The 70,651-nt window shown below is 43.6% G+C and overlaps 4 protein-coding genes and 1 non-coding gene across 8 annotated transcripts; 1 reads left to right on the top strand and 4 right to left on the bottom strand.

Annotated features, from left to right (window-relative positions):
- Positions 1-1,072: 1,072 nt before the first annotated feature.
- LOC110537595 (platelet-activating factor acetylhydrolase IB subunit gamma) lies at positions 1,073-15,531 on the bottom strand. 4 transcript variants are annotated; one of them, XM_036941753.1, is made up of 6 exons: positions 15,512-15,531; positions 14,720-14,812; positions 14,439-14,528; positions 14,131-14,247; positions 13,787-13,909; positions 1,073-2,490 (listed from the first exon to the last, which is right to left on the bottom strand). In XM_036941753.1, exons 2-6 carry the CDS (start codon positions 14,798-14,800, stop codon positions 2,230-2,232), a joined length of 672 nt encoding a protein of 223 aa, XP_036797648.1. In that variant the 5' UTR covers positions 14,801-14,812; positions 15,512-15,531; the 3' UTR covers positions 1,073-2,229. The 4 variants fall into 4 exon arrangements, with proteins under 4 accessions (XP_036797648.1, XP_021479432.1, XP_021479423.1 ...); XM_021623757.2 differs by having other exon boundaries at positions 15,263-15,522; XM_021623748.2 differs by lacking the exon at positions 15,512-15,531 and adding an exon at positions 15,156-15,355.
- A 37-nt stretch (positions 15,532-15,568) lies between these two features.
- LOC110537611 lies at positions 15,569-17,918 on the top strand. The gene is made up of 2 exons (XR_005035623.1): positions 15,569-16,170; positions 16,392-17,918. It is a non-coding gene; the product is annotated as an uncharacterized LOC110537611 (transcript).
- A 6,479-nt stretch (positions 17,919-24,397) lies between these two features.
- On the bottom strand, positions 24,398-38,449 carry LOC118938333 (hemicentin-1-like). The gene is made up of 19 exons (XM_036941721.1): positions 38,389-38,449; positions 37,739-37,990; positions 37,307-37,582; positions 36,658-36,909; positions 36,226-36,501; positions 35,576-35,827; positions 35,144-35,419; positions 34,494-34,745; positions 34,062-34,337; positions 33,413-33,664; positions 32,981-33,256; positions 32,331-32,582; positions 31,899-32,174; positions 31,250-31,501; positions 30,818-31,093; positions 30,169-30,420; positions 29,737-30,012; positions 29,088-29,339; positions 24,398-25,245 (listed from the first exon to the last, which is right to left on the bottom strand). Exons 1-19 carry the CDS (start codon positions 38,420-38,422, stop codon positions 25,166-25,168), a joined length of 4,590 nt encoding a protein of 1,529 aa, XP_036797616.1. The 5' UTR covers positions 38,423-38,449; the 3' UTR covers positions 24,398-25,165.
- On the bottom strand, positions 38,423-40,188 carry LOC118944067 (carcinoembryonic antigen-related cell adhesion molecule 1-like; the record flags this gene model as incomplete). The annotated part of the gene is made up of 4 exons (XM_036961743.1): positions 39,902-40,188; positions 39,470-39,745; positions 38,821-39,072; positions 38,423-38,664 (listed from the first exon to the last, which is right to left on the bottom strand). Coding segments are annotated over exons 1-4 (1,011 nt in total), but the record flags the coding sequence as incomplete, so codon positions are not given.
- A 354-nt stretch (positions 40,189-40,542) lies between these two features.
- LOC110534436 (hemicentin-1) lies at positions 40,543-59,096 on the bottom strand. The gene is made up of 29 exons (XM_036961738.1): positions 58,867-59,096; positions 58,170-58,469; positions 56,857-57,138; positions 55,332-55,607; positions 53,297-53,572; positions 52,646-52,897; positions 52,254-52,529; positions 51,754-52,005; positions 51,362-51,637; positions 50,713-50,964; positions 50,281-50,556; positions 49,632-49,883; positions 49,200-49,475; positions 48,551-48,802; positions 48,119-48,394; positions 47,470-47,721; positions 47,038-47,313; positions 46,389-46,640; positions 45,957-46,232; positions 45,308-45,559; positions 44,876-45,151; positions 44,226-44,477; positions 43,794-44,069; positions 43,145-43,396; positions 42,713-42,988; positions 42,064-42,315; positions 41,632-41,907; positions 40,983-41,234; positions 40,543-40,826 (listed from the first exon to the last, which is right to left on the bottom strand). The coding sequence occupies exons 1-29, from the start codon at positions 58,919-58,921 to the stop codon at positions 40,543-40,545; spliced, it is 7,533 nt and encodes a 2,510-aa protein (XP_036817633.1). The 5' UTR covers positions 58,922-59,096.
- Positions 59,097-70,651: the final 11,555 nt, after the last annotated feature.

Here is a 70,651-nt window from a genome sequence, read left to right as displayed (position 1 = left end):
CATTGACTATCACAGGACATGAACATTCTTTCACAGTATAACGGTTTGGTGCTCGCTGGATTCCACTAATCAGTCACGGTATTGGGCTCCACACCGCTAAGCTGGATTGGCTGGATCATTCACCCACATGTCGATGATATCTCTGAAGATCAACTTAAAAACACATATGTACACTTGGTCTCTTGAGCGTCGATTTTCAGCATGTTAGAAGCTATATGGTGGAATAGGTAAATAAATACTTCTTGACAACTGACACAATCAACTAACCATACGAAGGAGTGGGTCCAACGTCTCATCACAGCACTGTGTCACTAGACGGCTCTCTGCTCAGACATAACTCAAGGTACAGTATCTTGGATGTGCGCAGAACATCACACGCAGGTATAAAACTGGTCATCCCAATTCAATAAATCTCACCATTATTGTGTTCCATGTGTAATCTGTTGGAATCAGCTAACAATTGAAAATTGAGATATTAAATAAATGATAGAGAAGAAGCCTTGAATAGAAAGTCTGTAGAAAGCCAGAAGGCTTTGGAATGTGTTTGATGGAGAGGAGAGTGACGTGCTGATATAGGGAAGACAGATGGATATCTGTGGATTAGGTGAAGGAGGGGTTGAGGTCAGGATGTGAGGAGTGAGGTCAGTTCCCCTTAAGGGAGTAATCAGTGTTTAGTATCTGGTTACCTTCTTCCTGTTGGGCTAAAACTATAAGAAATGGAGTAAGGGAGTGTCTTAAGTAGGATGTATGTAACTGTGATGGAAAAAAATGTTTTGCTATCTGATTACAGCTGACCAGAACCTTTGGGAAGAATTAAACTTGGTTAAAGCGTCTCTAGTGTCCGTGGGTTATTTACCTAAACTTTCACCGCACCCATTAGTTTGAAAACATTAAGCAATCAAACACACACACACACACACACACACACACACACACAGAGGACGTTTTGACAAGCTACAGCTGAAGGTCAATTATGTTATTATTTTGGTTTAAAAACTATTCTTTGCAGTGCCACCGTGCACACACACGCAATTGGTTGGAAGCTGCAAACAAAGAAGCAATGTCCATAGAGTAAGCTTTCATTGGTTTTAATGCATTGCATTTTGACATCACATATTCAGATTTTCCACAATCAACATTCAAGATACAGAGGCAGGTAGGAGACTACACAGGCAGTATACACAAACAGTCAAAGCAGCCTTTTATAGGGAGTCTTGGGTCTCGTGTGGTGACTGCCTTTGAATAAAGAGTATAAGCTAGCTACAACACATCCATACACACCAACTGTAGTATCATATCATAGCCAAGCCAAATACCCACCAGTCTCAGCGCTACATTGAAATTCCCTCATCATTCACTCCAAATATACCATACCCTTCCCTTTCATTCTCCATATTTGCACAGCCAAAATAAGACATATTCCGGGGAAATCTTCACAAGAAACAAAAAAAGTTATGGTGGTAAACAGATACCGGAAACAAAATGCTTTAACAGTGGAGCCAACTGGCCAAGTGACACCTTGTTGCATTGTCAACATAAATGGTCTCTGTCTAAACACATGACACCATTAAAGGGATTTTAAATGATACTATTAATAACCAATCAGATCAATAGGACTGTTTATGTTTTCAAAGTTAAGAGAAAAAGACAGGAAATGTGGGTATTTTGACAGAGGAAACAAAAACCTTTAGTATGGTAGCTTTTCAGATTCTCCTAACCTTTCTGTGGGGAAGCTCTTATAATGTATCTATCAGCCAGAGGAGAGAGATCCTGGCATATTGTTCATCATATCCACCATACAGCATGAAACTAAAGAGAAGGATAATCTCTCAAATCAGCTCAATCAAATCAGTTGCTGATAAGCGGTCAAATCTGACTAGCAACACAGATGTTTGATCCTATTAGTGCTTAATGGTCCTCTACTCAGCCATTTTGGTGGTAAGTTACAATATAGTCCCAATATAGAGTAGTGCAGTGGTTACCAACGTTGGTTCTGGAAAGCCTTTCAAGAGAAGGCTTTTCTTCCAGCCCAGCATTCAACATGATTCAACTAATCAAGGACTACATCATTATTTGAAATCATGGGATGGAACAAAAGGCTGTACTAAAATACTAAATAAAAAGTGTAGTGAATGTGCTAAAAGCCTGTACTCATGTGGCTCTCCAGGACCAGGGTTTGTACCTCTGATGTAGTGAGTGGGTCATTGGCCATCAGTTGGTCTTTGGCCTTCAGTTTTCAGCCTGTTTCTCCAGCAGGCCCTTGAGGTGGGCATGTAGCGGCTGGCACACAGCCTGGTAGCCCTGGGGGGTGAGGTGGAGGTAGTCATACAGGTCCTGGTGGGAGATGCTGCCGTCCGAGTGCACAAAGCCAGGGTCCACGTTGAGGAGGGAGGCGTGGGGGAGAGAGGACACAGCCTCCTGGACCAGCTTGTTGACCTGGGCATTCCTCTCCCGTAGGGAGTTGGGCATCTTACCCCTGGGCAGCACTCCCTGTGGTTGGAAACATACATGAAAAGCACAGGAGGCTGCTGAGGGGAGAAGAGCTCATAATAATGTCTGGAATGGAGCAAATGGAATGGCATCAAACACCTGAAAACCGTGTGTGTGATAGTATTCCACTCATTCAGCTCCAGCCATTACCACAAGCCCATTCTCCCCAATTAAGGTCCCACCAACCTACTGTGCATTATAGATCTCTCCAAGATCGCATAGCAGTTCAGACGTCTTTTGTCCTCGTCTTGTCGTGTCCTGTATATATATATATATATATATATATATATATATATATATATATATATTTACAACTTTTTTCACATACATTTTATTTTTATTTTCCATCAACTCATCTTCTAAACACTCTCCTGCAACCAGCCTCACCAATTTATATTTATAAAAAATTATTATTTACCTCAGATCTGTAATCCTCCAAGAAGCTAGCCAGAAACTCCAAGAAGCTAGCCAGAAACTAGCCAGAAGCTAGTCAGGAGCTAGCCCAGAAGCTAATCCAGAAGCTAATCAGAAGCTAGTTAGCTTCTTTACTGGCAAATCGTTAGTATTCAGCTAACCACGGTTTGTGGTCATCAGCTATCCTTTAGCTCGAAAATCTATCGCCAGTTTTGTACGGCGCAGCGCGGCTCGGAACGGAACATACCGGACCAATTTTTCTCTCCATGTCCCTGGATTTCAACTGCTCTCTGGACATTCATACCCGGATCTCACAGCTAGCTAGCTGCTATCCGTGTGACAGTCGGCTTTCGTCGATTCCGGAGCAAACATAGATTGTTCCGGTGCTAGCCAGCTCCGTCAATCACTCCTGAGTTCCATCATTCACTCCTGGGCTGCAGTCACCTATCCGGACCCGTTTCACTGCCTACGCGGAGCCCCACCGGGCCTTCACAACTGGACTGCCGACGTTATCTACCTGAAGGAGATCCGGCTGGCTCCTCTGTCGCGACGTTACCTGAACGCCCATCTGCGGCCCGCTAACCGTTAGCTGTCTTACCGGCTGCTATCTGAATAGACAATCGGACAATTTATTTATTTTTATTATTATTATGTTTTCTTCTCGGGCCTCTATAACTATATCTATTGTTCTTATTTTTGTTGTTGTTGTGTGATTTGGATTAATCCCCTCTACCTCACGGAACCCCACTCACTAATCTACTGACCGAACGCAAGAGGTGGCTAACAACAGACTCCATCCTATGCTAGCTTGCTACCGGTTGGCTTGGCTAGCTGTCTAAATCGCCGTGACCCTCAACCAACCTCTCCACTCACTGGACCCTTTTGATCACTCAACTAAGCATGCCTCTCCTTAATGTCAATATGTCTTGTCCATTGCTGTTCTGGTTAGTGTTTATTGGCTTATTTCACTGTAGAGCCTCTAGTCCTGCTCACTATACCTTATCCAACCTATTAGTTCCACCACCCACACATGCAATGACATCTCCTGGTTTCAATGATGTTTCTAGAGACAATATCTCTCTCTTCATCACTCAATACCTAGGTTTACCTCCACTGTATTCACATCCTACCTTACCTTTGTCTGTACATTATACCTTGATGCTATTTTATTGCCCCCAGAAACCTCCTTTTACTCTCTGTTCTAGACGTTCTAGACGACCAATTCTTATTGCTTTTAGTCGCACCCTTATTCTACTCCTCCTATGTTCCTCTGGCGATGTAGAGGTGAATCCAGGCCCTGCAGTGCCTAGCTCCACTCCTATTCCCCAGGCGCTCTCTTTTGACGACTTCTGTAACCGTAATAGCCTTGGTTTCATGCATGTTAACATTAGAAGCCTCCTCCCTAAGTTTGTTCTATTCACTGCTTTAGCACACTCTGCCAACCCGGATGTTCTAGCTGTGTCTGAATCCTGGCTTAGGAAGACCACCAAAAATTCAGACATTTTAATTCCAAACTACAACATTTTCAGACAAGATAGAACTGCCAAAGGGGGCGGTGTTGCAATCTACTGCAAAGATAGCCTGCAGAGTTCTGTCCTACTATCCAGGTCTGTACCCAAACAATTTGAACTTCTACTTTTAAAAATCCACCTCTCTAAAAACAAGTCTCTCACCGTTGCCGCCTGCTATAGACCACCCTCTGCCCCCAGCTGTGCTCTGGACACCATATGTGAACTGATTGCCCCCCATCTATCTTCAGAGCTCGTGCTGCTAGGCGACCTAAACTGGAACATGCTTAACACCCCAGCCATCCTACAATCTAAACTTGATGCCCTCAATCTCACACAAATTATCAATGAACCTACCAGGTACCTCCCCAAAGCCTTAAACATGGGCACCCTCATAGATATCATCCTAACCAACTTCCCCTCTAAATACACCTCTGCTGTCTTCAACCAAGATCTCAGCGATCACTGCCTCATTGCCTGCATCTGTAATGGGTCAGCGGTCAAACGACCTCCTCTCATCACTGTAAAACGCTCCCTGAAACACTTCAGCGAGCAGGCCTTTCTAATCGACCTGGCCGGGGTATCCTGGAAGGATATTGACCTCATCCCGTCAGTAGAGGATGCCTGGATATTTTTTTTAAATGCCTTCCTAACCATCTTAAATAAACATGCCCCATTCAAGAAATTTAGAACCAGGAACAGATATAGCCCTTGGTTCTCCCCAGACCTGACTGCCCTTAACCAACACAAAAACATCCTATGGCGTTCTGCATTAGCATCGAACAGCCCCCGTGATATGCAGCTGTTCAGGGAAGCTAGAAACCATTATACACAGGCAGTTAGAAAAGCCAAGGCTAGCTTTTTCAAGCAGAAATTTGCTTCTTGCAACACTAACTCAAAAAAGTTATGGGACACTGTAAAGTCCATGGAGAATAAGAACACCTCCTCCCAGCTGCCCACTGCACTGAAGATAGGAAACACTGTCACCACTGATAAATCCACCATAATTGAAAATTTCAATAAGCATTTTTCTACTGCTGGCCATGCTTTCCACCTGGCTACTCCTACCCCTGTCAACAGCACTGCACCCCCAACAGCAACTCGCCCAAGCCTTCCCCATTTCTCCTTCTCCCAAATCCATTCAGCTGGTGTTCTGAAAGAGCTGCAAAATCTGGACCCCTACAAATCAGCCGGGCTAGACAATCTGGACCCTTTCTTTCTAAAATTATCTGCCGAAATTGTTGCCACCCCTATTACTAGCCTGTTCAACCTCTCTTTCGTGTCGTCTGAGATTCCCAAAGATTGGAAAGCAGCTGCGGTCATCCCCCTCTTCAAAGGGGGGGACACTCTTGACCCAAACTGCTACAGACCTATATCTATCCTACCATGCCTTTCTAAGGTCTTCGAAAGCCAAGTCAACAAACAGATTACCGACCATTTTGAATCTCACCATACCTTCTCTGCTATGCAATCTGGTTTCAGAGCTGGTCATGGGTGCACCTCAGCCACGCTCAAGGTCCTAAACGATATCTTAACCGCCATCGATAAGAAACATTACTGTGCAGCCGTATTCATTGATCTGGCCAAGGCTTTCGACTCTGTCAATCACCACATCCTCATCGGCAGACTCAACAGCCTTGGTTTCTCAAATGATTGCCTCGCCTGGTTCACCAACTACTTCTCTGATAAGAGTTCAGTGTGTCAAATCGGAGGGTCTGTTGTCCGGACCTCTGGCAGTCTCTATGGGGGTGCCACAGGGTTCAATTCTTGGACCGACTCTCTTCTCTGTATACATCAATGAGGTCGCTCTTGCTGCTGGTGAGTCTCTGATCCACCTCTACGCAGACGACACCATTCTGTATACTTCCGGCCCTTCTTTGGACACTGTGTTAACAACCCTCCAGGCAAGCTTCAATGCCATACAACTCTCCTTCCGTGGCCTCCAATTGCTCTTAAATACAAGTAAAACTAAACGCATGCTCTTCAACCGATCGCTACCTGCACCTACCCGCCTGTCCAACATCACCACTCTGGACGGCTCTGACTTAGAATACGTGGACAACTACAAATACTTAGGTGTCTGGTTAGACTGTAAACTCTCCTTCCAGACCCATATCAAACATCTCCAATCCAAAGTTAAATCTAGAATTGGCTTCCTATTTCGCAACAAAGCATCCTTCACTCATGCTGCCAAACATACCCTTGTAAAACTGACCATCCTACCAATCCTCGACTTTGGCGATGTAATTTACAAAATAGCCTCCAATACCCTACTCAACAAATTGGATGCAGTCTATCACAGTGCAATCCGTTTTGTCACCAAAGCCCCATATACTACCCACCATTGCGACCTGTACGCTCTCGTTGGCTGGCCCTCGCTTCATACTCGTCGCCAAACCCACTGGCTCCATGTCATCTACAAGACCCTGCTAGGTAAAGTCCCCCCTTATCTCAGCTCGCTGGTCACCATAGCATCTCCCACCTGTAGCACACGCTCCAGCAGGTATATCTCTCTAGTCACCCCCAAAACCAATTCTTTCTTTGGCCGCCTCTCTTTCCAGTTCTCTGCTGCCAATGACTGGAACGAACTACAAAAATCTCTGAAACTGGAAACACTTATCTCCCTCACTAGCTTTAAGCACCAACTGTCAGAGCAGCTCACAGATTACTGCACCTGTACATAGCCCACCTATAATTTAGCCCTATCAACTACCTCTTTCCCAACTGTATTTAATTTATTTATTTATTTTGCTCCTTTGCACCCCATTATTTTTATTTCTACTTTGCACATTCTTCCATTGCAAAACTACCATTCCAGTGTTTTACTTGCTATATTGTATTTACCTTGCCACCAAGGCCTTTTTTGCCTTTACCTCCCTTCTCACCTCATTTGCTCACATTGTATATAGACTTGTTTATACTTTATTATTGACTGTATGTTTGTTTTACTCCATGTGTAACTCTGTGTTGTTGTATCTGTCGAACTGCTTTGCTTTATCTTGGCCAGGTCGCAATTGTAAATGAGAACTTGTTCTCAAATTGCCTACCTGGTTAAATAAAGGTAAAATAAAAATAAATAAATAAATAAATAGTCACTAGAAGGCCATGCTAGAAAGGACAAACGTGACAATATGGTTAGCAATGATAATGGAGCCCATAAAGTATGCAGTTAATAATTTAAGTTTGTGTTATCAAAAAGTTGAATGGTTGAAAAAGGGATTTTCAAAGGTGAACAAAAGGGAGAGCAGTCAATCATTTTAATCTAAATATTTTCAGTTTATTACAAGAATTCAAGGAGAACATCTCCAGAAAAGAAGCCAAGAGAAATGTCTAACGAATCTCTTAGAAGGCGCTTATATTTCTTATTTCACCTTTATTTAACCAGGTAGGCTAGTTGAGAACAAGTTCTCATTTACAACTGTGACCTGGCCAAGATAAAGCAAAGCAGTTTGACACAAACACAGAGTTACACATGGAATAAACAAACATACAGTCAATAATTCAGTAGAAAAGAAAGTATATACAGCGTGTGCAAATGGAGGTAAGGCAATAAAATAGGCTATAGTGGTGAGGTAATTACGATATAGCAATTAAACACGAGTGGTAGATGTGCAGAAGATGAATGTGCAAGTTGAGATACAGGGGTGCAATGGAGCAAAATAAATAAATACATTATGGGGTTGAGGTAGTTGGATTGGCTATTTAAAGATGGGGTATGTACAGGTGCAATGATCTGTGAGCTGCTCTCACAGCTGGTGCTTGAAGTTAGTGAGGGAGATAAGAAACTCCAGCTTCCGCAACTTTTGCAGTTCGATCCAGTCTTTGGCAGCAGAGAACTGGAAGGAAAGGCGGCCAAACAAAAATTGGCTTCGGGGATGACCAATGAAATATACCTCCTGGAGCGCGTGCTGTGGGTGGGTGCTGCTATGGTGACCAGTGAACTGAGATAAGGTGGGGCTTTACCTAGCAAAGAATTGTAGATGACCTGGAGCCAGACGGTTTGGCAACAAGTATAAAGCGAGGGCCAGCCAACGAGAGCATACAGGTCGCAGTGGTGGGTAATATATGGGGCTTTGGTGACAAAACAGATAGCACTGTAGACTACATCTAATTTGTTGAGTAGAGTGTTGGAGGATCGGTAGGATAGTCAGTTTTACAAGGGTATGTTTGGCAACATGAGTGAAGGATGCTTTGTTGCCAAATAGGAAGCCGATTCTAGATTTAATTTTGGATTCGAGATGCTTAATGTGCGTCTGGAAGAAGAGTTTACAGTCTAACAAGACACCTAGGTATTTGTAGTTGTCCACATATTCTAGGTCAGAAGCGTTCAGAGTAGTGATGCTGGAGGGGTGGGCAGGTGCGGGCAGCGATCGGTCGAAGAGCATGAATTTAGTTTTACAAACATACAGTTAAGAATAGTTGGAGGCCACAGAAGGAGAGTTGAATGGCATTGAAGCTCGTCTGGAGGTTAGTTAGCACAGTGTCCAAACAAGGGCCAGAAGTATACAGAATGGTGTCGTCTGCGTAGAAGTGGTTCAGAGAATCACCAGCAGCAAGAGCGACATCATTGACGTATACAGAGAAGAGAGTTGGCCCGAGAATTGAACCCTGTGGCACCCCCATAGAGAGGTCCGGACAACAGGCCCTCCGATTTGACAAACTAAACTCTGTCTGAGAAGTAGTTGATGAACCAGACGAGGCAGTCATTTGAGAAACCAGGGCTGTTGGTTTCGATAAGAATGTGGTGATTGACAGAGTCGAAAGCCTTGGCCAGGTTGATGAATACAGCTGCACAGTATTCTCTTTATCGATGACAGTTTTGACATCGTTTAGGACCTTGAGCGTGGCTGAGGTGCATCCATGACCAGCTCTGAAACCAGATTGCATAGCAGAGAAGGTATGGTGAGATTCAAAATGGTCGGTAATATGTTTGTTGACTCCCCCATTGAAGAGGGGGATGACCGTGGCAGCTTTCCAATCTTTGGGGATCTCAGACGATACGAAAGAGAGTTTGAACAGGCTAGTAATAGGGGTTGCAATAATTGCGGCAGATCATTTTAGAAAGAGAGGGTCCAGATTGTCTAGCCCGGCTGATTTGTAAGGGTCCAGATTTTGCAGCTCTTTCAGAACATCAGCTATCTGGATTTGGGTGAAGGAAAAATGGGGAGGCTTGGGAGAGTTGCTGTGGGGGGTGCAGGGCAGTTGACAGGGATAGGAGTAGCCAGGTGGAAAGCATGGCCAACCGTAGAAAAATGCTTACTGAAATTCTAAATTATCGTGGATTTATGACAGTGTTTCCTAGCCTCAGTGCAGTGGGCAGCTGGGAGGAGGTGCTCTTATTCTCCATGGACTTTAGTGTCCCAGAACTTTTTGGAGTTTGTGCTACAGGATGCAAATTTCTGTTTGAAAAAGCTAGCCTTAGCTTTCCTAGCTGCTTGTGTATATTGGTTCCTAACTTCCCTGAAAAGTTGCATATCGTGGGGGCTATTTGATGCGAATGCAGTACCCCACAGGATGTTTTTTGTGCTGGTCAAGGGCAGTCAGGTCTGGAATGAAACCAAGTGCTATATCTGTTCCAGGTTAAAACAAATTGAATGGGGCATATGCTTATTTAAGATGGTGAGGAAGGCCCTTTAAAGAATAACCAGTTATCCTCTACTGACAGGATGAGGTCAATATCCTTCCAGGATACCCGGGCCAGGCCTGCTCACTGAAGTATTTTAGAGAGCGTTTGACAGTGATGAGGGGTGGTCGTTTGACCGCAGACCCATTATGGGTGCAGGCAATGAGGCAGTGATCACTGAGTCCTTGGTTGAAGACAGCAGACGTGTATTTGGAGGGCAAGTTGGTTAGGATGATATCTATGAGGGTGCCCGTGTTTACAGATTTGGGGTTGTACCTGGTAGGTTCATTGATAGATAATTTGTGTGAGATTGAGGGCATCAAGCTTAGAATGTAGGGTGGCCGGGGTGTTAAGCATGTCCCAGCTTAGGTCATCTAGCAGCACGAGCTCTGAAGATAGATGGGGGGCAATCAATTCACATATGGTGTCCAAGGCACAGCTGGGGCAGAAGGCAGTCTATAACAAGTGGCAACAGTGAGAGAGACTTGTTTCTGGAAAGGTGGATTTTTAGAAGTAGAAGCTCGAATTGTTTGGGCAGACCTGGACATTATGAAAGAGCGCCTGGGGAATGGGAGTGGAGCTAAGCACTGCTGGGCCTGGATTAACCTCTACATCACCAGAGGAACAGAGGAGTAGGATAAGGGTACGGCTAAAGGCTATAAGAACTGGTCGTCTAGTACGTTCGGAACAGAGTAAAAGGAGCATGTTTCTGAGTGCGATAGAACTGAAGGTTTAGCTAAGTCATATTGAGCAGGACTAGAGGCTCTACAGTGAAATAAGACAATAATCACTAACCAGAAGAGCAATGGACAAGGCATATTGACATTAGGGAGAGGCATGCGTAGCAGAGTGACCATAGGGGTCCAGTGAGTAGTTAAGCTGTCTGGAGACACGGCGATTCAGACAGCCAGCGGACCGGGGCTAGCAAGCTAGCAGAAGGGCCTTAGAGGTACGTCGCAACGGAAGAAGTCCGTTGTAGCCTCCTCATGCGGAGCCTCGCCGTGATGGCTTAGTAGGGTTCCGTGTAGTAAAGGTTCCCAGTCCAAATGGCAAAATAGGTACAGTGGCCCAAGAAAATTGGCCGATCGACCTATTCAGCTAACAGTCCGATATGCTCTAGACCGCTAGCAGGCCGCGGCTAGCAGATGTGCATTCAGGGGACGTCGCGACAGAGGGGCCTGTTGCAAAAAGAACCCTCGGGCAGATTACGTCAGAAGTCCAGTCATGATGGATTAGCAGGGCTTCGTGTAGTGAAAGAGGTCCAGGCCAATTGGCAAAATAGGTATTGCAGCCCAATGAGTGGCTGATGGACCTCTTCAGCTAGCCGGGAGATGGGCCTCACAAGGGAAAGCGACAGGCTAATTGGTGCTTGCTTTGGGATAGAGATGTTAGCCAGGAGTAGCAACTCGGATTGCAGCTAGTTAGCTGCAATGATCCAGGTGAAAAAAGTTCAGAGCTTGCGGTAGGAATCCGGGGATATGGAGAGAAAACAAGTCCGGTGTGCTCTGGTTTGAATCATGTTCAAACTGGCGCAAACTGGTGAGAGATTTCCGAGCTAGAGGTTAGCTGATGTCCGCTAGCAGTGGTTAGCTAACTACTACCTAGTAGCTAGTTAGCTGGCTAGCCTCTGTTGGGCGATTCTGGTTCGAAAGTAAAGTAAAATACTTTAGAAAATAGCAGATCATACCACATTGGGTGAGGATGATTGCAGGAGAGTATATTGAAGTTGATGTTTAGGAAAAATATAAAAAAGATATGCAAGAAAAAAAAGATACATACACGGGACAAGACGAGAACAAAGACATCTGAGTGCTACGCCATCTTGGAATATATTAATCCCACAGCACTGAGTGTTGACTAAACACCAGCCTGAAGGAAGTCACAACATCAGCGGTTACAGAATCACAGTGTCACAGATACAGTTGAAGTCGGAAGTTAACATGCACTTAGGTTGAAGTCATTAAAACCCGTTTTTCAACCACTCCACAAATTTCTTCTTAACAAACTACAGCTTTGGCAAGTTGGTTAGGACATCTACTTTTTGCATGACAAGTAATTTTTCCAACAATTATTTACAGACAGATTATTTCACTGTATCACAATGCCAGTGGGTCAGAAGTTTACATACACTAAGTTGACTGTGCCTTTAAACAGTTTGGAAAAATCCAGAAAATTATGTCATGGCTTTACAAGCTGCTGATAGGCTAATTGACATCATCTGAATAAATTGGAGGTGTACCTGTGGATGTATTTCAAGGCCTACCTTCAAACTCAGTGCCTTCATGCTTAACATCATGGGAAAATCAAAAGAAATCAGCCAAGACCTCAGAAAAAAAATTGTAGACCTCTACAAGTCTGGTTCATCCTTGGGAGCAATTTCCAAACGCCTGAAGGTACCACGTTCATCTGTACAAACAATAGTATGCAAGTAAACACCATGGGACCACGCAAATGTCATTACCGCTCAGGAAGGAGACGCTTTCTGTCTCCTAGAGATGTATGTACTTTGGTGCAAAAAGTGCAAATCAATCCCACCCAGAACAACAGCAAAGGACCTTGTGAAGATGCTGGAGGAAACAGGTACAAAAGTATCTATATCCACAGTAAAACAAGTCCTATATCGACATATCCTGAAAGGCCGCTCAGCAAGGAAGAAGCCACTGCTCCAAAACCGCCATAAAAAAGCCAGCCTACGGTTTTCAACTGCAGATGAGGACAAAGATCGTACTTTTTTGAGAAATGTCCTGTGGTCTGATGAAACAAAAATAGAACCGTTTGGCCATAATGACCATCGCTATGTTTGGAGGAAGGGGGGGGGGGGGGGTCTTGTAAGTTGAAGAACACCTTCCCAACCGTGAAGCACGGGAACGGCAGCATCATGTTGTGGGGGTGCTTTGCTGCAGGAGGGACTGGTGCACTTCAAAAAAATAGATGGCATCATGATGAGGGAACTTATGTGGATATATTGAAGCTTCATCTCAAGACATCAGTTAGGAAGTTAAAGCTTGGTCGCAAATGGGTCTTCCAAAAAAGCATACTTCCAAAGTTGTGGCAAAATGGCTTAAGGACAACAAAGTCAAGGTATTGGAGTGGCCATCACAAAGTCCTGACCTCAGTCCCATAGAAAATTTGTGGGCAGAACTGAAAAAGCGTGTGCGAGCAAGAAGGCCTACAAACCTGACTTAGTTACACCTGCTGTGTCAGGAGGAAAGGGCCAAAATTCACTCAACTTATTGTGGGAAGCTTGTGGAAGGCTACCCGACACGTTTGACCCAAGTTAAACAATTTAAAGTCAATGCTACCGAATACAAATTGAGTGTATGTAAACTTCTAACCAACTGGGAATGTGATTAAAGAAATAAAAGCTTAAATAAATCTTTCTACTATTATTCTCATATTTCACATTCTTAAAATAAAGTGGTGATCCTAACTGACCTAAGACAGGGAATTTTTACTAGGATTAAAATGTCAGGAATTGTGAAGAACTGAGTTTAAATGTATTTGGCTGTGTATGTAAAACTTCCAACTTCAACTGTACATAATAATTGTGTCCTCAGCAAAGTCTGGCAGCAAACTTTAACCAGAACATTCAACACCGGCAGACATTTGATACTGGCAGTTAAACAGGTCAAAGATAGAACAATCAGTACTTAGTAACAGTAAATCAAATACAGGAAAATGATTCATCAAACATATCCCATTAATGGTTTAAGTCACATTTGTGGTAGAAAAGAGGTAGAGTACAACCTACCAGCACAAGAGTGTAAGCCTTCGGCAGCTTGTCCTTGATGAGTTGGACTATGGCCATGATGCCTCCACAGATCTGTTCTGCAGTGTGACCATGATTATTGGTGCCCACCCACAGCACCACAACCTGATGAGGCAGAGACACAAACATGAACTTGGTGAGCAGTTTCATTCATACCACTTGATTTAAAAGCATGTTCAATGGTTGATACTGAAAGTGCTTGTTGACCCAGGAACAGGCTTGGGACCATGGGTTTGTGCAGCCATTAGGGTTTAAATCGAAACAATGAGGAGTGTATGATCAACTCAAATGTAACATACTAACATGTTGTCTGTGTGTATACATGCCTTTGGGCTGATGTGGCCCAACTCTCCATTGCTCAATCTCCACAAGACATGCTGTGTTGCATCACCTCCCACCCCAAAGTTGAGAGCGTGGAGAGGAGAAAACAGGTCTCGCCACACCTGACAAAGACACATCAACACCATTATGTCAACTAGCATAACATAGCAGCTAACATGTGCTTTCTTCAGCAATGACAAGACTTGTAATCAGAAAATATTTCAATGTGGCAAATTATGTTGGCTTAAGTTCCAAACAACAAACGTCACCAATGTTTGCAGTCCCATTACAGCTGCCAGGATAGAGAGATTACCTCAAACTGGTACAAGAGCTGGACAAGAGAGTCTCCTACAAACAGGACATCAGGTTCCTTGTCCTTGCTGTTAGACACAAAGTGGTTATGCTGTATGCAGAGGGAGAGAGGAATGGAGATACCTAGTCAATGCATTCAACCCGAAATGTGTCTTCCACGTTTAACCTAAACACTCTGAATCAGGACACGAGAGGAAATTGACCTTCCAAGACTATAACTGCTGCTGTTATTCTAAAATGGCAGATGTAATGTATTGGTGAGGCAAACAGCAGGATACACACCAAAGACATCCATCGCCCATCTCCCTGGGTGTCCACGCCAGGAGTGGGTGTGGCGGCGGGGTTGGAGTCTTCTGAGCTCATCACTTTGTCTGTCTAGTGTCAGAAAGAATCAAAGTGAAAATTATGTCTCGGTAGATTAGAGCTGATGTGTGAATCAATAAAGCAACTAACTATGGGTAGCTAGCTAGGTAACTACAGTAGAATACCGCAAAACAATTACAAGTGAAATGTGTAACCCTATTAACAAATGGGCGTACACTGGCATTATGGGACCTAATAATAATATATAACGAATAACGATGGCAGAAACGAATACTTTAGCACAAATAACCAAAACACGAGCTAGCTAGCTGACCATTTCTGTAGCCTGGCATATTTCCAGACTGTACAGTACTGTAGCTAGCTAATCATTCAGTTAGCATAAAGTGCTACGAACCAATGATGCATTGGCAATGTGGTGCATCAACATACCGGCGTTCAGACTTTTTCATATTAATAGATGAGATCGCTGAATAGCTAACATTTATTATTGTTTTACAATACCGTAATGGTGGTTTGGTCCGCCTGACGTTGCTGAAAGTAACATTTCAAGTAACTACAGAATGTACCATTGACCACTCATATGTGAGCTACTTCAGTAAAATACCGTTTTGTTTTCAGTCTAGTAATATGTATACGCATATAAGTAGTAATGTGTATGAATACCTCCCTAAAACACGATTTTCACAGTAAATTACGGCTATCAACGTGACTGCCAAAGGGAATTATAGTTGCGCATAAAATCTAGCCTACCTCCTCATGTCTAGATTTGGACTCGCCCGGTGGTGTTCACGAGGTAAAATGCGCGCCGCCGTCGCGCAGATTTGACGTTTTTGTCATTTAGCAGAAGCTCTTATCCAGAGCAATAGAGTGCTTACATTCTCATACTTTTTTTCTGTCGGGCCGGGCGCAGTGCGCGCTAACCAAGATGGCCAGGTGCACGGTGTTTCCTCTAACACATTGGTGCGGCTGGGTTGGGTTGGAGGCGCGCTGTGTTAAGAAGCAGTGTGGGTTGTGTTTCGGAGGAAGCAGGGCTTTCGAGTTGTAGCGATGAGACAAGATGGAAAGGCAACCAAAGTGGGTCTTAGCTTTGGGTATGACCAGTGAGATATACCTGTTTGAGCGCGTGCTACGGGTGGGTGTTGTTATGTTGATCAGTGAGCTGAGATAAGGCGGAGCTTTACCTAGCAAAGACTTATAGATGACCTGGAGCCAGTGGGTCTGGCGACGAATATGTAGCGAGGGCCAACCGACGAGAGCATACCAGTTGCAGTGGTAGGTGGTATAAGGGGCTTTGGTTACAAAGCGGATGGTACTGTGATAGACTGCATCCAGTTTACTGAGTAGGTGACGCAACATAGAATGCCTTGTGGAGATTGAGCAATGGAGAGTTGGCCCACATCAGCCCAAAGGTATGTATACACACTGACAACACGTTAGTACATTACATTAGAGTTGATCATACACTACTCCTTGTTCAGATTTAAACCCTAATGGCTGCACAGACCTGTGGTCCCAAGCATTTTCCTGGGCCAAAAAGCACTTTCAGTATCTATCATTGAACATGCTTTTAAATCAAGTGGTATGAATGAAACTGCCCACCAAGTTGATGTTTGTGTCTCTGCCTCATCAGGTTGTGGTGCTGTGGGTGGGCACCAATAATCATGGTCACACTGCAGAGCAGATCTGTGGAGGCATCATGGCCATAGTCCAACTCATCAAAGACGAGCTGACTTGCAGAGGACATACTGATAAATATCTCTGACACTGTGATTCTGTAGCCGCTGATGTTGTGACTTCCTACAAGCCTCTCGGGCTGGTGTTTACTCAACACTCGTTGCTGTGGGATTAATATATAAGTGCCTTCTCAGAGAAGCTTGTTAGACATTCCTTTTGGCTTCTGTTCTGGAGATGTTCTCTGTGAATTCTTGTAATAAACTGAAATGATTTAGATTAATATGATTGACTGCTCTCCCTGTTGTTCACCTCAAAAATCCCCTTTGCAACCATTAACCTTTTTGATAACACAAACTTAAATTATGAACTGCATACTTTATGGACTCCATTATCATTGCTAACCACAGCAACGAGTGGGCTGGAAGAAAAGCCTGCACTAAAGGCTTTCTAAAACCAGGGTTGGTAACCACTGCACCACTCCATTCTATTGGACCATAATGTATGGGGCGGCAGGTAGCCTAGTGGTTAGAGCGTTGGACTAGTAACCGAAAGGTTGCTGGATCAAATCGCCGAGCTGACAAGGTAAAAATCTATCGTTCTAACCCTGAACAAGGCAGTTAATCCACTGTTCCTACCCCGTCATTGTAAATAAGCATTTCTTTACTGACTTGCCTAGTTAAAAAATGTAGAGGACTGCTAAGCACTAATAGGCTCAAACATATGTGTTGCTAGTCAGAATTGACTGCTTATCAGCAACTGATTTGATTGAGCTGATTTGAGAGATTATCCTTCTCTTTAGTTTCATGCTGTATGGTGGATATGATGAACAATATGCCAGGATCTCTCTCCTCTGGCTGATAGATACATTATAAGAGCTTCCCCACAGAAAGGTTAGGAGAATCTGAAAAGCTACCATACTAAAGGTTTTTGTTTCCTCTGTCAAATAACCGCATTTCCTGTCTTTTTCTCTGCACTTTGAAAACATATGCAGTCCTAGTGACCTGAATGGTTACTAATAATATAATTTCAAGTCCCTTTAATGGTGTCATATGGGTTTAGACAGACCATTTATGTTGACGATAAAACAAGGTGTTGTTTGGCTCTACTGTTAAAGCATTACTTGTTTCCAGTATCTGTTTACCACCGTTGCTTGTTGTTACATGTGAAGATTCCCTGAATATGTTGTATTTTGGCTGTACCAAAATATGCATAGTAGGGCAGAGACTGGTGGGTATTTGACTTGGATGATACTGTATGATACTGTAGTCAGTGTGTATGCATGTGTTGTAGCGAGCTTATTATTTTCTTGCACTCTTTATTCAAAGGCAGTCACCCCACGAGACCCAAGACTCCTTTATAAAAGGCTGCTTTGACTGTTTGTATATACTTCTTACGACAATGGTTGTGTTGTTAATCTTGGATTGTGGAAAATAGGAATGTGTGATGTCAAAATGCTATGCATTAAAAACCAATGAAACCTTAAGCTTATGGACATTGCTTCTTTGTTTGCAACTTCCAACCACTGAAGTGTGTCTGCATGATGGCTCTGCAAAGACGTTTTTTTTAACCAAGATAATAAAATAATTGACCTTTAGCTGACCAAACAGTTTTATACCTGCATGTGATGTTGTGAGCACATCCAAGATACTGTGTACCTGTATGAATTGAGTTATGTCTGAGCAGAGAACCACAAGAGAGCTGTCTAGTGACAAACAGTACCGTGATGAGAAGTTGGACTCACTAATTCATTTGGTTATTTGGATTTGTCAGTTGTCATGAAGTATTTGTTTATCAGTTCCACCTAACAGCTTCAAACATATGCCTGAAGTGTAAATATCTGTTTTTAAGTCGGTCTTGAGGTTTTGTCGACGTGGGTGTGAATGATCCAGCCAATCCAGCGTAGCGGTGTGGAGCCCAATTTCATGACTGATTAATGGAATCCAGCAAGTACCAAACCGCTATGCCGTGTAAGAAAGTTTATTTCCTGTAATTGTCCATGTAAGATTTGACTGTAAATAGAACTTCTCTAACCCTTTCACACAGTTAGTTTGCTGGAATCTCTTGAATGATGATCTGGGCAGCATATTTGTCACGATCATGTGGAGAGACAGACCAAAGCGCAACGTGATATCGGTTCAACATCTTTTTTATTATAGGAGAACCGAAAAAAGAATACACGACACGTGACACTCATGCAGTGCTCACAGGGAACTACACAAAAACAAGATCCCACAAAACACAGTGGGGAAATGGCTGCCTAAATATTGGGAACCATACCTGGCCAACATAGAAATAAACACTAGATCACCCACCCTAGTCACACCCCGACCTAACCAAAATAGAGAATAAAAAGGCTCTCTATGGTCAGGGTGTGACAATATTGATCTATCAGATCAATGACGCTTTAATTTTCTCATTGTTTTGCTAGAGGAACATTTGATCATTGTCTTTAATGTTTGCCAAGGAGACACAATCACAGTGTCTAGCTGAATGTTTCAAGCGGCCTTCAAGTCTTCAGGTGAACATTCTATTTAATGAACGTTATTTGCTAGTTTGCTCTCAAAGAAGGTATATTTATTGAACATAAGCCATGAAGGCAGAAGAGTGTTTTTTGCCATAGTGTCTATCACAGATCAGTATCATAAAGGGCCCTCATCCACCTGTCAGGCTGACTTCACTCATCAGTAACACTATGAGGTGTTGTTTTGGCAAATGTCCACTCTTTCCAAAACTCTTGGTGTATATAACACAAAAAGCCACAAGGCAGGTGTTGGTTTAGGAAGGGGGACATGCCTCATACAACATGGCCCATTTAATCTCAGACTGAGACACACAGCCATATAAAGGGGTGAAGTAACTGCAGTTTAGTTGTTCATTCAGCAGAAGCTGCAGAGGTTATATTGCACATTCACAAGGATGGTGTGGCCATAGGAATGAGATTAAAGATGCTAATGCTGTTCTGTGTATTGGCATTCACTGGGCAAGGTAAAGTATTGAACATTCTGTTTGATTTAATGAAGGGAACACTAAAATAACACATCCGACATCTGAATGAATGACATATTCTTATTAAATACTTTTTTCTTTACATAGTTGAATGTGCTGACGACAAAATCACTCAAAAATTATCAATGGAAATCAAATTTATCAACCCATGGAGGTCTGGATTTGGAGTCACACTCAAAATTAAAGTGGAAAACCACACTACACTACAGGCTGATCCAATTTGATGTAATGTCCTTAAAACAAGTCAAAATGAGGCTCAGTAGTGTGTGTGGCCTCCACGTGCCTGTATGACCTCCCTACAACGCCTGGGCATGCTCCTGATGAGGTGGCGGATGGTCTCCTGAGGGATCTCCTCCCAGACCTGGACTAAAGCATCCGCCAACTCCTGGACAGTCTGTTGGTGGATGGAGCGAGACATGATGTCCCAGATGTGCTCTATTGGATTCAGGTCTGGGGAACGGGCGGTCCATAGCATCAATGCCTTCCTCTTGCAGGAACTGCTGACACACTCCAGCCACATGAGGTCTAGCATTGTCTAGCATTAGGAGGAACCCAGGACCAACCACACCAGCATATGGTCTCACAAGGGGTCTGAGGATCTCATCTCTGTACCTAATGGCAGTCAGGCTACCTCTGGCGAGCACATGGAGGGCTGTGCGGCCCCCCAAAGAAATGCCACCCCACACCATGACTGACCCACCGCCAAATCGGTCATGCTGGAGGATGTTGCAGGCAGCAGAACGTTCTCCACGGCGTCTCCATACTCTGTCACGTCTGTCACGTGCTCAGTGTGAACCTGCGTTCATCTGTGAAGAGCACAGGGCGCCAGTGGCAAATTTGCCAATCTTGGTGTTCTCTGGCAAATGCCAAACGTCCTGCACAGTGTTGGGCTGTAAGCACAACCACCACCTGTGGACGTCGGGCCCTCATACCTCCCTCATGGAGTCTGTTTCTGACCGTTTGAACAGAAACATGCACATTTGTGGCCTGCTGGAGGTCATTTTGCAGGGCTCTGGCAGTGCTCCTCCTGCTCCTTCTTGCACAAAGGCGGAGGTAGCGGTCCTACTGCTGGGTTGTTGCCCTCCTACGGTCTCCTCCACGTCTCCTGATGTACTGGCCTGTCTCCTGGTAGCGCCTCCATGCTCTGGACACTACGCTGACAGACACAGCAAACCTTCTTGCCACAGCTCGCATTGATGTGCCATCCTGGATGAGCTGCACTACCTGAGCCACTTGTGTGGGTTGTAGACTCCGTCTCATGCTACCACTAGAGTGAAAGCACTGCCAGCATTCAAAAGTGACCAAAACATCAGCCAGGAAGCATAGGAACTGAGAAGTGGTCTGTGGTTATCACCTGTTTTCTATTCCATTTGCACAACAGCATGTGAAATGTATTGTCAATCAGTGTTGCTTCCTAAGTGGACAGTTTGATTTCACAGAAGTGTGATTGACTTGGAGTTACATTGGGTTGTTTAAGTGTTCCCTTTATTTTTTTGAGCAGTGTATTTGGCTTCATGACAGGTTACAGTTATTACAGCTGCTTCTGGTGTGCATGATTTGAGGTGTCTGTGAAAGCACTACAATTAGCTCTTAACTCATAGGGAATCTTATAGACAAATTGACATGTGAATTTGATTGTTTCCTTCTGGTGTTTTGAGCGTTTCATGAAGCGTTGCAGACAGAGATAGCCATCTCATAGTAGTTGCATACAGACATCCATCATACATTAATATTCATCATACAGACATATCCATCATACAGACACATCAATCATGCAGACTCATCCATCACACATACAGTGGATTTGGAAAGTATTCAGACCCCTTGACTTTTTCCACATTTTGTTATGTTACAGCCTTATTCTAAAATGGATTCGATCGTTTTTCCCTCATCAATCCTAATGACAAAGCAAAAACCGGTATTTAGACATTTTTGCAAAAGTATTCAGACCCATTGCTATGAGACTCGAAATCGAGCTCAGGTGCATCCTGTTTCCATTGATTATCCTTTAGATGTTTTTACAGCTTGATTGGAGTAAATTAAATTGATTGTACATGATTTGGAAAGACACTCACCTGTCTATATAAGGTCCCACAGTTGACAATGCATTTCAGAGCAAAAACCAAGCCCTGAGGTCGAAGGAATTGTCCGTGGAGCTCCGATACAGGATTGTGTCAAAGAGCCAAGATGGCGTAGCAGTGCAGACGTGTTTTGCTCGTCCTCTTGTGTACTTTTGTATTTTTTCGTCTTTTTTTGTATATATTTAAATTTTATTTTCAATCTCTTCTCCATTTTAGTTCAATTATACCTTCCGGTAACCTGCCTCACCCAATGTGATACGGAACCGCTGTTATTTGTCATTTTTAGACCTGGATAATACTCGCCAGCCTACCAGTAACGGACTGTCTCTCCACTACAACGCCGGATTCCTGCCGTAATCCCTGGACTATTCTCCTGTTCTTCACAGCTAGCTAGCACCCACCGAGTTACCCAGTACCGAAGCTATCCCTGAGGTCCACCTCCCGGCCTACTCAGTTGTTCACCAGGACTCCACTCAAACACGGCTAGAACACACTACTCCACCGGATCCTTGCTGTGAGCTCTGGACCTTGGCACCGGATCACCGCTGCTACCGAGTGGCGATAGTGCCTAACGCCTCTGCCCCAAAGCTAGCACCAGTTAGCTGTGAGCCAGGCGCATCTCCCGGATAGAAAACTAAACTTTCGCCACCTGGCTTGGGTCCTTAGTCGACACAGCGCCCGCCGCACCACCACGACAGGTCTGCCGACGAATACTCCATCCGCTGTGTCTTCAACCGGCCTCCTTCGGAGCAGACGCTTCTACTAGCCCCGGGCTACTAACTTTAAACGCTGCGTCGCCCATGTGCTAGCGTAGTAACGACAACTCCGCGGCCTCCCTCTTCCATCTATTGCTGCCCCCTGGACCCTATGATCACTTGGCTACATAGCTGATGCCCGTTGGACTGTCCATTAATCACAGTATTCCATTCTGTTTATATATTTATTTATTTATTTATATATTTTGTTTATCTGCCGGCCCCAGCCGCGAACTCAGGCTCTGTGTGTAGTTAACTGACCCTCTGTCCATTCATCGCCATTTTACCTGTTGTTGTTTTAGCTGATTAGCTGTTGTTGTTGTCTTAGCTAGCTCTCCAAATCAACACCTGTGATTACTTTATGCCTCGCTGTATGTTTCTCTCATATGTCAATATGCCTTGTATACTGTTGTTTAGGTTAGTTATCATTGTTTTAGTTTACAATGGAACCCCTAGTTCCACTCATTATACCTCTGATACCTCCTTTGTCCCACCTCCCACACATGCGGTGACCTCACCCATTATAACCAGCTTATCCAGAGATACAACCTCTCTTATCATCACTCAGTGCCTGGGCTTACCCCCGCTGTACCCGCACCCCACCATACCCGTCTGCACATTATGCCCAGGCCTTTATGGTAGAGTGGCCAGACGGATGCCACTCCCCCGTAAAAGGAACATGACAGCCTGCTTGGAGTTAGCCAAAAGGCACCTAAAGAACTCTCAGACCATGAGAAACAAGGTTCTCTGCTGTGATGAAACCAAGATTAAATTATTTGGCCTGATTGCCAAGTGTCACATCTGGAGGAAACCTGACACAATCCCTACAGTGAAGTATGGTGGTGGTAGCTTCATGCTTTGCGGATGTTTTTCAGCGGCAGGGACTGTCAGGATCAAGGGAAAGATGAACGGAGAAAAGTACAGAGAGATCCTTGATGAATACCTGTTCCAGAGTGCTCAGGACCTTAGACTGGGGTGAAGGTTTACCTTCCAACAGGACAATGACCCTCCACACAGCTAAGATAATGCTGAAGTGGCTTCGGGACAAGTTTCTGAATGTCCTTGAGTGGCCCAGCCAGAGCCTGGACTTGAACCCGATCGAACATCTCTGGAGACCTGAAAATAGCTGTGCAGTGACGCTCCCCATCCAACCTGACAAGGCTTGAGAGGATCTGCAAAGAAGAATGGGAGAATCTCCCCAAATACAGGTTTGCCAAGCTTGTAGTGTCATACCCATGGAGACTCGAGCCTGTAATCGCTGCCAAAGGTGCTTCAACAAATTACTGAGTAAAGGGTCTGAATGATATGTCCGATTTTATTTTTAATACATTTACAAAAAAAAAATGTTTTAAATGGATTTGTCATTGTTGGGTATTTTGTGTAGATTGATGAGGGAATTTAATATATATATATATTTTAGAATAAGGCTGTAATGTAACAAAATGTGGAAAAGGTCAAGGGGTCTGAATACTGTCCTAGTGCACTATACATATCCATTCTGATCAACCTCTCTCTCTCATCCTCTCTACCAAGGGATTCCTGAAACTGATGTACAATGTTCAGGTGTCAGTGCCGTACAGGTACAGTGTAGGACCCAGGGAGAGTTGGAGACCAGATCAACCCCCCCAGACACCATGACAGACTGTGTGACTGTAAAGGTGAGTGATTGGGAACTCAGTGCTATTTGTCCAGTAAGTGGATACAATCCTAGCCTGCTTGTCAGTCTGTTTCTGACAGCCCATGATAGTAATGTTTTTGGATGTCAAATAGTTGGCAGAAACTGAATGGCACTCAAACTAATACATCAGTTTACTTTGTGACCTTTAATAACTACTTTATAAACATTGTAACAATGTTTTGTAATCTCATATTGCTTGCTCAAGAACCATTACTTTTTTTGAAAATAAAAATGTATTATATAATTATACTCTTTTGTAATATTTGTTGTTTGTATGTGTATGTGGAGTGATTTCCAATTGATTATTTTAGCATTTTATCATTAGATTTCATATTTTATTTTGCGTGTATTGTGTCACTCCAAATCCCTCTGTTGCTACTTCATTAAATCCACATTTCTTTACAGCGATTTTCCCGATAAAGAAATCCCCCAAGATTGCACCATTCAGTAGGACATGGGTGAAAAGACAACACTTTATTTAAGACAATAATTAATGAAGAGGAAGTATAAACATAAGACAACAGCACAAGCCTGCGTCTCCTCCGAGAATTTACAAGCTTATGCAAAAACAAGTCATATTTTACATAAACACCAGTTAACTGTACTATCAATTGAAATGTTTTACCTTTAAGGTATTTACAAGTTAATTAAACCTGAATTTGTACTTAAATAACAGAGTTTACATACATGATCAAATACAGAACACAGAAAGGGACTCAGTGAATGGACTCCAGAGCAACAGTCACAGTCACAAGGGCAGTGAATATCTAAGAACATTTAATTACAATCAGAAATAGGCAGCACAACTGAGCAGCGAATCTTTGCGCCTTCAATTACCTTGTTGTTGTTGAAGACCAGTTTTCAAGACTTTAGTTTTAAAAAAGAAAATATGTTTATAGAGATTATTGACATAAAAACACATTGTAGAGGTGGGTTCTATTCTAAGGGGATAGGCCCCTCTCATCTGACCTCTTGTTGACTCTCCTCACATTCTAAAAGCATTGGAAAAGAGCTAAGGAGCTAAGCACGCTAAACCCAGCCCTATGGTGGTGAGGTGAGGCAATTACAATATTGACAATACTACTTATTTCTATCCAGCCCTTTTTCAGATCAGCAAGGAGAGTCAGTGGGGGTAGAGGGAAGGGAGTGATTGGCTCCCAGCCAGCAGACAGACATGCAGTGTGCATACTGTGGGGATCTCAGTGGTTGATCAGAGGCATAGAGAGAGGGCTAACAGGGCCGTCAGCATCAGACCAACTCTGGACTGGAACGGAGGGGCAGGCGAGTGGCCTGAGAGAGAAAGAAGAATAGGAGAGGAGGGGAGGCAGGGGAGAACAAATAGAATAAGTGAGTGAGGACATTCAAAAATATATACAGTGCCTTGCGAAAGTATTCGGCCCCCTTGAACTTTGCGACATTTTGCCACATTTCAGGCTTCAAACATAAAGATATAAAACGGTATTGTTTTGTGAAGAATCAACAACAAGTGGGACACAATCATGAAGTGGAACGACATTTATTGGATATTTCAAACTTTTTTAACAAATTAAAAACTGAAAAATTGGGCGTGCAGAATTATTCAGCCTCTTTACTTTCAGTGCAGCAAACTCTCTCCAGAAGTTCAGTGAGGATCTCTGAATGATCCAAAGTTGACCTAAATGACTAATGATGATAAATACAATCCACCTGTGTGTAATCAAGTCTCCGTATAAATGCACCTGCACTGTGATAGTCTCAGAGGTCCGTTAAAAGCGCAGAGAGCATCATGAAGAACAAGGGACACACCAGGCAGGTCCGAGATACTGTTGTGAAGAAGTTTAAAGCCGGATTTGGATACAAAAAGATTTCCCAAGCTTTAAACATCCCAAGGAGCACTGTGCAAGCGATAATATTGAAATGGAAGGAGTATCAGACCACTGCAAATCTACCAAGACCTGGCCATCCCTCTAAACTTTCAGCTCATACAAGGAGAAGACTGATCAGAGATGCAGCCAAGAGGCCCATGATCACTCTGGATGAACTGCAGAGATCTACAGCTGAGGTGGGAGACTCTGTCCATAGGACAACAATCAGTCATATATTGCACAAATCTGGCCTTTATGGAAGAGTGGCAAGAAGAAAGCCATTTCTTAAAGATATCCATAAAAAGTGTTGTTTAAAGTTTGCCACAAGCCACCTGGGAGACACACCAAACATGTGGAAGAAGGTGCTCTGGTCAGATGAAACCAAAATTGAACTTTTTGGCAACAATGCAAAACGTTATGTTTGGCGTAAAAGCAACACAGCTCATCACCCTGAACACACCATCCCCACTGTCAAACATGGTAGTTGCAGCATCATGGTTTGGGCCTGCTTTTCTTCAGCAGGGACAGGGAAGATGGTTAAAATTGATGGGAAAATGGATGGAGCCAAATACAGGACCATTCTGGAAGAAAACCTGATGGAGTCTGCAAAAGACCTGAGACTGGGATGGAGATTTGTCTTCCAACAAGACAATGATCCAAAACATAAAGCAAAATCTACAATGGAATGGTTCAAAAATAAACATATCCAGGTGTTAGAATGGCCAAGTCAAAGTCCAGACCTGAATCCAATCGAGAATCTGTGGAAAGAACTGAAAACTGCTGTTCACTAATGCTCTCCATCCAACCTCACTGAGCTCGAGCTGTTTTGCAAGGAAGAATGGGAAAAAATGTCAGTCTCTCGATGTGCAAAACTGATAGAGACATACCCCAAGCGACTTACAGCTGTAATCGCAGCAAAAGGTGGCGCTACAAAGTATTAACTTAAGGGGGCTGAATAATTTTGCACGCCCAATTTTTCAGTTTTTGATTTGTTAAAAAAGTTTGAAATATCCAATAAATGTCGTTCCACTTCATGATTGTGTCCCACTTGTTGTTGATTCTTCACAAAAAAATACAGTTTTATATCTTTATGTTTGAAGCCTGAAATGTGGCAAAAGGTCGCAAAGTTCAAGGGGGCCGAATACTTTCGCAAGGCACTGTATACAGTGTATTCTTGATTCCTGCCTGTACCTCCCAGTTCAGAAAATGTCTGTATTGCATTTCCATAATGCATGAAAATGATCCTTGCATAAACACCTACGCAAACTAGAACCAAATTAAATTCAACATAATAAAAACAACTTTGTGACATTTAATTACTCATTATATCCCACCTAGGTCGTACTACAACAACCCACCCACTTACCAGTGACATCCAGACTAATGGTCTTGGACATTGAGATGTTAGTTAGAGAGATATTTGCCACACAGGTGTAAATCCCTGCATTTTTCAAGGAGACGCCTACGGCCATCAAAGGACCAGTCGCGGGCAGTGATTGGTTGTTGTAATTTTGTGTGCCCTATGGGTGTAACAGTGTAACTTTAGACCGTCCCCTCGCCCATACCCGGGCGCGAACCAGGGACCCTCTGCACACATCAACAACAGTCACCCTCGAAGCATCGTTACCCATCTCTCCACAAAAGCCGCAGAGCAAGGGGAACCACTACTTCAAGGTCTCAGAGCAAGTGACGTCACCGATTGAAACGCTATTTAGCGCGCACCACCGCTGACTAGCTAGCCGTTTCACATCTGTTACATGGGCACACAAAAGAGTTTGCCATAGGCGACGTTGTTGCCAGTGATGTCTGGTGAGCACCTGCCTTACAACAGGCCTACAAGCCCTCAGTCCAGACTCTCTCAGCTTATTGCGGACAGTCTGAGCACTGATGGAGGGATTGTGCGTTCCTGGTGTAACTCGGGCAGTTGTTGTTGCCATCCTGTACCTGTCCTGCAGGTGTGATGCTCAGATGTACCGATCCTGTGCAGGTTTTGTTACACGTGGTCTACCACTGCAAGGACGATCAGCTGTCCGTCCTGTCTCCCTGTAGCTCTGTCATAGGTGTTTATGGCCCTGGCCACATCTGCAGTCCTAATGCCTCCTTGCAGCATGCCTAAGGCATGTTAGTGCAGGTGAGCAGGGACCCTGGGCATCTTTCTTTGGTGTTTTTCAGAGTCAGTAGAAAGGCCTCTTTAGTGTCCTAAGTTTTCACAAATGTGACCTTAATTGCCTACCGTCTGTTAGCTGTTAGTGTCTTAACGACAGTTTCACAGGTGCATGTTCATTAATTGTTCATGGTTAATTGAACAAGCATGGGAAATAGTGTTAAAGCGCTTTACAATGAAGATCTGTGAAGCTATTTGGATTTTTACAAGTTTTCATTGAAAGACACGATCCTGAAAAGGGAGTTCATATATATATATATGTAACGGATGTGAAACGGCTAGCTTAGTTAGTGGTGGTGCGCGCAAAATAGCGTTTCAATCGTGACGTCACTTGCTCTGAGACCTTGAAGTGGTGGTTCCCCTTGCTCTGCAAGGGCAGCGGCTTTTGTGGAGTGATGGGTAATGATGCTTCGTTGGTGACTGTTGTTAATGTGTGCTGAGGGTCCCTGGTTCGAGCCCGGGTATGGGCGAGGGGACGGTCTAAAGTTATACTGTTACATTGATGCTGTTGACCCGGATCACTGGTTGCTGCGGAAAAGGAGGAGGTCAAAAGGGGGGTGAGTGAAACGGCTAGCTTAGTTAGCGGTGGTGCGCGCTAAATAGCGTTTCAATCGGTGACGTCACTTGCTCTGAGACCTTGAAGTAGTAGTTCCCCTTGCTCTGCAAGGGCCGTGGCTTTTATGGAGGGATGGGTAACGATGCTTCGTGGGTGACTGTTGTTGATGTGTGCAGAGGGTCCCTGGTTCGCGCCCGGGTATGGGCGAGGGGACGGTCTAAAGTTATACTGTTACATATATATAAATAGAGTGTGTGACTATTTATTTTTATAGCTTACAGTTTATTCGCAGTTAGTCAGCACCTCTACACACAATACTTTTCTCTGGTGTGCACCAGCTCATGTTTTTTATTGGAAGCATTGGAGTCAACATGGGCCGGCATTCCTGTGGAACGCTTTCGACACCTTGTAGACACCAAGCACCGACGAATTGAGGATGTTATGAGGGAAAGTCAATGTTAGGAAGGTGTTCCTAATATTTGGTACACTCAGTGTATATTGAGATATTGGTCTTCTTATCAGAAAGTAAATGAATACAACAAAGCAAAGAATCTGTAGTTTGATTTACCAACGACAGTGAGCATCTTTGAAGCAGTGCTGTTTATGCCAGTAAGGTTGTTGAAGGCCACACAGGTGTACTCCCCCTGACTGGCTAAGGTGAGTGGGCCAGTATCATACTCTGAGGCAGTTGCCACCTGGAAGCCATTGAAGAACCAGCTGAACTGGCTGAGAGGCTGAGAGGAAGCTGAGCAGTTGAAGGTCACGCTGTGTCCTGTTTCTCCTAATGCTGGTCCTGTTATTATTGGCATCTCCGGTCCATCTATGATTCAAAAGACAATCAGTTAGACCAGGGGTGTCAAACTCCTTCCATGGAGTTCCTAGTGTCTGCTGGTTTTTGATTTTTCCATTCTAATAAGACCTAGACAACCAGCTTAGGGGAATTCCTTAATAATAAAAGGCATTTATACATCAAGCAAGTTCAAGGGAGGATCAAAAAACACGAAGACACTCAGCCTTCTGTGGAATGAGTTTGACACATTTGAATTAAAAACCAACATCTGTAATTTGCCAAAAGGTCAAACGTCATCAACATATGTCAGATGAGAGGTGGGATACAAACCATCACGTTGGGTTTACTACAATATGAATAAATTAAGTTCTCAAAGATTCCACGAAAGGCAATGGGGTCAAAGTTGAACTTGTTAATGCCTACTCACAGTTGACGATCAGTTTGTAGTATGGGCTGGTCATGTTGCTGAAGGGGTTGGAGGCAGAACACTGATAGTCTCCGTTGTCAGAATGCTGGACAGAGTTGAATGTCAGTGTATTGTTGTTCATAGAGAAGTCTGTTCTGTTGTCAGCATACAGAGGCCAGCCGTTCCTCATCCACTGAATGGAGTAAACCGTTCCAGCGGTGCCACAGGTCAGAGAGAATCTCTCGTTCAGGATTGGCTGGGCTCCAATGACTTTCACCATGGTCATGGTCACTGTTGCTGTGGAAGCATATCAAAGGGTTTTTCAGCACTTTTATCTCAACTTCCATCTTATTATACTGTAGGTTCAACAGCACGTATGTTGACTCTAAAACCAAACAAACACAAAGTAAAGACATGTTTCCCCTTGATTTTAAGTAGCAATTACTGACTCACCAACGACAGTGAGCATCTTGGTGACAGTGCTGTTTCTGACAGTGATGTTGTTGAAGGCCACACAGGTGTACACCCCATGACTGGCTAAAGTCAGTGGGCCAGTATCATACTTTGAGCCAGTTGCCACCTGGGAGCCATTGAAGAACCAGCTGAACTGGCTGAGAGGCTGAGAGGAAGCTGAGCAGTTGAAGGTCACGCTGTGTCCTGTTTCTCCTAATGCTGGTCCTGTAATTATTGGCATCTCCGGTCCATCTATGATTCAAAAGACAATCAGTTAGACCAGGGGTGGCAAACTCCTTCCATGGAGTTCCTAGTGTCTGCTGGTTTTTGTTTTTTCCATTCAAATAAGACCTAGACAGCCATGTTTGGGGATTTCCTTACTAATAAAGTACGTTATTACATCAATCAAGATCAAGGGAGGATCGAAAAACCAGCTGACACTCAGCCTTCTGTGGAATGAGTTTGACACATTTGAATTAAAAACCAACATCTGTAATTTGCCAAAAGGTCAAACGTCATCAACATATGTCAGATGAGAGGTGGGATACAAACCATCACGTTGGCTTTACTACAATATTAATAAATTACGTTCTCAAAGATTCCACCAAAGGCAATGGGGTCAAAGTTGAACTTGTTAATGCCTACTCACAGTTGACGATCAGTTTGTAGTATGGGCTGGTCATGTTGCTGAAGGGGTTGGAGGCAGAACACTGATAGTCTCCTTTGTCAGAATGCTGGACAGAGTTGAAGGTCAGTGTATTGTTGTTCATAGAGAAGTCTGTTCTGTTGTCAGCATACAGAGGCCAGCCGTTCCTCATCCACTGAATGGAGTAAACCGTTCCAGCGGTGCCACAGGTCAGAGAGAATCTCTCGTTCAGGATTGGCTGGGCTCCAATGACTTTCACCATGGTCATGGTCACTGTTGCTGTGGAAGCATATCAAAGGGTTTTTCAGCACTTTTATCTCAACTTCCATCTTATTATACTGTAGGTTCAACAGCACGTATGTTGACTCTAAAACCAAACAAACACAAAGTAAAGACATGTTTCCCCTTGATTTTAAGTAGCAATTACTGACTCACCAACGACAGTGAGCATCTTGGTGACAGTGCTGTTTCTGACAGTGATGTTGTTGAAGGCCACACAGGTGTACACCCCATGACTGGCTAAAGTCAGTGGGCCAGTATCATACTTTGAGCCAGTTGCCACCTGGGAGCCATTGAAGAACCAGCTGAACTGGCTGAGAGGCTGAGAGGAAGCTGAGCAGTTGAAGGCCACGCTGTGTCCTGTTTCTCCTAATGCTGGTCCTGTAATTATTGGCATCTCCGGTCCATCTATGATTCAAAAGACAATCAGTTAGACCAGGGGTGGCAAACTCCTTCCATGGAGTTCCTAGTGTCTGCTGGTTTTTGTTTTTTCCATTCAAATAAGACCTAGACAGCCATGTTTGGGGATTTCCTTACTAATAAAGTACGTTATTACATCAATCAAGATCAAGGGAGGATCGAAAAACCAGCTGACACTCAGCCTTCTGTGGAATGAGTTTGACACATTTGAATTAAAAACCAACATCTGTAATTTGCCAAAAGGTCAAACGTCATCAACATATGTCAGATGAGAGGTGGGATACAAACCATCACGTTGGCTTTACTACAATATTAATGAATGAAGTTCTCAAAGATTCCACCAAAGGCAATGGGGTCAAAGTTGAACTTGTTAATGCCTACTCACAGTTGACGATCAGTTTGTAGTATGGGCTGGTCATGTTGCTGAAGGGGTTGGAGGCAGAACACTGATAGTCTCCTTTGTCAGAATGCTGGACAGAGTTGAATGTCAGTGTATTGTTGTTCATAGAGAAGTCTGTTCTGTTGTCAGCATACAGAGGCCAGCCGTTCCTCATCCACTGAATGGAGTAAACCGTTCCAGCGGTGCCACAGGTCAGAGAGAATCTCTCGTTCAGGATTGGCTGGGCTCCAATGACTTTCACCATGGTCATGGTCACTGTTGCTGTGGAAGCATATCAAAGGGTTTTTCAGCACTTTTATCTCAACTTCCATCTTATTATACTGTAGGTTCAACAGCACGTATGTTGACTCTAAAACCAAACAAACACAAAGTAAAGACATGTTTCCCCTTGATTTTAAGTAGCAATTACTGACTCACCAACGACAGTGAGCATCTTGGTGACAGTGCTGTTTCTGACAGTGATGTTGTTGAAGGCCACACAGGTGTACACCCCATGACTGGCTAAAGTCAGTGGGCCAGTATCATACTTTGAGCCAGTTGCCACCTGGGAGCCATTGAAGAACCAGCTGAACTGGCTGAGAGGCTGAGAGGAAGCTGAGCAGTTGAAGGTCACGCTGTGTCCTGTTTCTCCTAATGCTGGTCCTGTAATTATTGGCATCTCCGGTCCATCTATGATTCAAAAGACAATCAGTTAGACCAGGGGTGGCAAACTCCTTCCATGGAGTTCCTAGTGTCTGCTGGTTTTTGTTTTTTCCATTCAAATAAGACCTAGACAGCCATGTTTGGGGATTTCCTTACTAATAAAGTACGTTATTAGATCAATCAAGATCAAGGGAGGATCGAAAAACCAGCTGACACTCAGCCTTCTGTGGAATGAGTTTGACACATTTGAATTAAAAACCTTACATCTGTAATTTGCCAAAAGGTCAAACGTCATCAACATATGTCAGATGAGAGGTGGGATACAAACCATCACGTTGGCTTTACTACAATATTAATAAATTACGTTCTCAAAGATTCCACCAAAGGCAATGGGGTCAAAGTTGAACTTGTTAATGCCTACTCACAGTTGACGATCAGTTTGTAGTATAGGCTGGTCATGTTGCTGAAGGGGTTGGAGGCAGAACACTGATAGTCTCCTTTGTCAGAATGCTGGACAGAGTTGAAGGTCAGTGTATTGTTGTTCATAGAGAAGTCTGTTCTGTTGTCAGCATACAGAGGCCAGCCGTTCCTCATCCACTGAATGGAGTAAACCGTTCCAGCGGTGCCACAGGTCAGAGAGAATCTCTCGTTCAGTATTGGCTGGGCTCCAATGACTTTCACCATGGTCATGGTCACTGTTGCTGTGGAAGCATATCAAAGGGTTTTTCAGCACTTTTATCTCAACTTCCATCTTATTATACTGTAGGTTCAACAGCACGTATGTTGACTCTAAAACCAAACAAACACCAAGTAAAGACATGTTTCCCCTTGATTTTAAGTAGCAATTACTGACTCACCAACGACAGTGAGCATCTTGGTGACAGTGCTGTTTCTGACAGTGATGTTGTTGAAGGCCACACAGGTGTACACCCCATGACTGGCTAAAGTCAGTGGGCCAGTATCATACTTTGAGCCAGTTGCCACCTGGGAGCCATTGAAGAACCAGCTGAACTGGCTGAGAGGCTGAGAGGAAGCTGAGCAGTTGAAGGTCACGCTGTGTCCTGTTTCTCCTAATGCTGGTCCTGTTATTATTGGCATCTCCGGTCCATCTATGATTCAAAAGACAATCAGTTAGACCAGGGGTGGCAAACTCCTTCCATGGAGTTCCTAGTGTCTGCTGGTTTTTGTTTTTTCCATTCAAATAAGACCTAGACAGCTATGTTTGGGGATTTCCTTACTAATAAAGTACGTTATTACATCAATCAAGATCAAGGGAGGATCGAAAAACCAGCTGACACTCAGCCTTCTGTGGAATGAGTTTGACACATTTGAATTAAAAACCAACATCTGTAATTTGCCAAAAGGTCAAACGTCATCAACATATGTCAGATGAGAGGTGGGATACAAACCATCACGTTGGCTTTACTACAATATTAATGAATGAAGTTCTCAAAGATTCCACCAAAGGCAATGGGGTCAAAGTTGAACTTGTTAATGCCTACTCACAGTTGACGATCAGTTTGTAGTATGGGCTGGTCATGTTGCTGAAGGGGTTGGAGGCAGAACACTGATAGTCTCCTTTGTCAGAATGCTGGACAGAGTTGAATGTCAGTGTATTGTTGTTCATAGAGAAGTCTGTTCTGTTGTCAGCATACAGAGGCCAGCCGTTCCTCATCCACTGAATGGAGTAAACCGTTCCAGCGGTGCCACAGGTCAGAGAGAATCTCTCGTTCAGGATTGGCTGGGCTCCAATGACTTTCACCATGGTCATGGTCACTGTTGCTGTGGAAGCATATCAAAGGGTTTTTCAGCACTTTTATCTCAACTTCCATCTTATTATACTGTAGGTTCAACAGCACGTATGTTGACTCTAAAACCAAACAAACACAAAGTAAAGACATGTTTCCCCTTGATTTTAAGTAGCAATTACTGACTCACCAACGACAGTGAGCATCTTGGTGACAGTGCTGTTTCTGACAGTGATGTTGTTGAAGGCCACACAGGTGTACACCCCATGACTGGCTAAAGTCAGTGGGCCAGTATCATACTTTGAGCCAGTTGCCACCTGGGAGCCATTGAAGAACCAGCTGAACTGGCTGAGAGGCTGAGAGGAAGCTGAGCAGTTGAAGGTCACGCTGTGTCCTGTTTCTCCTAATGCTGGTCCTGTAATTATTGGCATCTCCGGTCCATCTATGATTCAAAAGACAATCAGTTAGACCAGGGGTGGCAAACTCCTTCCATGGAGTTCCTAGTGTCTGCTGGTTTTTGTTTTTTCCATTCAAATAAGACCTAGACAGCCATGTTTGGGGATTTCCTTACTAATAAAGTACGTTATTACATCAATCAAGATCAAGGGAGGATCGAAAAACCAGCTGACACTCAGCCTTCTGTGGAATGAGTTTGACACATTTGAATTAAAAACCTTACATCTGTAATTTGCCAAAAGGTCAAACGTCATCAACATATGTCAGATGAGAGGTGGGATACAAACCATCACGTTGGCTTTACTACAATATTAATAAATTACGTTCTCAAAGATTCCACCAAAGGCAATGGGGTCAAAGTTGAACTTGTTAATGCCTACTCACAGTTGACGATCAGTTTGTAGTATAGGCTGGTCATGTTGCTGAAGGGGTTGGAGGCAGAACACTGATAGTCTCCTTTGTCAGAATGCTGGACAGAGTTGAAGGTCAGTGTATTGTTGTTCATAGAGAAGTCTGTTCTGTTGTCAGCATACAGAGGCCAGCCGTTCCTCATCCACTGAATGGAGTAAACCGTTCCAGCGGTGCCACAGGTCAGAGAGAATCTCTCGTTCAGGATTGGCTGGGCTCCAATGACTTTCACCATGGTCATGGTCACTGTTGCTGTGGAAGCATATCAAAGGGTTTTTCAGCACTTTTATCTCAACTTCCATCTTATTATACTGTAGGTTCAACAGCACGTATGTTGACTCTAAAACCAAACAAACACAAAGTAAAGACATGTTTCCCCTTGATTTTAAGTAGCAATTACTGACTCACCAACGACAGTGAGCATCTTGGTGACAGTGCTGTTTCTGACAGTGATGTTGTTGAAGGCCACACAGGTGTACACCCCATGACTGGCTAAAGTCAGTGGGCCAGTATCATACTTTGAGCCAGTTGCCACCTGGGAGCCATTGAAGAACCAGCTGAACTGGCTGAGAGGCTGAGAGGAAGCTGAGCAGTTGAAGGTCACGCTGTGTCCTGTTTCTCCTAATGCTGGTCCTGTAATTATTGGCATCTCCGGTCCATCTATGATTCAAAAGACAATCAGTTAGACCAGGGGTGGCAAACTCCTTCCATGGAGTTCCTAGTGTCTGCTGGTTTTTGTTTTTTCCATTCAAATAAGACCTAGACAGCCATGTTTGGGGATTTCCTTACTAATAAAGTACGTTATTACATCAATCAAGATCAAGGGAGGATCGAAAAACCAGCTGACACTCAGCCTTCTGTGGAATGAGTTTGACACATTTGAATTAAAAACCTTACATCTGTAATTTGCCAAAAGGTCAAACGTCATCAACATATGTCAGATGAGAGGTGGGATACAAACCATCACGTTGGCTTTACTACAATATTAATAAATTACGTTCTCAAAGATTCCACCAAAGGCAATGGGGTCAAAGTTGAACTTGTTAATGCCTACTCACAGTTGACGATCAGTTTGTAGTATAGGCTGGTCATGTTGCTGAAGGGGTTGGAGGCAGAACACTGATAGTCTCCTTTGTCAGAATGCTGGACAGAGTTGAAGGTCAGTGTATTGTTGTTCATAGAGAAGTCTGTTCTGTTGTCAGCATACAGAGGCCAGCCGTTCCTCATCCACTGAATGGAGTAAACCGTTCCAGCGGTGCCACAGGTCAGAGAGAATCTCTCGTTCAGTATTGGCTGGGCTCCAATGACTTTCACCATGGTCATGGTCACTGTTGCTGTGGAAGCAGATCAAAGGGTTTTTCAGCACTTTTATCTCAACTTCCATCTTATTATACTGTAGGTTCAACAGCACGTATGTTGACTCTAAAACCAAACAAACACCAAGTAAAGACATGTTTCCCCTTGATTTTAAGTAGCAATTACTGACTCACCAACGACAGTGAGCATCTTGGTGACAGTGCTGTTTCTGACAGTGATGTTGTTGAAGGCCACACAGGTGTACACCCCATGACTGGCTAAAGTCAGTGGGCCAGTATCATACTTTGAGCCAGTTGCCACCTGGGAGCCATTGAAGAACCAGCTGAACTGGCTGAGAGGCTGAGAGGAAGCTGAGCAGTTGAAGGTCACGCTGTGTCCTGTTTCTCCTAATGCTGGTCCTGTAATTATTGGCATCTCCGGTCCATCTATGATTCAAAAGACAATCAGTTAGACCAGGGGTGGCAAACTCCTTCCATGGAGTTCCTAGTGTCTGCTGGTTTTTGTTTTTTCCATTCAAATAAGACCTAGACAGCCATGTTTGGGGATTTCCTTACTAATAAAGTACGTTATTACATCAATCAAGATCAAGGGAGGATCGAAAAACCAGCTGACACTCAGCCTTCTGTGGAATGAGTTTGACACATTTGAATTAAAAACCAACATCTGTAATTTGCCAAAAGGTCAAACGTCATCAACATATGTCAGATGAGAGGTGGGATACAAACCATCACGTTGGCTTTACTACAATATTAATAAATGAAGTTCTCAAAGATTCCACCAAAGGCAATGGGGTCAAAGTTGAACTTGTTAATGCCTACTCACAGTTGACGATCAGTTTGTAGTATGGGCTGGTCATGTTGCTGAAGGGGTTGGAGGCAGAACACTGATAGTCTCCGTTGTCAGAATGCTGGACAGAGTTGAATGTCAGTGTATTGTTGTTCATAGAGAAGTCTGTTCTGTTGTCAGCATACAGAGGCCAGCCGTTCCTCATCCACTGAATGGAGTAAACCGTTCCAGCGGTGCCACAGGTCAGAGAGAATCTCTCGTTCAGGATTGGCTGGGCTCCAATGACTTTCACCATGGTCATGGTCACTGTTGCTGTGGAAGCATATCAAAGGGTTTTTCAGCACTTTTATCTCAACTTCCATCTTATTATACTGTAGGTTCAACAGCACGTATGTTGACTCTAAAACCAAACAAACACAAAGTAAAGACATGTTTCCCCTTGATTTTAAGTAGCAATTACTGACTCACCAACGACAGTGAGCATCTTGGTGACAGTGCTGTTTCTGACAGTGATGTTGTTGAAGGCCACACAGGTGTACACCCCATGACTGGCTAAAGTCAGTGGGCCAGTATCATACTTTGAGCCAGTTGCCACCTGGGAGCCATTGAAGAACCAGCTGAACTGGCTGAGAGGCTGAGAGGAAGCTGAGCAGTTGAAGGTCACGCTGTGTCCTGTTTCTCCTAATGCTGGTCCTGTAATTATTGGCATCTCCGGTCCATCTATGATTCAAAAGACAATCAGTTAGACCAGGGGTGGCAAACTCCTTCCATGGAGTTCCTAGTGTCTGCTGGTTTTTGTTTTTTCCATTCAAATAAGACCTAGACAGCCATGTTTGGGGATTTCCTTACTAATAAAGTACGTTATTACATCAATCAAGATCAAGGGAGGATCGAAAAACCAGCTGACACTCAGCCTTCTGTGGAATGAGTTTGACACATTTGAATTAAAAACCTTACATCTGTAATTTGCCAAAAGGTCAAACGTCATCAACATATGTCAGATGAGAGGTGGGATACAAACCATCACGTTGGCTTTACTACAATATTAATAAATTACGTTCTCAAAGATTCCACCAAAGGCAATGGGGTCAAAGTTGAACTTGTTAATGCCTACTCACAGTTGACGATCAGTTTGTAGTATAGGCTGGTCATGTTGCTGAAGGGGTTGGAGGCAGAACACTGATATTCTCCTTTGTCAGAATGCTGGACAGAGTTGAAGGTCAGTGTATTGTTGTTCATAGAGAAGTCTGTTCTGTTGTCAGCATACAGAGGCCAGCCGTTCCTCATCCACTGAATGGAGTAAACCGTTCCAGCGGTGCCACAGGTCAGAGAGAATCTCTCGTTCAGTATTGGCTGGGCTCCAATGACTTTCACCATGGTCATGGTCACTGTTGCTGTGGAAGCAGATCAAAGGGTTTTTCAGCACTTTTATCTCAACTTCCATCTTATTATACTGTAGGTTCAACAGCACGTATGTTGACTCTAAAACCAAACAAACACCAAGTAAAGACATGTTTCCCCTTGATTTTAAGTAGCAATTACTGACTCACCAACGACAGTGAGCATCTTGGTGACAGTGCTGTTTCTGACAGTGATGTTGTTGAAGGCCACACAGGTGTACACCCCATGACTGGCTAAAGTCAGTGGGCCAGTATCATACTTTGAGCCAGTTGCCACCTGGGAGCCATTGAAGAACCAGCTGAACTGGCTGAGAGGCTGAGAGGAAGCTGAGCAGTTGAAGGTCACGCTGTGTCCTGTTTCTCCTAATGCTGGTCCTGTTATTATTGGCATCTCCGGTCCATCTATGATTCAAAAGACAATCAGTTAGACCAGGGGTGGCAAACTCCTTCCATGGAGTTCCTAGTGTCTGCTGGTTTTTGTTTTTTCCATTCAAATAAGACCTAGACAGCCATGTTTGGGGATTTCCTTACTAATAAAGTACGTTATTACATCAATCAAGATCAAGGGAGGATCGAAAAACCAGCTGACACTCAGCCTTCTGTGGAATGAGTTTGACACATTTGAATTAAAAACCAACATCTGTAATTTGCCAAAAGGTCAAACGTCATCAACATATGTCAGATGAGAGGTGGGATACAAACCATCACGTTGGCTTTACTACAATATTAATGAATGAAGTTCTCAAAGATTCCACCAAAGGCAATGGGGTCAAAGTTGAACTTGTTAATGCCTACTCACAGTTGACGATCAGTTTGTAGTATGGGCTGGTCATGTTGCTGAAGGGGTTGGAGGCAGAACACTGATAGTCTCCTTTGTCAGAATGCTGGACAGAGTTGAATGTCAGTGTATTGTTGTTCATAGAGAAGTCTGTTCTGTTGTCAGCATACAGAGGCCAGCCGTTCCTCATCCACTGAATGGAGTAAACCGTTCCAGCGGTGCCACAGGTCAGAGAGAATCTCTCGTTCAGGATTGGCTGGGCTCCAATGACTTTCACCATGGTCATGGTCACTGTTGCTGTGGAAGCATATCAAAGGGTTTTTCAGCACTTTTATCTCAACTTCCATCTTATTATACTGTAGGTTCAACAGCACGTATGTTGACTCTAAAACCAAACAAACACAAAGTAAAGACATGTTTCCCCTTGATTTTAAGTAGCAATTACTGACTCACCAACGACAGTGAGCATCTTGGTGACAGTGCTGTTTCTGACAGTGATGTTGTTGAAGGCCACACAGGTGTACACCCCATGACTGGCTAAAGTCAGTGGGCCAGTATCATACTTTGAGCCAGTTGCCACCTGGGAGCCATTGAAGAACCAGCTGAACTGGCTGAGAGGCTGAGAGGAAGCTGAGCAGTTGAAGGTCACGCTGTGTCCTGTTTCTCCTAATGCTGGTCCTGTAATTATTGGCATCTCCGGTCCATCTATGATTCAAAAGACAATCAGTTAGACCAGGGGTGGCAAACTCCTTCCATGGAGTTCCTAGTGTCTGCTGGTTTTTGTTTTTTCCATTCAAATAAGACCTAGACAGCCATGTTTGGGGATTTCCTTACTAATAAAGTACGTTATTACATCAATCAAGATCAAGGGAGGATCGAAAAACCAGCTGACACTCAGCCTTCTGTGGAATGAGTTTGACACATTTGAATTAAAAACCAACATCTGTAATTTGCCAAAAGGTCAAACGTCATCAACATATGTCAGATGAGAGGTGGGATACAAACCATCACGTTGGCTTTACTACAATATTAATGAATGAAGTTCTCAAAGATTCCACCAAAGGCAATGGGGTCAAAGTTGAACTTGTTAATGCCTACTCACAGTTGACAATCAGTTTGTAGTATGGGCTGGTCATGTTGCTGAAGGGGTTGGAGGCAGAACACTGATAGTCTCCTTTGTCAGAATGCTGGACAGAGTTGAATGTCAGTGTATTGTTGTTCATAGAGAAGTCTGTTCTGTTGTCAGCATACAGAGGCCAGCCGTTCCTCATCCACTGAATGGAGTAAACCGTTCCAGCGGTGCCACAGGTCAGAGAGAATCTCTCGTTCAGGATTGGCTGGGCTCCAATGACTTTCACCATGGTCATGGTCACTGTTGCTGTGGAAGCATATCAAAGGGTTTTTCAGCACTTTTATCTCAACTTCCATCTTATTATACTGTAGGTTCAACAGCACGTATGTTGACTCTAAAACCAAACAAACACAAAGTAAAGACATGTTTCCCCTTGATTTTAAGTAGCAATTACTGACTCACCAACGACAGTGAGCATCTTGGTGACAGTGCTGTTTCTGACAGTGATGTTGTTGAAGGCCACACAGGTGTACACCCCATGACTGGCTAAAGTCAGTGGGCCAGTATCATACTTTGAGCCAGTTGCCACCTGGGAGCCATTGAAGAACCAGCTGAACTGGCTGAGAGGCTGAGAGGAAGCTGAGCAGTTGAAGGTCACGCTGTGTCCTGTTTCTCCTAATGCTGGTCCTGTAATTATTGGCATCTCCGGTCCATCTATGATTCAAAAGACAATCAGTTAGACCAGGGGTGGCAAACTCCTTCCATGGAGTTCCTAGTGTCTGCTGGTTTTTGTTTTTTCCATTCAAATAAGACCTAGACAGCCATGTTTGGGGATTTCCTTACTAATAAAGTACGTTATTACATCAATCAAGATCAAGGGAGGATCGAAAAACCAGCTGACACTCAGCCTTCTGTGGAATGAGTTTGACACATTTGAATTAAAAACCAACATCTGTAGTTTGCCAAAAGGTCAAACGTCATCAACATATGTCAGATGAGAGGTGGGATACAAACCATCACGTTGACTTTACTACAATATTAATGAATGAAGTTCTCAAAGATTCCACCAAAGGCAATGGGGTCAAAGTTGAACTTGTTAATGCCTACTCACAGTTGACGATCAGTTTGTAGTATGGGCTGGTCATGTTGCTGAAGGGGTTGGAGGCAGAACACTGATAGTCTCCTTTGTCAGAATGCTGGACAGAGTTGAATGTCAGTGTATTGTTGTTCATAGAGAAGTCTGTTCTGTTGTCAGCATACAGAGGCCAGCCGTTCCTCATCCACTGAATGGAGTAAACCGTTCCAGCGGTGCCACAGGTCAGAGAGAATCTCTCGTTCAGGATTGGCTGGGCTCCAATGACTTTCACCATGGTCATGGTCACTGTTGCTGTGGAAGCATATCAAAGGGTTTTTCAGCACTTTTATCTCAACTTCCATCTTATTATACTGTAGGTTCAACAGCACGTATGTTGACTCTAAAACCAAACAAACACAAAGTAAAGACATGTTTCCCCTTGATTTTAAGTAGCAATTACTGACTCACCAACGACAGTGAGCATCTTGGTGACAGTGCTGTTTCTGACAGTGATGTTGTTGAAGGCCACACAGGTGTACACCCCATGACTGGCTAAAGTCAGTGGGCCAGTATCATACTTTGAGCCAGTTGCCACCTGGGAGCCATTGAAGAACCAGCTGAACTGGCTGAGAGGCTGAGAGGAAGCTGAGCAGTTGAAGGTCACGCTGTGTCCTGTTTCTCCTAATGCTGGTCCTGTAATTATTGGCATCTCCGGTCCATCTATGATTCAAAAGACAATCAGTTAGACCAGGGGTGGCAAACTCCTTCCATGGAGTTCCTAGTGTCTGCTGGTTTTTGTTTTTTCCATTCAAATAAGACCTAGACAGCCATGTTTGGGGATTTCCTTACTAATAAAGTACGTTATTACATCAATCAAGATCAAGGGAGGATCGAAAAACCAGCTGACACTCAGCCTTCTGTGGAATGAGTTTGACACATTTGAATTAAAAACCAACATCTGTAATTTGCCAAAAGGTCAAACGTCATCAACATATGTCAGATGAGAGGTGGGATACAAACCATCACGTTGGCTTTACTACAATATTAATGAATGAAGTTCTCAAAGATTCCACCAAAGGCAATGGGGTCAAAGTTGAACTTGTTAATGCCTACTCACAGTTGACGATCAGTTTGTAGTATGGGCTGGTCATGTTGCTGAAGGGGTTGGAGGCAGAACACTGATAGTCTCCTTTGTCAGAATGCTGGACAGAGTTGAATGTCAGTGTATTGTTGTTCATAGAGAAGTCTGTTCTGTTGTCAGCATACAGAGGCCAGCCGTTCCTCATCCACTGAATGGAGTAAACCGTTCCAGCGGTGCCACAGGTCAGAGAGAATCTCTCGTTCAGGATTGGCTGGGCTCCAATGACTTTCACCATGGTCATGGTCACTGTTGCTGTGGAAGCATATCAAAGGGTTTTTCAGCACTTTTATCTCAACTTCCATCTTATTATACTGTAGGTTCAACAGCACGTATGTTGACTCTAAAACCAAACAAACACAAAGTAAAGACATGTTTCCCCTTGATTTTAAGTAGCAATTACTGACTCACCAACGACAGTGAGCATCTTGGTGACAGTGCTGTTTCTGACAGTGATGTTGTTGAAGGCCACACAGGTGTACACCCCATGACTGGCTAAAGTCAGTGGGCCAGTATCATACTTTGAGCCAGTTGCCACCTGGGAGCCATTGAAGAACCAGCTGAACTGGCTGAGAGGCTGAGAGGAAGCTGAGCAGTTGAAGGTCACGCTGTGTCCTGTTTCTCCTAATGCTGGTCCTGTCATTATTGGCATCTCCGGTCCATCTATGATTCAAAAGACAATCAGTTAGACCAGGGGTGGCAAACTCCTTCCATGGAGTTCCTAGTGTCTGCTGGTTTTTGTTTTTTCCATTCAAATAAGACCTAGACAGCCATGTTTGGGGATTTCCTTACTAATAAAGTACGTTATTACATCAATCAAGATCAAGGGAGGATCGAAAAACCAGCTGACACTCAGCCTTCTGTGGAATGAGTTTGACACATTTGAATTAAAAACCAACATCTGTAATTTGCCAAAAGGTCAAACGTCATCAACATATGTCAGATGAGAGGTGGGATACAAACCATCACGTTGGCTTTACTACAATATTAATGAATGAAGTTCTCAAAGATTCCACCAAAGGCAATGGGGTCAAAGTTGAACTTGTTAATGCCTACTCACAGTTGACGATCAGTTTGTAGTATGGGCTGGTCATGTTGCTGAAGGGGTTGGAGGCAGAACACTGATAGTCTCCTTTGTCAGAATGCTGGACAGAGTTGAATGTCAGTGTATTGTTGTTCATAGAGAAGTCTGTTCTGTTGTCAGCATACAGAGGCCAGCCGTTCCTCATCCACTGAATGGAGTAAACCGTTCCAGCGGTGCCACAGGTCAGAGAGAATCTCTCGTTCAGGATTGGCTGGGCTCCAATGACTTTCACCATGGTCATGGTCACTGTTGCTGTGGAAGCATATCAAAGGGTTTTTCAGCACTTTTATCTCAACTTCCATCTTATTATACTGTAGGTTCAACAGCACGTATGTTGACTCTAAAACCAAACAAACACAAAGTAAAGACATGTTTCCCCTTGATTTTAAGTAGCAATTACTGACTCACCAACGACAGTGAGCATCTTGGTGACAGTGCTGTTTCTGACAGTGATGTTGTTGAAGGCCACACAGGTGTACACCCCATGACTGGCTAAAGTCAGTGGGCCAGTATCATACTTTGAGCCAGTTGCCACCTGGGAGCCATTGAAGAACCAGCTGAACTGGCTGAGAGGCTGAGAGGAAGCTGAGCAGTTGAAGGTCACGCTGTGTCCTGTTTCTCCTAATGCTGGTCCTGTAATTATTGGCATCTCCGGTCCATCTATGATTCAAAAGACAATCAGTTAGACCAGGGGTGGCAAACTCCTTCCATGGAGTTCCTAGTGTCTGCTGGTTTTTGTTTTTTCCATTCAAATAAGACCTAGACAGCCATGTTTGGGGATTTCCTTACTAATAAAGTACGTTATTACATCAATCAAGATCAAGGGAGGATCGAAAAACCAGCTGACACTCAGCCTTCTGTGGAATGAGTTTGACACATTTGAATTAAAAACCTTACATCTGTAATTTGCCAAAAGGTCAAACGTCATCAACATATGTCAGATGAGAGGTGGGATACAAACCATCACGTTGGCTTTACTACAATATTAATAAATTACGTTCTCAAAGATTCCACCAAAGGCAATGGGGTCAAAGTTGAACTTGTTAATGCCTACTCACAGTTGACGATCAGTTTGTAGTATAGGCTGGTCATGTTGCTGAAGGGGTTGGAGGCAGAACACTGATAGTCTCCTTTGTCAGAATGCTGGACAGAGTTGAAGGTCAGTGTATTGTTGTTCATAGAGAAGTCTGTTCTGTTGTCAGCATACAGAGGCCAGCCGTTCCTCATCCACTGAATGGAGTAAACCGTTCCAGCGGTGCCACAGGTCAGAGAGAATCTCTCGTTCAGTATTGGCTGGGCTCCAATGACTTTCACCATGGTCATGGTCACTGTTGCTGTGGAAGCAGATCAAAGGGTTTTTCAGCACTTTTATCTCAACTTCCATCTTATTATACTGTAGGTTCAACAGCACGTATGTTGACTCTAAAACCAAACAAACACCAAGTAAAGACATGTTTCCCCTTGATTTTAAGTAGCAATTACTGACTCACCAACGACAGTGAGCATCTTGGTGACAGTGCTGTTTCTGACAGTGATGTTGTTGAAGGCCACACAGGTGTACACCCCATGACTGGCTAAAGTCAGTGGGCCAGTATCATACTTTGAGCCAGTTGCCACCTGGGAGCCATTGAAGAACCAGCTGAACTGGCTGAGAGGCTGAGAGGAAGCTGAGCAGTTGAAGGTCACGCTGTGTCCTGTTTCTCCTAATGCTGGTCCTGTTATTATTGGCATCTCCGGTCCATCTATGATTCAAAAGACAATCAGTTAGACCAGGGGTGGCAAACTCCTTCCATGGAGTTCCTAGTGTCTGCTGGTTTTTGTTTTTTCCATTCAAATAAGACCTAGACAGCCATGTTTGGGGATTTCCTTACTAATAAAGTACGTTATTACATCAATCAAGATCAAGGGAGGATCGAAAAACCAGCTGACACTCAGCCTTCTGTGGAATGAGTTTGACACATTTGAATTAAAAACCAACATCTGTAATTTGCCAAAAGGTCAAACGTCATCAACATATGTCAGATGAGAGGTGGGATACAAACCATCACGTTGGCTTTACTACAATATTAATGAATGAAGTTCTCAAAGATTCCACCAAAGGCAATGGGGTCAAAGTTGAACTTGTTAATGCCTACTCACAGTTGACGATCAGTTTGTAGTATAGGCTGGTCGTGTTGCTGAAGGGGTTGGAGGCAGAACACTGATAGTCTCCTTTGTCAGAATGCTGGACAGAGTTGAAGGTCAGTGTATTGTTGTTCATAGAGAAGTCTGTTCTGTTGTCAGCATACAGAGGCCAGCCGTTCCTCATCCACTGAATGGAGTAAACCGTTCCAGCGGTGCCACAGGTCAGAGAGAATCTCTCGTTCAGTATTGGCTGGGCTCCAATGACTTTCACCATGGTCATGGTCACTGTTGCTGTGGAAGCATATCAAAGGGTTTTTCAGCACTTTTATCTCAACTTCCATCTTATTATACTGTAGGTTCAACAGCACGTATGTTGACTCTAAAACCAAACAAACACCAAGTAAAGACATGTTTCCCCTTGATTTTAAGTAGCAATTACTGACTCACCAACGACAGTGAGCATCTTGGTGACAGTGCTGTTTCTGACAGTGATGTTGTTGAAGGCCACACAGGTGTACACCCCATGACTGGCTAAAGTCAGTGGGCCAGTATCATACTTTGAGCCAGTTGCCACCTGGGAGCCATTGAAGAACCAGCTGAACTGGCTGAGAGGCTGAGAGGAAGCTGAGCAGTTGAAGGTCACGCTGTGTCCTGTTTCTCCTAATGCTGGTCCTGTTATTATTGGCATCTCCGGTCCATCTATGATTCAAAAGACAATCAGTTAGACCAGGGGTGGCAAACTCCTTCCATGGAGTTCCTAGTGTCTGCTGGTTTTTGTTTTTTCCATTCAAATAAGACCTAGACAGCTATGTTTGGGGATTTCCTTACTAATAAAGTACGTTATTACATCAATCAAGATCAAGGGAGGATCGAAAAACCAGCTGACACTCAGCCTTCTGTGGAATGAGTTTGACACATTTGAATTAAAAACCAACATCTGTAATTTGCCAAAAGGTCAAACGTCATCAACATATGTCAGATGAGAGGTGGGATACAAACCATCACGTTGGCTTTACTACAATATTAATGAATGAAGTTCTCAAAGATTCCACCAAAGGCAATGGGGTCAAAGTTGAACTTGTTAATGCCTACTCACAGTTGACGATCAGTTTGTAGTATAGGCTGGTCGTGTTGCTGAAGGGGTTGGAGGCAGAACACTGATAGTCTCCTTTGTCAGAATGCTGGACAGAGTTGAAGGTCAGTGTATTGTTGTTCATAGAGAAGTCTGTTCTGTTGTCAGCATACAGAGGCCAGCCGTTCCTCATCCACTGAATGGAGTAAACCGTTCCAGCGGTGCCACAGGTCAGAGAGAATCTCTCGTTCAGTATTGGCTGGGCTCCAATGACTTTCACCATGGTCATGGTCACTGTTGCTGTGGAAGCATATCAAAGGGTTTTTCAGCACTTTTATCTCAACTTCCATCTTATTATACTGTAGGTTCAACAGCACGTATGTTGACTCTAAAACCAAACAAACACCAAGTAAAGACATGTTTCCCCTTGATTTTAAGTAGCAATTACTGACTCACCAACGACAGTGAGCATCTTGGTGACAGTGCTGTTTCTGACAGTGATGTTGTTGAAGGCCACACAGGTGTACACCCCATGACTGGCAAAAGTCAGTGGGCCAGTATCATACTTTGAGCCAGTTGCCACCTGGGAGCCATTGAAGAACCAGCTGAACTGGCTGAGAGGCTGAGAGGAAGCTGAGCAGTTGAAGGTCACGCTGTGTCCTGTTTCTCCTAATGCTGGTCCTGTTATTATTGGCATCTCCGGTCCATCTATGATTCAAAAGACAATCAGTTAGACCAGGGGTGGCAAACTCCTTCCATGGAGTTCCTAGTGTCTGCAGGTTTTTGTTTTTTCCATTCAAATAAGACCTAGACGGCCATGTTTGGGGATTTCCTTACTAATAAAGTACGTTATTACATCAATCAAGATCAAGGGAGGATCGAAAAACCAGCTGACACTCAGCCTTCTGTGGAATGAGTTTGACACATTTGAATTAAAAACCAACATCTGTAATTTGCCAAAAGGTCAAACGTCATCAACATATGTCAGATGAGAGGTGGGATACAAACCATCACGTTGGCTTTACTACAATATTAATGAATGAAGTTCTCAAAGATTCCACCAAAGGCAATGGGGTCAAAGTTGAACTTGTTAATGCCTACTCACAGTTGACGATCAGTTTGTAGTATAGGCTGGTCATGTTGCTGAAGGGGTTGGAGGCAGAACACTGATAGTCTCCTTTGTCAGAATGCTGGACAGAGTTGAAGGTCAGTGTATTGTTGTTCATAGAGAAGTCTGTTCTGTTGTCAGCATACAGAGGCCAGCCGTTCCTCATCCACTGAATGGAGTAAACCGTTCCAGCGGTGCCACAGGTCAGAGAGAATCTCTCGTTCAGTATTGGCTGGGCTCCAATGACTTTCACCATGGTCATGGTCACTGTTGCTGTGGAAGCATATCAAAGGGTTTTTCAGCACTTTTATCTCAACTTCCATCTTATTATACTGTAGGTTCAACAGCACGTATGTTGACTCTAAAACCAAACAAACACCAAGTAAAGACATGTTTCCCCTTGATTTTAAGTAGCAATTACTGACTCACCAACGACAGTGAGCATCTTGGTGACAGTGCTGTTTCTGACAGTGATGTTGTTGAAGGCCACACAGGTGTACACCCCATGACTGGCTAAAGTCAGTGGGCCAGTATCATACTTTGAGCCAGTTGCCACCTGGGAGCCATTGAAGAACCAGCTGAACTGGCTGAGAGGCTGAGAGGAAGCTGAGCAGTTGAAGGTCACGCTGTGTCCTGTTTCTCCTAATGCTGGTCCTGTTATTATTGGCATCTCCGGTCCATCTATGATTCAAAAGACAATCAGTTAGACCAGGGGTGGCAAACTCCTTCCATGGAGTTCCTAGTGTCTGCTGGTTTTTGTTTTTTCCATTCAAATAAGACCTAGACAGCCATGTTTGGGGATTTCCTTACTAATAAAGTACGTTATTACATCAATCAAGATCAAGGGAGGATCGAAAAACCAGCTGACACTCAGCCTTCTGTGGAATGAGTTTGACACATTTGAATTAAAAACCAACATCTGTAATTTGCCAAAAGGTCAAACGTCATCAACATATGTCAGATGAGAGGTGGGATACAAACCATCACGTTGGCTTTACTACAATATTAATGAATGAAGTTCTCAAAGATTCCACCAAAGGCAATGGGGTCAAAGTTGAACTTGTTAATGCCTACTCACAGTTGACGATCAGTTTGTAGTATAGGCTGGTCATGTTGCTGAAGGGGTTGGAGGCAGAACACTGATAGTCTCCTTTGTCAGAATGCTGGACAGAGTTGAAGGTCAGTGTATTGTTGTTCATAGAGAAGTCTGTTCTGTTGTCAGCATACAGAGGCCAGCCGTTCCTCATCCACTGAATGGAGTAAACCGTTCCAGCGGTGCCACAGGTCAGAGAGAATCTCTCGTTCAGTATTGGCTGGGCTCCAATGACTTTCACCATGGTCATGGTCACTGTTGCTGTGGAAGCATATCAAAGGGTTTTTCAGCACTTTTATCTCAACTTCCATCTTATTATACTGTAGGTTCAACAGCACGTATGTTGACTCTAAAACCAAACAAACACCAAGTAAAGACATGTTTCCCCTTGATTTTAAGTAGCAATTACTGACTCACCAACGACAGTGAGCATCTTGGTGACAGTGCTGTTTCTGACAGTGATGTTGTTGAAGGCCACACAGGTGTACACCCCATGACTGGCTAAAGTCAGTGGGCCAGTATCATACTTTGAGCCAGTTGCCACCTGGGAGCCATTGAAGAACCAGCTGAACTGGCTGAGAGGCTGAGAGGAAGCTGAGCAGTTGAAGGTCACGCTGTGTCCTGTTTCTCCTAATGCTGGTCCTGTTATTATTGGCATCTCCGGTCCATCTATGATTCAAAAGACAATCAGTTAGACCAGGGGTGGCAAACTCCTTCCATGGAGTTCCTAGTGTCTGCTGGTTTTTGTTTTTTCCATTCAAATAAGACCTAGACAGCCATGTTTGGGGATTTCCTTACTAATAAAGTACGTTATTACATCAATCAAGATCAAGGGAGGATCGAAAAACCAGCTGACACTCAGCCTTCTGTGGAATGAGTTTGACACATTTGAATTAAAAACCAACATCTGTAATTTGCCAAAAGGTCAAACGTCATCAACATATGTCAGATGAGAGGTGGGATACAAACCATCACGTTGGCTTTACTACAATATTAATGAATGAAGTTCTCAAAGATTCCACCAAAGGCAATGGGGTCAAAGTTGAACTTGTTAATGCCTACTCACAGTTGACGATCAGTTTGTAGTATAGGCTGGTCATGTTGCTGAAGGGGTTGGAGGCAGAACACTGATAGTCTCCTTTGTCAGAATGCTGGACAGAGTTGAAGGTCAGTGTATTGTTGTTCATAGAGAAGTCTGTTCTGTTGTCAGCATACAGAGGCCAGCCGTTCCTCATCCACTGAATGGAGTAAACCGCTCCAGCGGTGCCACAGGTCAGAGAGAATCTCTCGTTCAGTATTGGCTGGGCTCCAATGACTTTCACCATGGTCATGGTCACTGTTGCTGTGGAAGCATATCAAAGGGTTTTTCAGCACTTTTATCTCAACTTCCATCTTATTATACTGTAGGTTCAACAGCACGTATGTTGACTCTAAAACCAAACAAACACCAAGTAAAGACATGTTTCCCCTTGATTTTAAGTAGCAATTACTGACTCACCAACGACAGTGAGCATCTTGGTGACAGTGCTGTTTCTGACAGTGATGTTGTTGAAGGCCACACAGGTGTACACCCCATGACTGGCTAAAGTCAGTGGGCCAGTATCATACTTTGAGCCAGTTGCCACCTGGGAGCCATTGAAGAACCAGCTGAACTGGCTGAGAGGCTGAGAGGAAGCTGAGCAGTTGAAGGTCACGCTGTGTCCTGTTTCTCCTAATGCTGGTCCTGTTATTATTGGCATCTCCGGTCCATCTATGATTCAAAAGACAATCAGTTAGACCAGGGGTGGCAAACTCCTTCCATGGAGTTCCTAGTGTCTGCTGGTTTTTGTTTTTTCCATTCAAATAAGACCTAGACAGCCATGTTTGGGGATTTCCTTACTAATAAAGTACGTTATTACATCAATCAAGATCAAGGGAGGATCGAAAAACCAGCTGACACTCAGCCTTCTGTGGAATGAGTTTGACACATTTGAATTAAAAACCAACATCTGTAATTTGCCAAAAGGTCAAACGTCATCAACATATGTCAGATGAGAGGTGGGATACAAACCATCACGTTGGCTTTACTACAATATTAATGAATGAAGTTCTCAAAGATTCCACCAAAGGCAATGGGGTCAAAGTTGAACTTGTTAATGCCTACTCACAGTTGACGATCAGTTTGTAGTATGGGCTGGTCATGTTGCTGAAGGGGTTGGAGGCAGAACACTGATAGTCTCCGTTGTCAGAATGCTGGACAGAGTTGAATGTCAGTGTATTGTTGTTCATAGAGAAGTCTGTTCTGTTGTCAGCATACAGAGGCCAGCCGTTCCTCATCCACTGAATGGAGTAAATGGTTCCAGATGTCTCACAGGTCAGAGTAAACATGTAGTCTGCAATTGGCTGGGCACCAATGACTTTAACCGTGGACGTGGTTACTGGAACTGTTAAGAAAACTTCAGTGTCACAAGAATATTGACTACAACCACAATATCTGTATGTTGAATGGCCTGCATCTACATGTACAAGTTAAACAGTTTGGATGTCTCTTCTGTCTTACCAATGATGGTGAAAATCTTGGAGACAGTGCTGTTTCTGCCAGTGATGTTGTTGAAGGCCACACAGTTGTACTCTCCATGGCTGGCTAAGGTCAGTGGGCCAGTCTCATACACTGAGCCAACCCCCACCTGGGAGCCATTGAAGAACCAGCTAAACTGGCTGGGAGGCTGAGAGGAGGCTGAGCAGTTGAAGGTCACGATGTATCCTGTCATTGCTATATCCGGACTCATGATAACAGGTCTCTCTGGGCCATCTGGGAAACACAAGATAATGAAGATATTGAATGAGATTAGCTATTGGAACTGCCATTAGGTGCTTGCTTTGGTTTTACCCCATTAATACCCACCCATCCCCTTGGCTTTACATACTTTATGTCAGAAGTCAGATCCAAACTTACCCCATTTCCATCACTATAATTTCCATCTTCCCCTCATTATAGGTAAAAATTTGAATAACATTTTCAGATATCAAGTTTGGTTTTGGGCCATAACAACTACTCACAGTTGACGATGAGTCTGTATTCTGGGCTGGTCATATTGCTCAGGGGGTTGTAGGCAGAACACTGATAGTCTCCGTTGTCAGAATTTTGGACAGAGTTGAAGGTCAGTGTATTGTTGTCCATAGAGATGTCTCTTCTGTTATCAGCATACAGAGGCCAGCCATTCCTCATCCACTGAATGGAGTAAATGGTTCCTGTGGTCTCACAGGTCATCGCAAACATGTAGTCTGCTATTAGCTGGGAACTCATGACTTTCACCATGGCCATGGTTACTGGGACTGTGAAGAAAACTTCAGTGTCACAAGAATATTGACTACAATCACAATCACTGTTTGTTGAATGGCCTGCATCTACATGTACAAGTTAAACAGTTTGGATGACTCTTCTGTCTTACCAATGATGTTGAGCATCTTGGAGACAGTGCTGTTTCTGCCAGTGATGTTGTTGAAGGCCACACAGGTGTATTCCCCATGATTGGCTAAGGTCAGTCGGCCAGTCTCATACACTGAGCCAGCCGCCACCTGGGAGCCATTGAAGAACCAGCTGAACTGGCTGGGAGGCTGAGAGGAGGCTGAGCAATTGAAGGTCACGATGTGTCCTGTCATTGCTCTATCCGGACTAGTTATAGCAGGCCTCTCTGGTCCAACTATTAATAAACACAAGACAGTATGGTTAATCTTATGGTTTGACTTTTTTGACAATGATTAGTGAGTAAGTAGCTTTCCACAATCTTTGGCTTTTGCAAGTTAGAACAGCTCATGGGAGCAGCAACCTATCTCCTGTTCTGTTGCGTGTTGCGGCTTGATGTATAAGCACATTCCCTGGACTGGACACTAGTCTATCACAGGCCCTTACGCCCAATCTATCTCCTTAATGCTGCTTGCCAAGTAAAGACACATTGGGTCACATTTTTCCAGTCGTTGGTATGACTCATCTAGGGATCAAACTCCCAACCTTATACAATAATCTCAGTATGGAAACTCTAACTACAAGGCCACTGAATTGGTTTTATCAGACAAAGATTACCAGCTCCTGTAATACTCACAGTTCACCACATGATTGTATGCTATGCTGGTCAGGTTGCTGACAGCATTAAAGGCCTCACAGAGATATTCTCCATTGTCAGAAAATTGGATTGGGTTGATAACCATTGTGTTGTTGTTCGTAGAGAAGAATGTTCTGTTATTTAGGGAGATGAGCTGGCCATTCATCAGCCATATAATGTAGTTTACAGGTCCAGTCACCTCACACCGCAGAGTGAACGACTGATCCAGTATTGGTGGCTTCCCATCACGGTTCAACGAAACCGCTGATATCGGCTCTATGGTAAAAGAAGAGGAGGAGTCATTTGTCATACTGTACTCCACTTGATTGGTGGTAAAAAAAAATACCAATACACAGTGGGGCAAAAAAGTATATAGTCAGCCACCAATTGTGCAAGTTCTCCAACTTAAAAAGATGAGAGAGGCCTGTATTTTGATCATAGGTACACTTCAACTTTGACAAACAAAATGAGAAAAAAAATCCAGAAAATCACATTGTAGGATTTTTAATGAATTTATTTGCAAATTATGGTGGAAAATAAATATTTGGTCACCTACAAACAAGCAAGATTTCTGGCTCTCACAGACCTGTAACTTCTTCTTTAAGAGGCTCCTCTGTCCTCCACTCGTTACCTGTATTAGTGGCACCTGTTTGAACTTGTTATCAGTATAAAAGACACCTGTCCACAACCTCAAACAGTCACACTCCAAACTCCACAATGGCCAAGACCAAAGAGCTGTCAAAGGACACCAGAAACAAAATTGTAGACCTGCAACAGGCGGGGAATACTGAATAGGTAAGCAGCTTGGTTTGAAGAAATCAACTGTGGGAGCAATTATTAGGAAATGGAAGACATACAAGACCACTGATAATCTCCCTCGATCTGGGGCTCCACGCAAGATCTCACTCCGTGGGGTCAAAATGATCACAAGAACGGTGAGCAAAAATCTCAGAACCACACGGGGGGACCTAGTGAATGACCTGCAGAGAGCTGGAACCAAAGTAACAAAGCCTACCATCAGTAACACACTACGCCGCCAGGGACTCAAATCCTGCAGTGCCAGACTTGTCCCCCCGCTTAAGCCAATACATGTCCAGGCCCGTCTGAAGTTTGCTAGAGCGCATTTGGATGATCCAGAAGAAGATTGGGAGAATGTCATATGGTCAGATGAAACCAAAATAAAACTTTTTGGTAAAAACTCAACTCGTCGTGTTTGGAGGACAAAGAATGCTGAGTTGCATCCAAAGAACACCATACCTACTGTGAAGCATGGGGGTGGAAACATCATGCTTTGGGGCTGTTTTTCTGCAAAGGGACCAGGACGACTGATCCGTGTAAAGGAAAGAATGAATGGGGCCATGTATCGTGAGATTTTGAGTGAAAACCTCCTTCCATCAGCAAGGGCATTGAAGATGAAACATGGCTGGGTCTTTCAGCATGACAATGATCCCAAACACACCGTCCGGGCAACGAAGGAGTGGCTTCGTAAGAAGCATTTCAAGGTCCTGGAGTGGCCTAGCCAGTCTCCAGATCTCAACCCCATAGAAAATCTTTGGAGGGAGTTGAAAGTCCGTGTTGCACAGCAACAGCCCCAAAACATCACTGCTCTAGAGGAGATCTGCATGGAGGAATGGGCCAAAATACCAGCAACAGTGTGTGAAAACCTTGTGAAGACTTTCAGAAAACGTTTGACCTCTGTCATTGCCAACAAAGGGTATGCAACAAAGTATTGAGATAAACTTTTGTTGTTGACCAAATACTTATTTTCCACCATAATTTACAAATAAATTCATTAAAAATCCTACAATGTGATTTTCTGGATTTTTTTCTTCTCATTTTGTCTGTCATACTTGAAGTGTACCTATGATGAAAATTACAGGCCTCTCTCATCTTTTTAAGTTGGAGAACTTGCACAATTGGTGGCTGACTAAATACTTTTTTGCCCCATTGTATAACAAAATCTGTTTATACCCATCAATAATCAAATATTCACTACCAACTATATGACATTTCGTAACGATGAATGTTGCCTCACCCACGATCTTTATCATTGTGGTCATGGAGGCGACATGGAGTGTGACATTGTTGTGGGCTAAGCAGGCATAACTTCCTGTCTGGTTCTCCCTGATGTTCTGCAGGCTGAGCTGTGGGCTTTGCTCATTGAGGAACGTCCCATTAAACCCCCACTTGTAGGACTCAGCGGGTTTGGACTGAGCGGAGCAGGACAGAGTGATGTCAGAGCCCGTCTTATAGGCTGTATGTCCTATGGTCATCTCAGGAACTACCATCATGGTGAGGTTACTTGGGCCATCTATGGGGGAAACAACAATGAAGTGTTGGGTAAACATTACCTAGAATATGTTTCCATCCTGCTCTACTAAACACAGTCTACTAATGATCTCTCCAAATAATGATCTGGATCATGTGTATTGGCCTTGTCTCAGGATGGTAAGTTGGTGGTTGAAGATATCCCTCTAGTGGTGTGGGGGCTGTGCTTTGGCAAAGTGGGTGGGGTTATATCCTTCCTGTTTGGCCCTGTCCGGGGGTGTCCTTGGATTTGGCCACAGTGTCTCCTGACCCCTCCTGTCTCAGCCTCCAGTATTTATGCTGCAGTAGTTTATGTGTCGGGGGGCTAGGGTCAGTTTGTTATATCTGGAGTACTTCTCCTGTCTTATTCGGTGTCCTGTGTGAATCTAAGTGTGCGTTCTCTAATTCTCTCCTTCTCTCTTTCTTTCTCTCTCTCGGAGGACCTGAGCCCTAGGACCATGCCCCAGGACTACCTGACATGATGACTCCTTGCTGTCCCAAGTCCACCTGGCCGTGCTGCTGCTCCAGTTTCAACTGTTCTGCCTTATTATTATTCGACCATGCTGGTCATTTATGAACATTTAAACATCTTGGCCATGTTCTGTTATAATCTCCACCCGGCACAGCCAGAAGAGGACTGGCCACCCCAAATATGCTCTCTCTAATTCTCTCTTTCTTTCTCTCTCTCGGAGGACCTGAACCCTAGGACCATGCCCCAGGACTACCTGACATGATGACTCCTTGCTGTCCCCAGTCCACCTGACCATGCTGCTGCTCCACTTTCAACTGTTCTGCCTTATTATTATTCGACCATGCTGGTCATTTATGAACATTTGAACATCTTGGCCATGTTCTGTTATAATCTCCACCCGGCACAGCCAGAAGAGGCCATGTTCTGTTATAATCTCCACCCGGCACAGCCACCCCACATAGCCTGGTTCCTCTCTAGGTTTCTTCCTAGGTTTAGGCCTTTCTAGGGAGTTTTTCCTAACCACCATGCTTCTACACCTGCATTGCTTGCTGTTTGGGGTTTTAGGCTGGGTTTCTGTACAGCACTTTGAGAAGTCAGCTGTTGTACGAAGGGCTATATAAATACATTTGATTTGATTTGATTTGTGTACACAGAGGAATGGTTTGGGATGAAAATAGGCATATTACATCATTGCATGGAAGGCCGGCTCTCAATGACAAGGTACAATCCATGTATGCTGTGTATGATTAATGTACAGTATACTGCATACTCTGATACTCACATCTAACATTGAGGCCAATGGGCTGGCTGGTGCCGTTGCTGATTCCGTTGATGACCTCACATCTGAACGGCCCATCATCGTATCGTGTCACACTGACTATGGTGAGAGTGCTGTTCCCATCACCAAACCAAACTCGGTCACTGGCTGTGACCTCTAAACTGCCATTTAGCCAGCGGTAGGAGAGGGAGGTGCCAGAGGAGACAGAGCAGGTGAAAATGGCAGTGTCGTTCAATTCCACTAGATCAGTGGCGTTGGCCCTTAGAGTCACGTTTGAAATGGGCTCTGTGGGTGAGAGAGACGATGGCATTCAAGATAAGGTGGATGTGTTTCAAGAAAGTTTTTTTTGTGTCTTACTGAATTACAACCATGTAGTTGATATTCGTTTCATACGGTAAAACTTGCTTTGGAAATCAACCTAAATATGCTATTTTGTTTACTTATCATAGAGACCAGGTCTCAGGATTGAGCCCTGTAGAGCCCTTAGTCTCTTTGCACACATTCAAAATATTATGGTCGTCTTATCTGAAATTGAAAAGAACAGTTTGCTCAAACTCTGTGATCTGTTTAAGGTATTACAAAGCCCAAATTCACTATAGGTTCAGAAAACATTGACATATTTAAGTGTTAGCTCTGGAGGTCAGGAAAATGACTTTGCCTTTTATTATTGTGACAGAGGTGAATCCCTGATAGAGAATGTATGTGCATGCATGTTTGAAGAAGGTCTGTGATTGGGTAAGTAAGTGTGCAGGTGAGCATGTTTGAAGAAGGTCTGTGATTGGGTAAATAAGTGTGCAGGTGAGCATGTTTGAAGAAGGTCTGTGATTGGGTAAGTAAGTGTGCAGGTGAGCATGTTTGAAGAAGGTCTGTGATTGGGTAAATAAGTGTGCAGGTGAGCATGTTTGAAGAAGGTCTGTGATTGGGTAAGTAAGTGTGCAGGTGAGCATGTTTGAAGAAGGTCTGTGATTGGGTAAGTAAGTGTGCAGGTTAGCATGTTTGAAGAAGGTCTGTGATTGGGTAAGTAAGTGTGCAGGTGAGCATGTTTGAAGAAGGTCTGTGATTGGGAAAGTAAGTGTGCAGGTGAGCATGTTTGAAGAAGGTCTGTGATTGGGTAAGTAAGTGTGCAGGTGAGCATGTTTGAAGAAGGTCTGTGATTGGGTAAGTAAGTGTGCAGGTTAGCATGTTTGAAGAAGGTCTGTGAATGGGTAAGTAAGTGTGCAGGTTAGCATGTGTGCGAGCAACTGACCGTGTGCGCCAGTGAGTGAGAGTTTATCACCGTAGAAAGATAAACAGACAGGCAGAGGTCAGTTCCTTACCCCGGACAGACAAGGTCACCACAGCATACAGGACTGGCTCCATTCCCTGCACGGTATATAGACCTGAGTCGTTGAGTTGGAGAGAGCATATGGACAGCTCTGAGGAGGAACGGTTGAATGAGACTCTGCTTTGATAACTTGTACTCACACTACTGCCACCAGGATAGAAAAGTACGATGATTGTAGTTTCATATGACCAGGTCCCTATGTTGATGGGGCTTTGAGGAACTAGGTTCAGGGTGACATTACTGCCCACAGCTAAGGGGTTCATCGAGGGAACCACCACCTGGCCAGAGACATCTAGAAGAGGATGGATTGATGAGTTTAGTTCATGTTTTGAGATATTATTAATCAGTACAGAACTCTTTAAAATTCCTTAAAATATTCTAATTGAGATGAATCAAATCTTCGGACTATGGCACTTTAACAGAAATACAAGCTTTTGTTTCAAAATTGTGCCTTCAATTTGAACCCACAATTTACAACATGACCTACTATCTATTTATTATGTCTACTCTAGACATTGTTGTCAATGTCAGATAGAAATAGAAATCTAAACTTTTCTGAATTGATACTGTTTGACTGAAGTGCATCAACCAAACAGAGACATTTGAACAACCTGTTACTTATTTAACAAAGCGTTATAGCACAAATAGGCATCAATTTACTTCCAGAATGAGCGTTTTGTCCTCTTTACCTATAGTGAAGTTGAGCAGCACCAGGATGAGAACCCACACCAGAGGATACTCCATAGTTCTGCCACTTATCAAACACCACGGATCAGAAATGAACGGTAAACTTTCCTATGAACCAAATTACTGTCCAGACTTCTTGGTAAATCCAAACATGTCAATACTCCACAGTCACAGTCTCCTCTCAATCAACAAATATTTATTCAGGATCATGTAATGTTGCTGGAGTCAGGTGATGCAAATGTACCTACCCACCCTACCTGTCGCCAGAACACACTCACACACACCTACCCAACTACCCACGGCCTGTTTTGCCCACTTACATTTTTCCCACTGTGTTTTTTGTTGACACACAGGAGTGTTTTCAAGTTGATTATTGTTTACTGTAAATCTGATCAACTCTGTTTGTCTTACACAGGTCCTGGGAGGAGGCTGGATCGTACTTGGCCAATGAGGCTGGGGATAGGTCCTCCGACGCTGTTGAAACTCATGATCCATCCACGGTGGCTAAAGCAACCTGGGCTCATAAGACACTGTTCACATTGAACCTGTCAAGAAACACTTACAGTGCCTTGAAAAAGTTTTTTCCCCCTTTCTGATATTCTATGTTTTTGCATAGTTTTGATACTGAATGTTATCAGATCTTCAACCAAAACCCAATATTAGAAAAAGGGAGCCTGAGTTTTTCTAAATGTATACTTTATTTATTTAAAAAAGTTATGCAACACACAATTCACCTGTGTGAAAAAGTAATTGCCCCTTTAGACGTAATAATTGGCATGAACTGCTCTTTTCAAGTCCTGCCACAGCATCTCAATAGGGATTAGGTCTGGACTTTGACTAGGCCATTCCAAAACATCAGATTGTGTTCTGCATCATTGTCTTGCTGCATGACTCATCTGCGCTTCAGCTTCAGCTCACAGCCAGTTGTCTTGACATTCTCCTGTAGAATTCTCTGAAATGGAGCAGAATTCCTGGATTCTTCTGTTAAGGCAAGTCATCCGGATCCAGAGACACCAAAGCATCCCCAAACCACCACACTACCACTACCATGCTTGACCATTGGTATGCATCCAGATGCTTTTTGTTAAACTTGAGTCAAAGTTTTGGATGACATGGGTCAACCTCATACCAACAGTCAAGCAGTTTTTTTGTTACATTATATATGCAGTGCTTTTGGAAAGCAATCAGACCCCTTTTCTTTTTCCACATTTTGTAACGCTACAACCTTTTTCTAAAATGGATTAAATAAATATTTTCCCTCATCAATCTACACAAATACCCTATCATAATGATGAAGCGAAAACAAGTTTTATTTTTACATTTTCGCAAGTACATTAAAAATAAAAAACAGAAATAACTTATTTACATAAGTATTCAGACCATTTGCTGTGAGACTCGAAATTGAGCACTGGGGCATTATGTTTCCATTGATCATCCTTGAGAGTCCAATCTGGGGGAAGGGTACCAAATCATTTCTGCAGAATTGAAGCTCCCAAGATCACAGTGGCCTCCATCATTCTTAAATGGAAGAAGTTTGGAACCACCAAGACTCTTGCTAGACCTGGGGTCCCAGTCAAACTGAGCAATCGAGGGAGTAGGGCCTTGGTCAGTGAGTTGACCAAGAACCAGATGGTCACTCTGACAGAGCTCTAGAGTTTATCTGTGGAGATGGGAGAACCTTCCAGAGGGACAACCATCTTTGCAGATCTCCGCTGATCAGGCCTTTATGGTAGAGTGGCCAGAGCCAATGCTCAACAAAAGCACATGACAAGATTCTCTGGTCTGATGAAACCAAGATTGAACTCTTTGACCTGAATGCCAAGCATCACATCTGGAGGAAACCTGGCACAATCCCTACGGTGGTGCAGCATCATGCTGTGGGAATTTTTTTCAGGGGCAGGGACTGGGAGACTGGTCAGATTTGAGGCAAAGATGAACGGAGCAAAGTACAGAGAGATCCTTGATGAAAACCTGCTCCAGAGCTCTCAGCACCTCTGTCTGGGACAAAGGTTCAGCTTCCTACAGGATAACAACCCTTAACAGACAGCCAAGACAACACAGGAGTGGCTTTGGGAATAGCCTCTGAATGTACTTGAGTGGCCCAACCAGAGCCCAGACTTGAACCTGATCGAACATCTTTGGAGATATCTGAAAATAGCTGTGCAGCACTGCTCCCCATCCAACCTGACAGAGCTTGAGAGGATCTGTTGAGAAGTATGGAAGAAACTCCCTAGTTACAGATGTGCCAAGCTTGTAGCGTCATACCCAAGAAGACTCAAGGCTGGCATCGCTGCCAAAGATGCTTCAACAAAGTAAAGAGTAAAGGGTCTGAATACTTACGTAAATGTGATATCTCATTTCATTTTTAAGAAATAAGCAAGAATGTGTAAAAACCTGTTTTTGCTTTTTCATTATGTGTCGATTGATGAGGGGGGGGGGGGGGGGGGGGGGGGGAACGATTTAATCAATTTGAGAATAAGGCTGTAACCTAACAAAATGTGAAAAAAGTCAAGGGGTCTGAGTACTTTCTCAAAGTGCTGTACAGAAACCCAGCCTAAAAACCCAAACAGCAAGCAATGCAGGTGTAGAAGCACGGTGGCTAGGAAAAACTCCCTAGAAAGGCCAAAACCTAGGAAGAAACCTAGAGAGGAACCAGGCTATGTGGGGTGGCCAGTCCTCTTCTGGCTGTGCCGGGTGGAGATTATAACAGAACATGGCCAAGATGTTTAAATGTTCATAAATGACCAGCATGGTCGAATAATAATAAGGCAGAACAGTTGAAACTGGAGCAGCAGCACGGCCAGGTGGACTGGGAACAGCAAGGAGTCATCATGTCAGGTAGTCCTGGGGCATGGTCCTAGGGCTCAGGTCCTCCGAGAGAGAGAAAGAAAGAGAGAAGGAGAGAATTAGAGAACGCACACTTAGATTCACACAGGACACCGATTAGGACAGGAGAAGTACTCCAGATATAACAAACTGACCCTAGCCCCCTGACACATAAACTACTGCAGCATAAATACTGGAGGCTGAGACAGGAGGGGTCAGGAGACACTGTGGCCCCATCCGAGGACACCCCCGGACAGGGCCAAACAGGAAGGATATAACCCCACCCACTTTGCCAAAGCACAGCCCCCACACCACTAGAGGGATATCTTCAACCACCAACTTACCATCCTGAGACAAGGCTGAGTATAGCCCACAAAGATCTCCACCATGGCACAACCCAAGGGAGGGCGCCAACCCAGACAGGATGACCACATCAGTGAATCAACCCACTCAGGTGACGCACCCCTTCCAGGGACGGCATGAGAGAGCCCCAGTAAGCCAGTGACTTAGGGTTAGAGGCAGAGAATCCCAGTGGAAAGAGGGGAACCGGCCAGGCAGGGACAGCAAGGGCGGTTCGTTGCTCCAGAGCCGTTCCGTTCACCTTCCCACTCCTGGGCCAGACTACACTCAATCATATGACCCACTGAAGAGATGAGTCTTCAGTAAAGACTTAAAGGTTGAGACCGAGTTTGCGTCTCTGACATGGGTAGGCAGACCGTTGACATGAGTATGGGTAGGCAGACCGTTGACCGTAAAAATGGAGCTCTATAGGAGAAAGCCCTGCCTCCAGCTGTTTGCTTAGAAATTCTAGGGACAATTAGGAGGCTTGCGTCTTGTGACTGTAGCGTACATGTAGGTATGTACGGCAGGACCAAATCAGAGAGATAGGTAGGAGCAAGCCCATGTAATGCTTTAAATATCCTGACCTAGTGAGATATACATGTACATGGTGGAGGCTCAATCAAGCAAGTATTGACTACTTTCTTATGTCACTATCCCAAAAGATTAAAAAGTGTTGATGGGGGACAGAATGCGGTCGGACCGTCAAATAATTGGCATACTCTTACAGATTTTCCACGTGGGTGAGGATATTGGACATTTTATCGAAGCCTATTGGATGATAACTTGTTTTTAACTAGGACAGAATAATTTATAGCTGACTTTTTCTGACATAACATAGGTACAGCAGATCCCCTTATTGTATGGGACACTTTTAGGTCAAAAGATTCCATATTAACAAAGGAAATGGAAGGACTAACAGTACAAATAGATAGCAATAAAAACTGTAACATAAAGGCTCAGAATAAGTTAGAGGAAAAACAAAAAGTGGAGGAACTTAATCAAGAAAGATTAAATGTAATATATTCTAAAAAATATAGCAAACTTGATGGAATATGTGGAAAAATGCACCAAATATATTTTATCTTCAACATAGAAATGCTACCAACAATTATTTACCGAAACTTGTTACAAATGAACGAGTCACCCATGATTCCCCAAACAATATTTTGAAAGAGGAAGGAAGGTTTTCGTTTCAGTCTCCTCCATCTCCACTCACTGAAGTCAATTGTATGGATTGTTTTTCTTTAATAATGTAAAATTAACAGCTGTACAGAAAGACTCATGTGAAGGCCAAACTACAGAGGGGGAACTTCGAGATGCAATTAAAGCCTTTAAATCAGGGAAAACTCCAGGGCTGGATTGCATACCAGTGGAAGTATACCAAACCTTTTTGTATATACTCAGAAGACCGTTATTACCATGTTTTAACCACTCCTATATTAATGCTAGATTATCAGACTCTCAACAAAAAGGTCTGATTTCATTATTACAGAAACAGGATCCAAGTGGTAAATATAAAGATCCAGTCCATTTACACAATTGGAGGCCTCTTACACGTCAGTGTTGTGATGGAAAAAATCTAGCAAAATGCATAGCGCATAGCAAAAAAAAGGTATTGTCGGATGTTATTCATCCTAATCAGACAGGTTTTTACATGGACGATACATTGGAGATAATATAAGACAAGTACTGGAAACAATAGGACACTGAAACATCTGGGAAACCAGGCCTGGTATTCAGGCTTTTGATAAAGTACTACTGGTGTTTATATGTACGTAAATGCCTGGAATATTTCAATTTTGGAGAATCTCTTATAAAATGGGTTAAAGTTATGTGTAGTAACCCTAAGTGTAAAATAGTAAATAATGTATTTATTATTGCCATTGAAATGTTAGCTGTTAAAATCAGATCCAACAATAATATCAGGGGTGAGAAATCCAGGGCTTAAAAACAAAGCTGTCATTGCATGCTGATGATTCATGTTTTGTTTTAAATCCACAATTTGGATCCCTCCACAGCCTCATAGAGGATTTAGATACTTTTTCTCACCTCTCTGGATTACAACCAAGTTATGATAAGTGCACTATATTACATACTGGATCAATAAATAATACTTTTACATTACTGTGTAGTTGACCAATAACATGGTCTGACGGTGATGTGGACATACTCGGTATACATATCCCAAAAGAAAGAAATTAACTCACTCCAATACATTTTAAAAGAAAGTTAGCAAAAATAGATCTTGCTACTATGGAAAGGAAAATACCTGTCTATTTGTGGAAAAAACACTACTGCAAAAATGGAAGAGGCAAGTGAAAGGGGGAAAGATAACTTTGAAAGTTTCTTCAAGTGCTGTCGCAAAACCATCAGTGCTATGATGAAACTGGCTCTCATGAGGACGCCACAGGAAAGGAAGACCCAGAGTTGCCTCTGCTGCAAAGGATAAGTTCATTAGAGTTACCAGCTTCAGTAATTGCAGCCCAAATAAATGCTTCACAGAGTTCAAGTAACAGACACATCTGAACAACAGCTGTTCAGAGGAGACTTCATGAAATCAGGCCTTCATGGTCGAATTGCTGCAAAGAAACCACAACTAAGGGGACACCAATAAGAAGAAGAGACTTGCTTGGGCCAAGAAACACGAGCAATGGACAATAGACCATTGGAAATATATCCTTTGGTCTGATGAGTCCAAATTTGAGATTTTTGGTTCCAACAGCTGTGTTTTTGTGAGACACACCGTGAAGCATGGAGGAGGTGGTGTGATGGTGTGGGGGTGCTTTGCTGGTGACACTGCCTCTGATTTATTTAGAATTTAAGTCACACTTAACCAGCATAGCTACCAAAGCATTCTGCAGCGATATGCCATCTAATCTGGTTTGCGCTTAGTGGGACTGTCATTTGTTTTTCAACAGGACAATGACCCAACACACCTCCAGGCTGTGTAAGGGCTATTTGACCAAGAAAGAAAGTGATGGAGAGCTGCATCAGATGACCTGGCCTCCACAATCACCCGACCTCAACCCAATTGAGATGCTATGGGATGAGCTGGACCACAGAGTGAAGGAAAAGCAACCAACAATTGCTTAGCATATGTGGGAACTCCTTCAAGACTGTTGTAAAAGCATTCCAGCTAAAGCTGGTTGAGAGAATGGCAATAGTGTTTATAGCTATCATCAAGTCAAAGTGACTACTTTGAAGAATCTATGATCTAAAATATATTTTGATTTGTTTAACACTTTTTTGGTTACGACATTATTCCATATGTGTTATTTCATAGTTTTGATGTCTTCACTATTATTCTACAATGTAGAACCCCATCCCTTTGCAAAGACACCTTTTGGAATCCTGTTTTCTAAGAGTGTATATGCCATCTACATCAAAGCTTTTTGCTGTTTCTTTATCCTTTATTACACTTGCTCATGGACTGCTTCTCGCTCAGTAATATTGACTGGGATTTAATGACATGTATCTGTCTGTCTCTGTTTACCGTTTATTATACAAACCCACTAACCACAGGTCCTGCCTCCACACACATCACTCTAGTCACTGTTTACTGTATAAACACGGTTCAGATGTAAATAACTCTTCTAAGGTCATATATAAATACAGTAACCATCCTGGTCAGGAGAGATAAACAGGGTTACGATACAAGGAAGTTGGAAATTAGCCAAAGGGTAAAATGTTTTTAAAAAACTGCCATCTAGGGGAAGCAAGGTAGTGAAGTCATCTCTATTGTAATGCAAGGTCTCTTTCATGATCATGTGAAAAGTCAATTGTTATGGATATGCTGGGATGTGTTTTTCTATGGAAATTATGTTAAAGGCAGTTATGATGCAACTATGATGGTGATACGATATGGAAAAATATCATCCTGAATATTAAGGCTATACTCACTTCATGTTACACACATAGACACTCAACCATGCAAATTGGCTGGGTTATTATTTATTTGGACATCACACATTAAAATAAAAATCAAATCCAATTTTATTTGTCACATACACATGGTTAGCAGATGTTAATGCGAGTGTAGTGAAATGCTTGTGCTTCTAGTTCAGACAATGCAGTAATAACCAATGAGTAATCTAACCATTTTCACAACAACTACCTTTTACACACAAGTGTAAAGGAATGAAGAATATGTACATAAAAATATATGAATGATTGATGGTACAGAACGGCAAAGTCAAGATGCAGTAGATGGCATCGAGTACAGTATATACATATGAGATGAGAAATGTAGGGTGTGTAAACATAATAAAGTGGCATTGTTTAAATTGGCTAGTGATACATGTATTACATCAAGATGGCAAGATGCAGTAGATATTATAGAGTACAGTATATACTGTACATATGAGATAAGTAATGTAGGATATGTAAACATTATATGAAGTGGCATTGTTTAAAGTGGCTAGTGATACATTATTAAAGTGGCTGGAGTTGAGTCAGTATGTTGGCAGTCTGATGGCCTTGAGATTGAAGCTGTTTTTCAGTCTCTCGGTCCCTGCTTTGATGCACCTGTACTGTACTGACCTCGCCTTCTGGATGATAGAGGGGTGAACAGGCAATGGCTCGGGTGGTTGTTGTCCTTGATTATCTTTTTGGCCTTCCTGTGACATCGGGTGGTGTAGGTGTCCTGGAGGGCAGGTAGTTTGCACCCGGTGATGCGTTGTGCAGACCTCACTACCCTCTGGAGAGCCTTACGGTTGTGGGCGTAGCAGTTGAAGTACCAGGCGGTGATACAGCCCGACAGGATGCTCTCAATTGTGCATCTGTAAAATGATGTGAGTGCTTTTGGTGACAAGCCAAATTTCTTCAGCCTCCTGAGGTTAAAGAGGTGCTGCTGCACCTTCTTCACCACGCTATCTGTGTGGGTGGACCAATTCAGTTTGTCCGTGATGTGTACACCGAGAAACTTCAAAATTACTACCCTCTCCACTACTGTCCCGTCGATGTGGATAGGGGGGTGCTCCCTCTGCTGTTTCCTGAAGTCCACGATCATCTCCTTTGTTTTCTTGATGTTGAGTGTGAGGTTATTTTCCTGACACCACACTTCGAGGGCCTTCACCTCCTCCCTGTAGGCCGCCTTGTCGTTGTTGGTAATCAAGCCTACCACTGTAGTGTTGTCTACAAACTTGATGATTGAGTTGGAGGCGTGCATGGCCACGCAGTCATGGGTGAACAGGGAGTACAGGAGAGGGCTCAGAACGCACCCTTGTGGGGCCCCAGTGTTGAGGATCAGCAGAGTGGAGATGTTGTTACCTACTCTCACCACCTGGGGGCAGCCCGTCAGGAAGTCCAGTACCCAGTTGCACAGGGCGGTCGAGACCCAGGGCTTGATGACGAGTTTGGAGGGTACTATGGTGTTAAATGCTGAGCTGTAGTCGATGAGCAGCATTCTCACATACAGTGCCTTGCGAAAGTATTCGCCCCCCTTGAACTTTGCGACCTTTTGCCACATTTCAGGCTTCAAACATAAAGATATAAAACTGTATTTTTTTGTGAAGAATCAACAACAAGTGGGACACAATCATGAAGTGGAACGACATTTATTGGATATTTCAAACTTTTTTAACAAATCAAAAACTGAAAAATTGGGCGTGCAAAATTATTCAGCCCCCTTAAGTTAATACTTTGTAGCGCCACCTTTTGCTGCGATTACAGCTGTAAGTCGCTTGGGGTATGTCTCTATCAGTTTTGCACATCGAGAGACTGAATTTTTTTCCCATTCCTCCTTGCAAAACAGCTCGAGCTCAGTGAGGTTGGATGGAGAGCATTTGTGAACAGCAGTTTTCAGTTCTTTCCACAGATTCTCGATTGGATTCAGGTCTGGACTTAGACTTGGCCATTCTAACACCTGGATATGTTTATTTTTGAACCATTCCATTGTAGATTTTGCTTTATGTTTTGGATCATTGTCTTGTTGGAAGACAAATCTCCGTCCCAGTCTCAGGTCTTTTGCAGACTCCATCAGGTTTTCTTGCAGAATGGTCATGTATTTGGCTCCATCCATCTTCCCATCAATTTTAACCATCTTCCCTGTCCCTGCTGAAGAAAAGCAGGCCCAAACCATGATGCTGCCACCACCATGTTTGACAGTGGGTATGGTGTGTTCAGGGTGATGAGCTGTGTTGCTTTTACGCCAAACATAACGTTTTGCATTGTTGCCAAAAAGTTCAATTTTGGTTTCATCTGACCAGAGCACCTTCTTCCACATGTTTGGTGTGTCTCAGGTGGCTTGTGGCAAACTTTAAACAACACTTTTTATGGATATCTTTAAGAAATGGCTTTCTTCTTGCCACTCTTCCATAAAGGCCAGATTTGTGCAATATATGACTGATTGTTGTCCTATGGACAGAGTCTCCCACCTCAGCTGTAGATCTCTGCAGTTCATCCTGAGTGATCATGGGCCTCTTGGCTGCATCTCTGATCAGTCTTCTCCTTGTATGAGCTGAACGTTTAGAGGGACGGCCAGGTCTTGGTAGATTTGCAGTGGTCTGATACTCTTTCCATTTCAATAGTATCGCTTGCACAGTGCTCCTTGGGATGTTTAAAGCTTGGGAAATCTTTTTGTATCCAAATCCAGCTTTAAACTTCTTCACAACAGTATCTCGGACCTGCCTGGTGTGTTCCTTGTTCTTCATGATGCTCTCTGCGCTTTTAACGGACCTCTGAGACTATCACAGTGCAGGTGCATTTATACGGAGACTTGATTACACACAGGTGGATTGTATTTATCATCATTAGTCATTTAGGTCAACATTGGATCATTCAGAGATCCTCACTGAACTTCTGGAGAGAGTTTGCTGCACTGAAAGTAAAGGGGCTGAATAATTTTGCACACTCAATTTTTCAGTTTTTGATTTGTTAAAAAAGTTTGAAATATCCAATAAATGTCGTTCCACTTCATGATTGTGTCCCACTTGTTGTTGATTCTTCACAAAAAAATACAGTTTTATATCTTTATGTTTGAAGCCTGAAATGTGGCAAAAGGTCGCAAAGTTCAAGGGGGCCGAATACTTTCGCAAGGCACTGTAGGTATTCTTCTTGTCCAGAATGGTTTAGGGCAGTGTGCAGTGTGGTTGAGATTACGTCGTCTGTGGACCTATTGGGTGGTAAGCAAATTGGAGTGGGTCTAGGGTGTCCGGTAGGGTGGAGGTGATATGGTCCTTGACTAGTCTCTCAAAGCACTTCATGATGACGGAAGTGAGTGTAACGGGGTGGTAGTCATTTAGATCAGTTACCTTGGCTTTCTTGGGAACAGGAACAATGGTGGCCCTCTTGAAGCATGTGGGAAAAGCAGACTGGGATAAGGATTGATTGAATATGTCCGTAAACACACCAGCCAGCTGGTATGCGCATGCTCTAAGGACGCGCCTGGGGATGCTGTCTGGGCCTGCAGCCTTGCGAGGGTTAACACGTTTAAATGTTTTACTCACGGCAGCAGGGAAGGAGAGTCCGCAGGTTTTGGTAGAGGGTCGTGTCAGTGGTACTGTATTGTCCTCAAAGCGGACAAAGAAGTTGTTTAGTCTGTCTGGGAGCAGTATATCTTGGCCCGCGACGGGGCTGGTTTTCTTTTTGTAATCCGTGATTGACTGTAGACCCTGCCACATAGCTCTTGTGTCTGAGCCGTTGAATTGCGACTCTATACTGACGCTTAGCTTGTTTGAGTGCCTTGCGGAGGGAATAGCTACACTGTTTGTATTCGGTCATGTTTCCAGTCACCTTGCCCTGATTAAAAGCAGTGGTTCACACTTTCAGTTCTCCGCGAATGCTTCCATCAATCCACGGTTTCTGGTTTGGGAATTTTTTAATAGTTGCTGTGGGTACGACATCGCCGATGCACTTGCTAATAAACTCGCTCACCGAATCAGCGTATTCGTCAATGTCGTTGTTTGACGCAATGCGGAACATATCCCAGTCCACGTGATCAAAGCAATCTTGAAGCGTGGAATCAGATTGGTCGGACCAGCATTGAACAGACCTGAGTGCGGGAGCTTCCTGTTTTAGTTTCTGTCTATAGGCTGGGAGCAACAAAAGAGTCGTGGTCAGTTTTTCCGAAAGGAGGGCGGGGGAGGGCCTTATATGCGTCACGGAAGTTAGAATAACAATGATCCAGGGTTTTACCAGCCCTGGTTGCATTATCGATATACTGATAGAATTTAGAGAGTCTTATTTTCAGCTACAATTAATCCAGCCTCAGGATATGTGGTTTCCAGTTTACATAGAGTCAAATGAAGTTTGTTCAGGGCCATCGATGTGTCTGCATTATATTCTTACTGTAATCCAGACATAATACACAATCTCACTAAATCACTTCCATACACATCAACCTATTCAGATTTACTACACACATATTATCTTGACCCAATTTTCTAACATCTGTGGCATTGGCTCACAGGCAAATAGGCAAGTCAATGAAACAAATATTACTAGAACCTGTTTCTTGAATTCTAAATATCAGACATTTGAAATCTCTAATTTTGACCATCATAATACCTCCTAATGCAGTAACTTTACAAGCACTAATTATGGTCAATATTGACTGAGAATAGTATCTAGTTATGGTAAGGGATGAAATAAGTATAGTCAGTTATAATTGTAATGATTATA

Source organism: Oncorhynchus mykiss, chromosome 2, assembly GCF_013265735.2.
Source record: "Oncorhynchus mykiss isolate Arlee chromosome 2, USDA_OmykA_1.1, whole genome shotgun sequence".
Lineage (NCBI taxonomy): Eukaryota > Metazoa > Chordata > Actinopteri > Salmoniformes > Salmonidae > Oncorhynchus > Oncorhynchus mykiss.
This window is presented reverse-complemented; position numbering and strand designations above follow the sequence as displayed.

Excerpts from the sequence above, each read along its gene's own strand:
- LOC110537595 (XM_021623748.2), bottom strand. The coding sequence starts at position 15,188 with ATGTTGATGCACCACATTGCCAATGCATCATTG. Across the intron at positions 14,248-14,438 it reads AGCTCTTGTACCAGTTTGAG|GTGTGGCGAGACCTGTTTTC; the intron begins GTAATCTCTCTA and ends TGTCTTTGTCAG. Across the intron at positions 13,910-14,130 it reads TGGGCCACATCAGCCCAAAG|GTTGTGGTGCTGTGGGTGGG; the intron begins GCATGTATACAC and ends CTGCCTCATCAG.
- LOC118938333 (XM_036941721.1), bottom strand. The coding sequence starts at position 38,422 with ATGACCAGCCTATACTACAAACTGATCGTCAACT. Across the intron at positions 34,338-34,493 it reads CAAGATGCTCACTGTCGTTG|CAACAGTGACCATGACCATG; the intron begins GTGAGTCAGTAA and ends ATGCTTCCACAG. Across the intron at positions 30,421-30,817 it reads CTACAAACTGATCGTCAACT|ATGGACCGGAGATGCCAATA; the intron begins GTGAGTAGGCAT and ends TTTGAATCATAG.
- LOC110534436 (XM_036961738.1), bottom strand. The coding sequence starts at position 58,921 with ATGGAGTATCCTCTGGTGTGGGTTCTCATCCTGGTGCTGCTCAACTTC. Across the intron at positions 55,608-56,856 it reads CATTGGCCTCAATGTTAGAT|ATGGCCCAAGTAACCTCACC; the intron begins GTGAGTATCAGA and ends TTTCCCCCATAG. Across the intron at positions 49,884-50,280 it reads CTACAAACTGATCGTCAACT|ATGGACCGGAGATGCCAATA; the intron begins GTGAGTAGGCAT and ends TTTGAATCATAG.